The sequence below is a fragment of the Protopterus annectens genome, chromosome 2.part2 (assembly GCF_019279795.1).
Source record: "Protopterus annectens isolate FY-2018-M chromosome 2.part2, PAN1.0, whole genome shotgun sequence".
Lineage (NCBI taxonomy): Eukaryota > Metazoa > Chordata > Ceratodontiformes > Protopteridae > Protopterus > Protopterus annectens.
In genome coordinates this window covers 133,121,073-133,193,161 of record NC_056730.1, presented here as the reverse complement: position 1 = coordinate 133,193,161, position 72,089 = coordinate 133,121,073, and positions in this window count along the sequence as shown.

Genomic DNA, 72,089 nt, shown 5'->3' with positions numbered 1-72,089 from the left:
TATTCTAACAAACAGTTCTTAACAGCAGTATAATTAAAACAGTCATCAGACATTTTGGGCAAAATAGTTACAGCTTTATGATGGAGTAAGGGGATCAGGAACTGTACCCAGAGCCTTTGGTCGACATCATACTGTTTACATACCCTCTCAAACATATGAATGAAACTATCAAAATTATCCCCCTCTGTAAACTGCAGAATACATTTACTGACCTTTTGTGCTTCTGGGATCCACTTACTTCCTTTCCTATTACCTCCATGACTCTGGTGAAGAGTCAGCATCTCCCTTTCATGCTGCCTCTGCCACTTTTTTCCACAGCTTCCATTTCCAAATGCCTGGCCTCCAACTCAAGTCTCTTTAGCTCCAGTCCTTTGCACAAAGTTGAGCTGTCCATTCCCTGAGTGTTGCACATCTCCATGGCTAGTCTGATCAACCTCCTGGTTGCTGTTTTCTGATGCAGCTGTGATCAAAGATGCAATCATGTCTGCCTTAGTCAGTTTAGCCTAGCACTTCTCAGCCAACTGGCTCCTAGTCAGCTTTCCATACTCCTCTGCTGACATGTTTGCCTGCTCTCCCTGATGAACTAAGCTCACAAAAGAAATAAAACAATTGTAATCTGAACTCTGAATATTTACTGCATGGCTGATTTAGAGTACAAAAACACCTTCAGTGATCACTGTACACAAGCTTCAGGAATTCATTATCCACACCACTACAAGCCAATTAGTATGTGAGAACCAAGTAATATGTGGTTTGGATATCCCACCACTGCCAAACAATTAATATGTGATGCCCGTGCACTGGCCCAGCATTTAAGAAGCCAAATTACTCACCACTAACACCAGTGAGGTGCATCCACATTGGAAAGGATAACAAATACCCACACAGTAAAGTACAATTTCCCTTAAGAGTGCACAGAGATCACAGACAATCTGTGGCTGGTTTCTCCCTTTCTCTTCAGATCCTCAATAAGACTCCCCACTGGCACAGCTATAGGGTCCAGATCTCATCCTAGTGGTCAAGCTAAAACCTCCAGTATCCTCTTTGTCCTCAGTGCTTTGTGTCCCTGCCCAAGTAGCTCACACACACACACACACACACACACACACACACACACACACACACACACACACACACACACACACACACACACACACACACACACACTTTGAGATATGAGTTATAAGCAAACACACAGACACTCCTGGGGAAGGTTGGCAGAGGTTCTCCAGCTATGCCCCTTTTGCCCAGACCATACGGCAGTACCACTCACCACCAACCACTAATATCAGCTACTAATAAGGCTCATATCAAAGGGTGTCCAATTATTACTGTGCAATATTATTATGCAACTGGTTAGGTGTGATGAACAGCAAGACTTATTTGGGGTGCTTGGACAGCATCACTATATACATGCAATATATTCTAGAGCTTAAATTATCTCTACATAAAACAGCCACAGTTGAAAGGTTTAAAGATATTTAATAATATATAATAAGAACACAAGACAGTACTTCTTACTACATGGTGCTAGTCAAGAGTTCAGAGATCACAGAGAAATGCTTAAAACAATACAGTAGAAAAGTTCTGACATCAATACAGAAAACAGCTGGTGTGATCTTCCTATTTCCTAGCTATTTCTAAGAGACACACTAAAGTCTAAGATCCTACTTACATACAGAGCACAGGCAGAGTGCTGGTGTGTTGGATGTTCTCAAGACAAATGCAAAATGCTCTGAGTTTCTCTCTCTCTCCCTCGCTCTGTCCTTAAATTGATATCATAGTACCACTGACTCATTTCAGATTACATAATGTTTTCTCTGGTGCCCAGGCTAACAGAAACTCAAAAGTTTAACAGCCCTATTGATCTTGCACCTGGTCAGGAAGCTACAGCAATAAAATACATTATACATGCAAATTTTAGCAATTATCTCTGGTCTCAAAATGATAGCAAGAATTCCTTCATCCAGATATCTCAGCTCCAAGTATTGAGATCAAAGAATTATACAATGCTTGACTTATCAGCTTTCCTCCAGCAGAGTGCAATCTGGTTACATTTTTGAAGTTCAACATTTAACAAAGAGAACAAGCATGTGGCTTACATTAATATTTACAAATGACAGAATTATCTACAAAATTGTATCTGGCTAGGCTGGCAGCCTTCACATATCTTCACAGTGTGCTACAGCATGGAGGACATCATGCATGCTACTGTAGTCACATTTATGCTCCAGTATGTACTTTAGGTAATGTTCCATAGACACTGTGAAGGGGGTAGTGGTCTACACACACCAATTATGAAGGCACTGCCCATCGTGTGCTTCATTTTTACTGCCACTGACATGTCCACTAGTCAACCTGCTGCTGCTGCCTGCCATACTGCCTGCTGCCTCATGTTGCCTTGGGGGCCATGGACATTGTTTTCCCCCTGTGCATTTGATTATTGAAGTTGTGGGCATGACACCACATTCTTCTGCATGCCCACAGGTAATTCACAACAGCCATATTTATTTGCAGCTAAATGCCATTTCACCCATGTGTTCCCAACCAAATGTACCACAGGGAAATGCCACACTGGCTAAGTGCCTGAACCCAGATAAGATAGGTAATTCCACAATCTGGGAAATGTTTGAACCAGAGAAAGTATCTTGAAGCAGATTTAAAATGCATTAATCAAGGAAGCAGCTCTTAAATCACATGGAAAATTTTGGGCAATTTGGGGAAGATGATTAATGCAATGATATATTACATGCTTCAGTCCATGTTTTGATTCCATCAGTTTCAGTTTACTTAATTTAGGAATTTAAGCAAGTCACTTAACCAAACAGTGCCATTGGGTTACCTTGAAAAAAGGGCAAACAAACGCTAGCACCTAGTAGGTTTATGTGCCTGACAAATTTATATACCTATATATCTATAACATGTATAGATAGATAGCTATTACATGTATGTGCCTGCATGTGTGCATGCACATGTGCACGTATGTATCTGTCTGTGTCTGTATCTGTGTGTAACATATGTTTTTTTTTTTCAAAGTTAAGAGTGAAGAAAAAAATTACTCTTGTCTCTCTTGACCATTCTTGAATTGAGTTTGTGCTCTTTAAGAAAAACCTGAGTTAAAGACCTTAAGTATCTTCCAGCAGAATACCAGCTTATAGGTTGCTCAAGTCTGGACATGATTTTCACAGAGTCATAAAAGCCGAAACTATTGTGTGTCTGATTTCAGAAATATCACCTTATTTTTTTCAAGGTTATACAGTGATTTGAAGAGGATGGAAGGCCTGCAGCACAGTTTATGGTTCCGTTGTGTGTTACAGTTAGACTACTACGTGCTTACTTAGGCTGCCCATTGCAATTATCCATATTGTGAATTTTGGAATAGAAATGTTTTTGACAAAGAGTACTTAGCCATAAAGTAGGACTTATTCTGCCGAGGGCTTTTGCTATTTATCTTTCTGAGTCACAAATCAACAAGCTCTTGAAAGTAGATCTCTAGTGAGTTGCACAGAATCTATTGTGGTGCTGAGATACTTTCAGTTCTCTTGGAGTTGACATGAAGAATTCAAAATTATTTTCAGTTAAAGATTTATGATATGTTTTAGACTGTTTTCCAATATTACTTTTTTTTTATTTTCATCAAACAGTAAGTGCTGTAGACTAACCACTTGTTTAAAGCATTAGAAACATCTTGAAGTTCAGTTATTAATGTTTAGATATTGTCAAAGTAACGAGCCAGTGTTAGGATGTAAGCATATTGTAGAAGGTATAGACTTTCTTTGTGCTGATACTTAATTATAATAAATCAGGAAAAATGAAGCAGTTCAAAAATGGACCCTCATGGTACTCCAGACTTGATTTTTAAAGTGGCAGTGGTGTATTATGCCATATTGTGACAGAGTTACCCTGCAGGTAAAGCTATAAAACCATGACAGCCCAGCAGGGCTGTAAGCCACCTCCTCAAAGTGGACAACAATCCATAAGATCAGTGGCTTTAAAGACTTCCAGAAATATTGTGAAGGTTTTATCCTTCATCACAAATACTGGTAACATAGTTACCCAACTCAAAAACTCCTGTTTAAAAGCTATGACTGGATCTGAATCTGTGCGGTCTAATGGTTGGGCAATCATTGCCAATGAAATAATTGATCAGCTAGCAAAGAACTACATTTTCAGGTACTATTGCAAGTTGGCTTAACTTGCATGTGGAACTGCAATTTTCAACTTTCTCATCACCTTTGGAAGGTAAGAAAATGTTTGGATGTTTACACTTTTTAGTATTTAATGTAAATTTCTGTTAATGAATATGCACACCAGTTTGGTAAAGTAGGTGTACCCTTGCAAGTTGTTGGTGTCAATTACTCTTAGATGTACTGCCTAATCTTTGGCTTTTGATGGTATTTTTTAATCAGACTGACTGATATGTATGAAATTTATGTGGCATGTGACTATTTATACACACCATGTGTGACTAACATCTCTAGTGAGATGCACAGCTATAGAGGTGAATTGTTTTGCAAACCTCTATCGCTTTGTCAGTGGGAGATTTAAGTCTTAAAGTTAAAATAAGATTATGAAGAAGTTACTGAGAATTAGTTTGTATAACTTTCTGGATCATAGTGATGTGAGAGTTGCTAACTGGTAATATTTGATGAAATGCAGGTTCTATTAGACAATTTGGTACACTTCTAGGTATGACCCCATGTGAGGTAGATAAGTAGTTATCAATAGATGTTACATATGTGAACGTTAGACATACTTTTAGTGCTATGCCTTATGTGACACTAATGGAGAAGCTGGAAGGAATGTGAGTAGAGAGTAGGAAGATAAGATATGTGGAAAACTGGCAAAGTTTGAAACTAAAAGGTATTCAAATTGTCTTTTTATTCCATCGAAGCATAGGTATGTGTTTATTTCTCACAAAGCCATGTTTGCAATGCACCTGTATAAGCATCGTGCATGTGATGAATGTATGATTGCATGTGAAAGTGTCCACTCATTTGAAAACTTGCTATTATTATCCAGTCATGAGAAAATACTTGACTTAAGTGATACTTTACAGCATCAAATGAGGATTGTGAAAGGAGAAATGTAAGACGGGAAAAAGGTCCATGTATACTATAATACATAATATTTTTTCTCTCTGAAATCCTCCTTGTTTATCCAGATGAAGTCCAAAAACCAGGGCAAAAGCTCTAAATAAGTATATTTAATAAACAGCATTTCAGTATCAGCTTATTCCTGTTTCCTTTACATGTTGTCACAAGTTCCGATCACACATTTGGATCTACCACATTAAATGTAAGCAATAAAGCCAGTGGTATCTCTATATTTTTAAAAAAATCCACTTCGTCTCCAGTCTCATTAGTGAAGATAATGACATGGAAGTTCTCCACATCCAAATTACAATCAATTAACCCCCAAATCATATATCTAACTATATGACCTTCCTCTATGTCTCTGTTGGCCCATATATTCTACCTAACACCATTTTCCTAGGAGACTTCAATTACCCCTCCATAAACTGGGAGACTTATACATCTCAAACATGTATGCCCAGCGATTTCTGGAATTTATCAATACAAACTTACTGGCCTAGTTAAAATGCAACCCAATCAGAGACAATAGAATTCTGGACGTGTTCCTTAACAACATGGGGCAGCTTTGCTTCCCCCAATCTGTCATACTCACCTTCAGTCTTGAAGCATCTTCTAATACCTCAGTATTCAGAGATAATACAGAGGCCAATCTAATAAACTGAGTGAGGACCGGGCTAAATTCAAAATCCCTTCAATCTTAATGACCCCACTGCTTATATGGAGTTATTCACTATCAAATTCTGTGCACATGTAAGGAGTGTGATAGACAAATCTGTTACTCTCAGAAATAAATACAATGCCAAATTCAAAAATAAACAGGCTCTATAATAAAAGAAAAAAAAAATCATTGCATAGAAATATAAATTTAACCCCATAAAACCAAAAAATGCTCTTGGTAAACCAAAAAAGAAATTCTGGACCCTGATGAAATCAAACAAAGCTAGATATGAGGTAAAAATAGCTAACCAGGTGAAGGGTGACACCACAGCCTTCTTTAATTCTGTTAACTCACTCAAGCATAGAGTCCTTTTTTGTTTACTTCCATTATACAATGAACAGTCATTGTTATTCAAAAATATGCACGTTGATTGGACAGACCATCCAGCGTGCCCATTGTAAATTGAACATATACCAATAGAAAAAAATCCAACCACTAAACTACCATTAAACAGCCAGACTTTTCTATTGATATATGCTATGGAAGACAAAGAAAATGCAAGAAAAATCAGGTATATTCTGTAAAACTAAAGAGAGACTGTTGCAGAAAAGAGGAAATTCCCAGGATGCAAAAAACTCCCTTACCAGCCTCAGTGAGAAACTGGGATCCCTCATAAAATCATCCAAAGCTAGTTACGAAAATAAAATTGCCAAAGATTCCAAAGACAACTACAAGGCATTCTATAACTATGTCAAGAATCTAAATGGCAATGCTCAGATCTGGTCTGAGCTACAACAGAATGGCATTAAATATACTGATCCCAAGGATATTGCCAATATCCTGGCAGATCGATTCAGTGCCAACTTCATCCCCCTAATTACAGCCATCCCTCAGTAGAATCCCATTTCCCCATTCCTGTGTTGACTTATCTCTTAATATACTTTCTGCTACTGCATGAATATAATATCCTTTATTACTGTTGATATTCCCCTTAAGGATTTACATCCAAAATCCCACTCTTTCCTTATTTCTTGAATTTCCTGTCTGCTTTATCGTCATCATCCCTTCCCACATTGAATTGTAGCTTTCTGCTTGTGTTATATATAGCAGCCTCAGCTGCGTAGCTCTAAAATATCCCTTCAGGTAATCCCAAACCTCCTTCTTCTATTGGAAGGATCACCTTATCCCACTTGACTCTTGCCTCTTCCCCTTCCAGATGAAGCCATTCAACACTTTATTAATTGCTATCTATTAATTACTATCCACAATTTCTACTCTGGGTGATAAAAATATACCCGACCAATGTATAAAACTAAAGGGACTCAAACATTTTACAGATTCTATCTTGCTATCTATATCTATAGGCAAGAACTTCCACTTTCTCAGTTTTTGTATTATCTTTTGTTTAGTCTCTTCCCACATACCCCTAGATGTGATAACAGAATAATTTTAATCCACATGCCTACATACTTCATTTTATTATGTCCTCTTAAATATGAGTATTGCTATACCAATTCATGTGTGGTACATAGTTACAGATATAGCCTTTACTTTACATTAATTAATTTTATATCCTGAAATAAATAAACAAAATTGTCTCAGAATGTTCCACAGCACTGAGATGTCCTTTTCTAGTCATATCAGGTACAAAGTATCATCTGCAAATAAAGCCAACTTTTTTTGAATACCGTACCAATCATATCATTGAATTTCTTTGCCAATAGTTCAAAATATAAAGCAAATATCAAAAAGAAAGAGGGCACCTCTGTCTGTTTCTCTGTTCAGACACAAGTTATCTCAGAGCGAACCCATCCACTTTGATTTTTGTCTCTGATCTCTCATATATTCTCAGTCTTATTATTGGATCAGGAATTGCAAATGCTTCCATTGCCCTATCCATAAAATTCCAGCTTACTCTGTCAAATGCTTTCCCTGCATCAAGACCCACCAACAACAGTGGTATTTTCTTATATTATGCTTCCTTCTGGATCATCATTGTTCTATTAATTTTGCCATATGTGGATAATTGCTAGAGATGCAACATGGCTTTAGATGGCATAGTATTAACATCTAAGCAGCAAATAATAGAATCTTTTCTGTGATGCAACCTCTTCTTATCTAGATCATCTGTTTTCCTGTTAAATTAATCAAGAGTCCTTTCTTTTGCTTTTCGGGGTTCAGCATATGTTTCCTAATCGAGATACCAGGTATTGCCTGAGCGCAGACAATTGCACTGTGGAACAAATCTTTTGTATGCCTATAGGTAGAGTCTTTAATGGATGTCTTAGATGGTACTTGTAAATTAAAGTTATGGTCAGAATACAAATTTACAGGTTCTTGGGTCTCTTGAAATTGACAGAGGGCTCTGCAGTGTTCATAGATGACTGTCTGCTTCTGCGGGCCACATAGGTAGCAACTCAGAGGTGATAACCATACTATATAAAACCTACACTTAGACCGACATGGAAGAATTCTTGTTTCTCTTAGAAATTATATACCAGGAGGAGATGAAAGTACGCAGACAGAAATGGCAATATTATAAAACAGGCCCCAAGGGGCTTCTGATAGTGATAGATATTTATCAGCTACCTGTTAAGCCAAGACACTTTGGTTAATAATATTAACTGATGCCAAAAAAGACACAAATTTAATGTCTCAGGTGACTCTCTGTAATTATGTTTTACATCTCATCATCATCAACATCAGTTCCCGGAGTAAACACAATGGAGCAGAAATACAAAATATATGCTACTATTATACAGTTTGACATCTTTTGTTGCATACTCATTGACATCTAAAATAAATAAAAAGTACATACCATACCTTTTTGTCTGCACCACACACAGATCCTCTTTACTTGATCAAAATTGCATTTTCCTGAAAGTTAAAAGGACGAGGCGACTTTCCTGAAAATCTCTTTTCACAAATGGTTGGATTGCCATCATTTTACTCTGGGAAAGGAAACATTTGGCCACTACTACAAAAAAAAACAAAAAAAAAAAAACAAAAGCAAATCAAACTCACCCAACTAACTAAACTCTGAGATCACACTACAGTGGGGAAAAGGACGAAGTTCATCATGTTGGCCAGCTGCCTCATTTCCCGCAATAAAATTCCAGTTATCCGACTGTTTGTGAAAGGAAGTTTTCGGTGAAGTCGTCTTGTCCTTTTAACTTTCAGGTAAATGTACTTTTGTTCAAGTAAAGGGTATCTCCACCCACACACCCTCTGTGTTTTTATTTGCAATTATTTCAAATAAATTTCAAAATATTGAAGGACTATTGAGTGTACAAACTAATGGAAAGTCTGTGCCAGATGTGCATATGTTGTGCAGTATAACCACAAAGCTACATTTATTCACAAACTTTGTATCATATATATGTGTGTGTGTGTATGTATATATATATATATATATATATATATATATATATATATATATATATATATATATATATATATATGTATGTGTGTGTGTGTATAACATTTCTGTTTTTTCATAAATAAAAAATCAACTGCTAAAAAGAAAAAAAATGTATGAGGTGCAACTAAAGGCTGCAGGCAAACAAAACCAATATAGAGATGTAATTATTATATGTTTGTGTGGATTTGTCCAGGCAACACCCCCTCCCCATAATACACACAAGCATGTGTGTTCTTGAATACTTTTCTTGTACTTAAAGCATCATGCCTTATCAAGTGGTTAAATCAGCAATTAATAATATCAGCACATATTTATAAATTTGCATGTGGTTTCTAATATATATATATATATATATATATATATATATATATATATATATATATATATATATATGTATATGTATATCTTTTCTGTATTCTGAAATAAGAATGAAGGCAAGCAACACTATGCTATGAGAAAGAAAGAAAGTAAAAGAAAGAAAGAAAGAAAGAAAGAAAGAAAGAAAGAAACTCAATAATATTACTGTGTGCATCACTCTGCATCAGTGCTGCTCATTTTATTTTAGTAGTCAGTCATCCATGCCAAAGGATCTTCTGGCTGTGTCAGAGTAATCATATTTCACAATTGTACAATGAAAACTAAATATCAAGCAAAACAAACTGGAGCCAGTAAAGTAATATGCATGCCAATTTTACTAAATTCTAGTAAGACTGCCTTTCGTGAGTAGACAAAACATCTGGAATGAGCTACAGGCCTGAGTTTTGCACACATGAAATGATTATTTTGTCTAACCATCTGTAACAGATTACTTCTATCTGCAATACATATGCCTGGTTTTCCCAACTGTATATCATTAGTGGCTTCCCAGCTACTCTTTTGAATGCTTTTTGAAAGTGGGTGAAGAACAGACTCTGAAACCAAGGGTGTGGAGGCATTGATGAGAGAAATGACTGAGTACTGTGGCTACTTCTCCATTTCACTTACTGGAACTGAAGCCAAGAAAGAAATTAAACAGAGACTTTCTTATTTAGTTTTCTCTAGTCTTGGGAACAAATGCGGTTGGTCAAGAAAAATGCATCATTTGCTGTACACTCATCACTTAAGTCCCTTTGCAAAGCACATTTGTTTTCATAAATTTCAATCATTTAACCATTGCTGCATGTTTAACGTCAGTTTATATAGATTAGTTCAAGATGTCAAGATGAAGCAGTTCATTTCATGGTTTAAGCAGCTTATGCCTTCCACTTGCAAACTAATCAGAATAGCTAAGCTAAAAGAAACTGCTGGTTTGGCAACCACATTAGCTTCACACTCATCTGTGATAGAAGTGCAGTAAAGGGAATGTTCAGGCAATTCCATTCATTCTGATGGGCCGAAAAGTCACTGTTTGCCAAAATTGATGTGCTTGCTTCACTATGACTATCTTCATCAGGTAAAAAAGACAGATATTCATCACCATGTGTAGAATAAATTATCTAACTTTTTACCCAATGGTATTTTAGTTTTAGAGATGTTGACTAGTAATCATTGTCCAGGACTTCACAGCTATGCAGCAGTTATCCACAAGGTGCATCACAACACATATATGCAAATAAGCTAAGTGTAGGTTATTAGCACCGAATAAGGAAAAGCGAAGGCATTCTGAAAAACATGCCTACTTATGGCAGAAGTGTAAAGTACCTGAGGTTAACCATTAAGTACATCCATAGGCTTCATATTACATCATATGTAATCGGATATTAGGGAGGAAAGCAAATTTGTGCAGTCGCACTTGACAGACCTAATGCAAGCAGAGGATTGCACAGCTTTATTTATTATTTAAAAAAATAAAGAGGTTTAATATGTTTTATGTAGGGGTATCCTTATTTGGATATCCTAACATTTTCATTAAAGAGTAAGTAGAAAGGGAGAGCTAGAAAAGACTGAAAAAGGGGGAGACACAATAAAGAGTGAGGTACAGAAGGAGCACATTAAGTGGGCTGTGCTGGAGGAGGTAGGAAAAGAGGGGCATCACTTTTTGTGGTGGATAGGCGCCCCCTATTTTTTCAAAACTTTTTTACATAAAAGAGCAGAGGAAGTGCCAGCAGGAGTCCCAGCCCACAGATCACCAAATATTTCCATTGCCAGATAGGTGTTGCAGTAAAGGACCTCAATGTTAAATGGGTAGGGACCTGTGGTGGTGCAGTGGTCAGCGCCAACTGGGCGAGAGTGTCTTGAACATGCTGATTGGAATCCTTAAGTGGCTGAATCTGTCTGTCCACAACCTGCTCCAGCATCTTCAACCATGTCCTGAAGCCACTGTTCAGTGAAACGTTGCAGGCTGCCATGAGATGGGGTATCTGCAAGACCAGTGCCATTACCCCGACCTGAACAGACAGAGGATGCGTACTCCCTAACCTGTGGACTACATACCTGAGCTGCTCCAGGGAATATTGGGTCAATAAAAAAATGAACATAAATAGGAGAGAAAGAAAATAAAAAAGGGCAAAGGAATGCATAATTAAAAGAAGAGAAACAAAGGTAAAAAGGGGGGTGGGGTGGGGGGACAAAAGAGAAAATAAAATAAATTCTCACATCATGTTACACAACATTCCATTCTTACATTAAAGCATGTTTATTTTAGAAACTCTTTTCTGAAGTAAACAAAATATGTGGGTAGTGCTTAAGCAGACCTTTGGATGAAATTGTAAGGAAAGTGTATCTATCCTGGCAGAGGGCTGCCTCCCAAACATCTCTGATGCTCAGGTGAAGGCTGCCCTCTCCAAAGCAAAAAACACTGCTTCCATGGGACCAGATGGCGTCCTGGGTTGCGTCCTACATGAACTCCAAGAAGAACTAATCCCTCAAATAAAACAGCTGTACAATTTCAGCCTCACTACAGGATATGTGCCCTCAGAATGGCGTACAGCAACAGTGGTCCCATTCCACAAAGGTGGAGCCTCCACGGACCCTGGAAACTATCGCCCCATAAGCCTGACTAGCTTAGTCTGCAAGGCTATGGAGAGGATCATCATGGAGCTCATAAACAAAGACATTGGGGACCTACAGACACTAGATCCTACCCAGTTCGACTTTGTCAAGGGCAGACCCTGCCTTTTGAACCTGGTTGACTTCTTCGAAACAGTCACCAAAGCCATAGATGAAGAGAAGGTAGTCCACACAGCCTATCTGGACCTAGCAAAGGCATTTGACACAATACCCCACTCGGGCATCATAGATAAGCTATCCAGCTTAAATATAAACCCCTATGTCACAAGATGGATCGCAAACTGGCTCAAAGACAGAACCCACAGAGTGAGAGTTGCTGGAGCCATGTCAGACTCGAAACCGGTCACAAGTGGCATCCCACAAGGTTCTGTCCTGGGACCGCTCTTGTTCGGTATATACTTTTCTGAGGTACAGGCCAACGTGGGAGGACTATGGCTCACCATGTTCGCAGACGACTGCAAACTAGGCACCATAATCAACTCTCCAGCTGAGATAAACATCCTTCAAAAAGGTCTCACAGAGATGGATAACTGGTGCCAGAGCCATGGTCTAAAGCTAAATGCCAAAAAGTGTATAGTCATACCCTTTGGCAAAAACAATGTGCCCATAAATTACCACATAGGCGGTAACCCATTAAGTACAGAGAAAGTAATTAGGGATCTGGGGACCCAAGTTGATAGCAATCTCTCCTTTGACAACCACATTGCCAAAGTGGTTAGAAAAACTTTTTACATAACCCACCTCATCATGAAAGGATTCACATCTAGATCAAGAGAGGTAATCGTGCCCCTTTATTCATCCCTCATCAGGCCCATCATAGAATACAATGCCCCTTTTGGGATGTACCTTACCCGACACCTGCAGCAATTAGAAAGACCCCAAAAGTACCTCACGAAGAGGATCAAGGTACTCAAACAGATGCCATATGCTGCTCGGTTAAAAAAAACTCCAGCTCTACTCAGTAGCATACCGCCAACTCCGAGGTGATCTATGCCTGACATATAAAGCTATGTCCAATCCAGAATTAATGGACATGCTCCACCTCAGTAAATCTAAATCCCTTAGAGCCACATGCTCGAGGGACTTGAACCTCAGCACTGAAATAAATAGAACTTGCTGGAGGGACAGATTCATAACCCAGAGGCTCCCTTCGCTCTGGAACAGAATTCCAATTCATGTTAGGCAGAGCACCTCACTGAATCTCTTCAAGAAGAATCTTGATGAGTGGATGGAGGATCGTAGGTTTGTCCCGGGGAATACTTCCGTGTCACTATTAGACAGAGGCACAGCAAACTAAACCTTAAAAAGGGCACAGTATACTCAAATCAAGGGGTGGCGTAAGCCAAACAAAATCGGGCTAGGCTTATAATTGCCCCAGGGCAGATAGCCTAGTATGAACCTATGAACCTATGAACCTATAAAGTGAATAAGCTTACTTAGCAGGACAGTGTTTGCAATCAAGTTCTAGTTGGGCTTACATGTTGCAGTTTAGTGAACAGATATAATGATCATATTTGCACTTGGTATGCATTTGCTTGCAATGTTGCACTGATATCACCCTCCATAAATGCTCATATCTTATAAAATCAATTAAAGACAGAATACTGCACTTATATACTGACAGATCTCTAATTATTGTTTGCAGTAATGTGCTGAAAGCTCCCTAGTGCTTCAGTTGCTATGTTGTATTAGTCATTTCTTTATATACAATAATAAAATGAGTTAAAGGCAGATACTGTATACTGCACTTTATACAGACATATTTCTCACTCTTGCTTGCAGAAATCTACTGAGTACTTTCTGGTGCTTCAGTTACTTTGCTGTGTTCATTTTTTCTTTATATATATATTAATAAAATCTGTTAACACACAATAATATTTACTACCTTATTCATGCTTACCGATGGATTCAACTAACCTAGTTGAAATCATACCTATTGTCTCATGTCATAGGAGATTCCATTCCCAGCTATAATGGGAAAACAGTAGACAATTCTCGTTACCTGTATTTTACCTTTTCCCTAACATCACTTATATGTTCAGAAATTATTATGGAGGCTTTCCATTCATTGCCATATTTGCTTAGTTTGTGTTTGTTGAGATATACATTGCTATCTGAATTATCATACTTTGCCAGTCTTCCTTTTACTGCATGTTATAAACACTGTGATGCCCCACCTCTGGGCCAGTAATCAAGGAGCCTCAGTCTTCACCACTGGCACCTGTGGGGAACGTTCACTGGGAGGATAACAGGTACACACACAGTATCTCCAGATACAGCTCTTTGCATCAAACACAATTTCCCTTAAGAGCACACAGGGAACACAGTCAGTCTGGGGTCTGGTTCCTCACTTTTTCTCCAGATCCCCAATTAGACTCTCCACTGGCACAGCTATAGAGTTGACATCTCAGCTGAGTGTCCATGCCAAGACCTCCAGCACCCTCTCTGTCCAACCAGTGCTTGTGTCCCTGCCCACGTAGCTAACACACACACTCTTGGAAATTTGATTCACACACACACCCACACACACACACACACACACACACACACACACACACACACACACACACACACACACACACACACACACACACACATCTGGGAAAGGCTGGCACAGGTTTACTAGCTATGCCCTTTTTCTGCGCAGACTATAAGGTAGTTACCACTGCCTCAAGACAGGTCTGCCAGCTACCTTAAGGCCCTTACAAGGGTACCCAATATATTGAGTGAAATTAATATTAATACAAATGGTAGTTTATCCAAGAGCAAGGAAATTAGGAGTGGCCCACACAGTGTCACCAAATAAATATGCAAATACTCTCCAAACTTAAATATCTTTACAAAGACCAGCCACAATGAAAAGTTTAAATATATTTAATAATAAATAATAAAAGAACAAGACAATACTAAATATCGATTCACAATGACATCAGAGTTCAAAATCACAGGAAATATTTAAAATAACATTGAAGGAGAGACTCAAAAAAATAAAGAAAAACAATATCTAAGCTAATCTTCATTATATTCCTGACTGAATCTAAGAGAATTACTATTCCCTACTTGCTTACTAGATCATGTCAGATGATTGGTGAATGGTCATTCTTGTTGTCAGGCCTAAGACAGAATACAGAATGCTCAGTCTCACTAAGCAACTTCTCAAAATAATATTTAAAATATTACTTCTGGGATAGCTTGCAGAATGACATCACTTCTGGTCATCTGACTTCTAGTTCTCATGCAAATCCCCACTGCTGAAAGCTGGCAGGAGTTAGCATCTACCTGTAAAAATACACGCAGAAGGGCTTTTGCTCATATCTGTGGCAGGTGCTGAAAGTCATAAACCAATTTTATACCTCCATACTTCCAGAGTAGCAATTATTCACCACAAAGACAATACAGAAAGCTTCCTAGTACAGAATTTCTGTCTCTGGCTGCATTGAAACATGTGAGATAGCATCTTTAAGGCCTAGCCCATGAAGCAATTTAATTTTAGATATATTTTAAAGTTTGCTGGACTGAGTTTAACCTTCCAGTTTTCTCTGTTAAAACATGTGCATTTAAACAGTTAAAATAGTGCATGCACATTTCTGTTCTCACCAGTAGGGCAAACTGTGGATACATTTCAAACACAAGCACTTTACAAATACCTTTTCAACACAAACATCTATACAAATCAGTTTGATATACACATGACATACAGTTTTAACACATACAAAAACATCTTACATAAATAAGTTTGATATTCACAAATGACATATAATTATTTATAAAATTCCAGCTAGTTGTACTGGTAGTACCTTCTATCATCACAAACACATTGATGCACTTTTGGCTATTTTTTTTTATATTATGCTTTGCATTGTGACAGTATGTGAATTGTGTACAGCCAGAAGTTGCGCGTGCGTAGACACACACACACACACACACACACACACACACACACACACACACACACACACACACTCACACACACACACTGTAAAAGTCATGGAAGTTTTCATTTCCTTAGCTGTACAAAAGTGCATGCTTTGATGGTTTTCTTCCTTAAAAATTCTAAGCATATAAGGGGATGATTTAAAAATGTATACAGAGGTAATACAGAAGCAGTAACACTGGTCTTTTCTTATTTAAGCATGTGCTAGACATTCATTTCACAATGCAACCCCCACACCCTGTCTCAACCTGCACTCTGACTAGGGTTTGGTGCCTGATACTTCTTCCAACTTTTATGTGCAATTAATATTGTGCAATAAATTTTTCAATAATTCTATACAAAAGAATTGTCTAGCATAAATAATATGTCTACATGTGCTTTAACTGCTAAGTTAATGCAGCACTAATGTATAAATACAAACCTTTTTTTTTGCTTTCTGTATAAATACATGAACAAGTAGTAGTAAGTGTGCTAATGCAGATGTGCAACTGTGAGTTACAGACACACACATATAAATATATATATATATATATATATATATATATATATATATATATATATATATATAGATATATGTATATACACACATGCAGATTACTATTTTACTCGTACGCATGCTACATTTGTATTTATGCAAACAAGTTAGCACATAAACATTCCATATATCTGTATGTAGATGCACTTCTATGTATAGATATGTTTATGCTTTCTTTTGCATTATTGTAGTAACATTACAAATACATTTTTGCAGCTAATGTTTCTTCTAGCAAATACCTTTAATTATGCAACATAGTTATAATTTAGTTATTTAAACTCCAAGAACAACTACAGAACTTAATAAACAGACTGAAAAACTAAACAACCTTTACACAAAGCACGGAGCCACACAGTAAAATAAAAATGAGCTATTTTGTTCTTTATTATCAGATTCAACTCAACTAAAAGTTGTAGGGCCAGATTCATGAAGGCTTGCATGGAGTCTAAGAGTAGAGTAAGAATCCATGCAGCTAACATGTCCGTCGAGCAATCCAGGAACAGCAGGTAGGGGCGTGCAACAGAGGTCTCAAAACGAGTCCTACATGGACAGGGCTTAGATATGCAAATTACCTCATTTGCAGGTGAAAGCTATTCAAATGAGGTAAATTTGCAATCCAGGAAACCCAAACCTGTCCGAGTAGCAGCAGTGTTATTTGCAGAAATGTACTCAGTTGACAACTGAGTACTATTCTGCAAATAGCAAAACAGAGCCGTGACAGCTCCAAAAAAGGATGCATTCACATGAGGAAGCATGCCAATGGCTAAAAATTCAGCCATTGGCAACATTCAGTGATGCAAAATAAAAATAAAATAACTTTTATTTTTCATCCCGATTTCCGGGGTTTAAGCGTAGCGCAGCGCCGTGCAAACTCGCTGTGCCCTAAAAACCAGAAAATCAATAATTAAGATTCACAAATGTGGATTTTATTGCTAATATGAATTTACAATGCAAGATAATGGCAGGCTGAAGACAACATGGCCACCGAGTAGAGGTTGCTAAGGGGGGAAGCTCGGTCTAAGAGATGTAACCAAGCATTAGTAGACAATCCTATGCAAATGAGGGTTAGGATAGTGAATCACAAGTTTACATAGCAAATGAGCACAGTCAGTGGAGTGTAGGAGTAGGACAAGGGGAGTAACAGAGTAGAAGATAGGTGACATCATGAGGGGGGTATGTATGAAAGAAGTGAAGCTCATTGGAGCAGAGTGGCATGTGTCAGCTGTCATTTACACATCATTGAAAGAGGTGTGTCAACAGGTAGGCTAGGTAAAGGCAAGAAATCAAAGGTGTATGCCGTGGATAACACTAAAGTTTCTTGCTGAACGTGTATGCACGCGGGTGCACACCTGTAAACTCGAGTAAGACTGTGTGCACGCGTGTAAGCGTGAGTGCGCTTGTTTAAGCTGGAGTACGCATGTATAAGGCTGTTTAAAGAGTTGTAAGCGCATTTGCGCTGGTGTGAGTGCGTTTTAACAAGAAAAAGCAAGTTTTAGTCTGTGTAAGCATGTGTGCATGCGTGTGAACTGCTGTGCGCGTGTTTGCACTTGTGTGCGTGGCACTGCCCCCCCCCCCGAGGAAACAGAAAGGAAAAAGAAAGCACAACAAATAGTAGGAAGTTACCAGGGAGTACTAGCAGAGCTAGCAGGTGAAAACAATCAGAATCAGGCAATTACACAGGCAGTACACTAGCCCAGCTCAGCACTTAAAACTCTGCAAACAACATTCCATTATGTTTCTCTCAAGAGACACTGCAACACTGCAGTAAGCTAATAGAAGTGAAAACTGAAAATGCTTTACTGAGACAAAGAAATGTTAGGGGCTGCCATTGCTGTTATTGGGTGACATATGCAACATGCTGAGGGTGGTGACAATGCAAATGCTGCTGGAAAACCCACAGTGAGGAGACGGAGAAGAGTGTACAGGCCCAGGGTAACCTACCAGGGGCTACATGAGCTAGAGATAGTGGAGCGCTATAGATTGGACAGAGACCTCTTGCAGCAAATTGTTAAGCTGTGTAGGCCACACCTCACACACAGAACCAACAGAGGGGAACCCATCCCAGTGGAAACCAAGGTATGTGCTGGCCTAAGAATATTAGCAACATAGCAACAGGTACCTTCCAGAGACCAACTGGTGATATGTTTGGGATATCACAGGCTTCGGCATCCAGGGTACTGCACCAGTTCCTGGACACCATGTCAGCACATGTCAGTGATCATGTATATTTCCCCAATTCCCGTGAGGTATTAGCCAGCAATATGCGTCTCTTCTAGCAAATAGCGGAATACCCTGAGGTAGTGGGTGCAATAGACTGCATGCACATACACATCAAAGCACCAGCCGGTAAGCGGGGTAGGGTCTACTTCAACCACAAGGGCTTCCCCTCCATCAACTGCCAGGTTGTGTGTGATGCCCAGGGCATAATACTGAATGTGTGTGCTGGCTGCCCTGGAAACTACCATGATTCCCATATCTGGCATTTGACACAGCTGTACCCAACATTTGCCAATGGGGACATCCCACATGGTCACCTAGTGGGGGATGCTGGCTATGCACTGGAGCCATGGCTGATGACACCCATCAGAAATGTACACACACCTGAACAGGAACGCCATAATGAGCCACACGCATAAACACGAAATGTAATCGAGCATGTGTTTGGCCTGCTCAAGTCATGGTTCCGGTGCCTGAACACATCTGGTGGAGCCTTGCAGTACTCACCAACTACATGTACCCAGATTGTCATGGTATGTGCTATGCTACATAATATGATCCTGCGAAAACAGCTGCAGCAGGACCAGCATAGGCCCAGGCCAAACAGCCCCCCCATTGCCAAGGCCATCACAGGCAGAGCGTGACTCGGAGGAGGAACAACCTGAGCCTGCCCCAGTAGGCAGAAGGAGGCGTGCCCAGCATGCTCTGGCCTTGGCAAAGAGGCAACGCATAGCACATACACTAGCTCAGTAGGAACTCTGGAAATTATACCTCTCTCTGACTCGTACATATAGTAAAAGGGATGCCTAACCTGACACTACCTGTTTTCAAACATGTATAGGGAGTGTAGTATGTGCATCCGACATAGGCTGCCCTGCAGCACCACCTGAGGCATGATTGCCATGTGTTAAGCAATATAAAGCAGTGCTAAACAGCATTTACCACCATGTAGTATATGTAAACAAAATCGCACACACCAACTAGCACAACTGTGGTCAATGTTGAGTAATATTGGGCAGTGTCCAGCAATGTTGGTTAATATTGAGCAATGTCGGACAAGCTCGGTATAAGTAGGGCATAGCTGAACAAAAGCCAACATGCTCATATTTGGTCTACTGGCCCTTATGCAGTCTGGTCTGCTCAGTATGAAAATATAGAGCAGTGATGAGCCTCAAACCTAGGATACAGTGCACTATAGTCATAGTACTGAACCACTAAACCATGACAGTATTGCAGTGGTCAACCTGTATGAAGAAATGTTGATAAGTCTATGCAAAGTATCTCATGGAAACCCTGCAGGCACAGCATAATCCCTGTCGAGTTATGACACAAAGGTGAGTCCTGCAGTAAAAATAGAACCTGACTTTCAACACACACAGTATAAATGTTAATATTGGTCATGTTCACACACATCAACAAATGTAGTGGACCTCAGACAGCAACATACTGAAAGGTCACACTGGGCATGCTCACACACTTGAATAAATGAGACAAATGTCAGGCAATAAAACACTGAAAGTCAGAACTGGGCATGCTCATACACTTAGGCCATGTCTGAGTACAGCAGTGGGCCACACATATCCGGCAGTTGCATGTGTTAACCCAGGAACCTCTCACTATTCAGCAATCCACCCTTTGCACACAGTTATATGACAACAGACACATATATAATATAGTGGAACCCTGTCATAATCAAATATGTTCTGCAGATACCTACGTTGTTCATAGAAAGTGGGAAAGCAAAGAAGATAAAAACCTGCAATCAGTATCATCAATAAACATTGTGCATCCCGAACATTATCATAGGTTCAGAGGTTGATACTAGGCTATCTGCCCTAGGGCATGTATAAGCCTAGCCAGAGTGTGGTTGGCTTTCACAACCCTGTTAGATTACTACACTATGCCTGTGAATAGTAGGTCACACAAGATAGCCCATTTACGTTTAGTCTATTGTGCCTCTGTCTAGCAGGGACTCAGAAGATATCCCAGGAGTAAACATATGATCACCCATCCACTTGTCAAGATGTCTCCTGTAGGTGGTCAGTGGGTGGCTCTGCCTATGCAAAACCAGGATTACATCCCAGAATGAGTGGATCCTCTGGGATAAGAATCTGTCCATCCAGCATGTCCTATTAACATCTGTGCTGAGGTTTATGTCCCAAGAGTGTGTAGCTCCAAGGGATTCGGATATCCTGAGGTGGAGCATGTCCATTAATTCTGGGTTGGACATTTCCTTAAACAACAGGCACACATCACATCCGAGTAGGCGGTAAGCGACTGAGTAGAGCTGGAGTTACTGTATTCAAACAGCGCAGGGCATCTGTGTGAGTCCCTAGATCTGCTTGTTGAGTAACTTTTGTGGCGATTACAGTTGCTGTAGGTGTCAGGTAAGGTACATCCCAAATGGAGCATTGTAACCAAGCATGGTTGTGATGAGTATAGAGGCACAATGACCTCACTTGATCTAGATGTGAAACCATATGGGATAAGGTGGGCTACATAGAAGGTCTGTCTAACCACTTTGGCAACGTGATTGTCAAATGTGAGAGTACAAACAAGTCGTGTCCCCAAACCCCTAACAACTCCTACTGTACGTAATGGATTACCACCTATGTGGTAATGTGTGGGCATATTGTTATTCCCAAAGGGGATGACTATGCATCTAATGGCATTTAGCTGTAGGCCATGGCTCTGGCACCAGTCATCCATCTCTGTGAGACCCTGTTTGAGTATGCATGTGCCAGCTGGAGAGTTGATTATGGCACCCAGTTTGCAGTCATCTGCGAACATGGTCAGCCATATTCCTCCTGTGTTAGCTTGTACGTCAGACAAATATATACTGAACAAGAGAGGTCCAAGGACTGAGCCTTGTGGGATGCCATGTGTAACTGGTGTGTAGTCAGACATGGCACCTGCAATACTGACCATGTGGGTGCTATCCCTGATCCAGTTAGCAATCCATCTTGTGAGATATGTGTCAGTATTGATGCTGGTGAGCCTATGTATAATGGCCGAGTGGGGTATTGTGTTGAAGGGTTTTGCAAGGTCCATGTAGGCTGTGTGGACAACCTTCCCTACGTCCATGGACCTGGTAACTGTTTAAAGAATACGAACAGGTTCAAGAGGCAAGATCTGCCAACAACAAAGCTGAAATGTGTTGGACCCAGTGTCTGTAGGCTCCTGATGTCTATGTGTATGAGTTCCATGACAATACACTCCATAGCTTTGCAGAACAGGCTAGTTAGACTTATAGGGCGATATTGTCTGGGGTCTGTTTTAGCACCACCTCTGTGAAGCGGGACCACTGTTGCTGCACGCTATTCCTTGGGTGCATATCCTGTAGTAATTCTGATATTGAACAGTGACTTAATGTGAAGGTTACATTCGTCATGAAGCTGGTGTAAGATGCAGGACGGGACACCATCTGGTCCCATTGATGCTGTGTTGTCTGCTTTGGGGAGGGCAGCACTCAACTGTTCATTTGTGATGTCAGGGAGGTTACATTCTGTTGGGATGGACAGTTGCTCCCTAGGGGGGATGGGGGGGAGACATCTGCACTGAACCTGTTTGCCAGGATGTTGGCAATGTCTGTGCATTCAGGGTACGTTTAGTCAGTATGCAGTAACTCACAGCATATCAGTGAGTGTCCACCCAGGTTCATGACATAACTAAAGAAGGCCTTGTGATTATCCTAAGTGTCTGGTGCAATTGTCCATTAGACACGGGCCTTAGATGAATTCACGAGTGATCATAGCTGTCTGCTAGTACACATCACAGATGCCTTCCCTGTCTGGGATTGTGCTCTATCATGTAGTAGCCTCCTCCTTTCGTTGTATAGCTTATTAATGGCCAAGGTCCACCAGACAGGTCCCCTGCCATTGGAGGAGTGAGTCTTGTTGTTATTTGGGATAGCAAAATCCATGCAGTCCACTAGGTGTCCATAGAATGCGTTTGTAAAGGATTCAGTGGTCTGAGCCATATTTACCACTGTCCCAGGTTCTTTGAAGGATGCCACCTTGGTTTGGAGAAGTGTGACGTTTGCTTTTGAGAAATTCACCAAGATTACCTACGATGGGTGTGGGGATGGGATATGGATGTCCAGTGAGATAAGTGTATGGTCTGACCTTACCAATGAGGGGTATACCTCTGGTGTGGAATATAGAGTCCCCATGTTGGTGATGATCAGGTCCAATATGTTTTCCCCTCTTGTGGGTGTGGTGACCAGTTGTGCCATAGCATTTGAGTTTACAAAGAGTAGCAACTGTTGGGTGAGGTTGTTGGGGCTTCAGTAGTATCCCCAGTCAATGTTTGGTATTTGAAGTCACCCAATATAATGGTGTTTGGGGAGACCTTCTTATTCTCCAGTGTTCCCAGGAAAGCCGAGTGTGGTTCCCGAGTTTGGGAGGGTGGTCTGTAGCAGGCTACAAACTGAAAGGCAGTTTTGCACACTGTTAGTTGCATATGTATGGTCTGAGATGCTTCGTGCAGTGCTACTAACCTGGAGGTGTGTGTATCTGTGATGTATATGGATACTCCCCTATTTGTGTTGGCCGTTCTGAGTCTTATGGTCAGAAAGCATGGTATGAAGTATAACCTGGTAGTGCTGGTGTGCATTTGGGAGCCTGAACCAGGTGTCTGTTACTGCACAGATATCGATATTTTCCATACTGAGGAGAGTCCTGAGTGGGCGCATATTGAGGGTAACACATCTGGTGTTGAGCAGCATTACCCTTAGTTTCTTTTACCCTGTAATGTCTATGGAGGTGGGTTTGTCTTTTGAGCCTCGCTTAAAAAAGTCAGTATGGGGGTGGCAATAGCCTTAGCCAGTATTCAAAAGTCCAAGGGTGACAGGTGCAAGCTGTCCATAGCGAAGCTATGTGGCATGTCGAGCATGTCACCCCAGGCTGACAGACACTGGATCCCCTTTGAATGACACCAATATGTTAGCCAACTGTTAAAAGTGATCATTTTGTCTGTATACTGTGACATCATTCTTGGTGAGTGTAAGATGCTACACAAGGTCAGGGTCATACTGGCCTGGGCTACTTGATCAGGGAGTTCCTCTATGTATCATGTCATGTGGTCTAGGGAGGAACATCTGAGGTTATTCGCACCAGCATGGAAAATGATGGAGCCATTTCTGTACTTGCTTTGGAGTGACCTGAGTGCATGTGTTATGTGGCGGATCCTGGCACCCGACAGACAGCTCAAAGTGACCATCCCATTCAGCCTGGTGAGTGGGATGTCAGTGTGTCTGACAATAAGTGTCACCTATTACAAGTGTATTAGGTGTGTTGTTTAGCCCTAAGTGCAGTGACTGTGTGGCACACTGACTTTGTGAACTATGTGATATATGGGTATTGTAGTGGGGTAGCAGTTGTTTGTGTGTCTGCTTTGGATGTCTCTGCTACTTAGGCAGAGTTTATTTAGAGCCTCCGAGTATGTTTATGTGTGATAATGTAGTTTGATTGCTGTCGCTATAGGTCTATGTGAGACTGGATTTGTGGTGTGTGTGGTTACCTTCACCACCTGATAGACTGTGCCAGTCATGGGTCGAGAGAGATCAGCCTCCTGTATGTCTATATAGTTGCATCTCTCACATATATCTGAGTTTGTTGGGAGGAGGAGAGGGTTGTCTGTGTACATAAGGCAGTTGTGACATTGTGTCAAAATTCCAATATTCACCAGCTGAACTGGAGAGTACACACGAAACCGACCTCTGGACATGCCAGGATATTATGATGACATACTCTGTTGACTGATCACAAAGGATCAGTACGGTGTTAAGAGTATAACAGAGGTTTAGTGCTCAGGTCTGTCTGTGTTTTTAAAGAGTAGCTGCAAAGGAGTCCAGACTGAAACATGACACCTCCTTCAGCTATGTCATAAATAGCAATGTACACTCATATATGTCCTGAGTCAGGGCCAACTGTACCTGACTGACAATGCCGACATCCTGTCAGACAGGCCCATATATACATACCCCACCTCCCACTGACGAAAGGCCCTATCATCCTACCAGGAGATATCACATGTAGAATGGATAAACAGCTCCCCCCAAAACTGAAAGCATGGCAGCAATTGGATTACATTGTTTCCCTATATGTGTCATGAGTGAACTACAGAACAAACAGACCCTGCACCTGAACAGTCTGTTGAGCCTCACCCTCTCCACAGGATCTGAAACCGTTGAATGTGTTACAGCAACATATGGTACTCCCCACAAGTGTTGGTGCACAATACACCATGGAAAGTATAGTCCAATAAGCCTATGAAGTCTGATCTGCAAGGCCATGGAGTCCATCATTATTGAAGTCATAAACAGAGCTATTGGAGGCTGACAAACACACAACCCTACCAGCTGTGGTATGTTCATGGGCAGATCATGGTTCCAAACATGCTAGACTGTTTGCAAGGCAGCCATCCAGGACATACATCACTGAATGGAGCTACACATATCCCACATAGACTTTGAATAGCCCTTTATCAACATCCCAGACACATGTCGTATCCACAAAATCAACAATCTGTGCATAAATATGTGTTGTCATATAAAGGAATGGCAATTTGTCCACAGATAGATCACACAAGCTAAGAATTGTGGGGTCCTGTTCAAGCTGTTAACACCTGCTGACCCACATGGTTCATTCCTGGTATTGCATAAAACAAAGTGTACACACATTACCATGTCCAGTCTGATGATGTCAGCATCCTACAAATATAGCAGGAGAAAGGAAACCACCCAGTAAAGCATATAGCGTGTCATGTTAATGCGTATGTCTCTAGTATCATAACATAGTTAGGTAGGGGTTCGAAACCTGCAATTGCTGACTGTGTGGGGGTGTGTATGTGTGCAATTTCTTTGCAGAGGAGTGCCCTTTTTTGAGACTGGGAAAACACATTAAAAGAGGTCAAACCTCTTTGGAAAGTCTGATTATGTCAGCATCCTACAAATATAGCAGGATAATAAAAAACACCCAGTAATGCATATGGCGCGTCGTGTTGATGCGTATCTCTCTAGTATCATAACATAGCTAGATAGGGATTTGAATCCTGCAATTGCTGACTGTGTATGTGGGGGGGGTGTATGTGTGTGATTACCTTTAAGAAGAGTGCTCTTTTTGGAGACTGGGAAAACACATCAAAAGAGGTACATTCCTCTTTGGAAAGTCTGATGATGTCAGCATCCTACAAATATAGCAGGAGAAAACAAAGCACCCAGTAAAGCATATAGCACGTCGTGTAAATGCGTATCTCACTAGTATCATAACACAGCTAGGTAGGGGGTGGAATCCTGCAATTGCTGAGTGCGTGTGTGTGTGTGACACTGTTGGTCAATGCAGTGTGGGTTTTGCTTTTACTATGGTATGACATATCAGGATTAAAACAGAATGTGCATTGCACACATCAGGTATCTGTGTGGCAAATAAATATATGTACATATGACCTCAATTAGTACATAGGTGTGAAGCCTGCATACTACATGAATACATTTGTTTCCTTTGACAGATTGTGCCGCTGCTTCTCAGATCGTAGGTCACATATGTATATATGTGACAAGGCCGGCCACTGTAGTGATCTGTGGCCAAAGTCATCTGTGCCACACACACCCATGACAGTTACTATAGAGTAGTGTGAATGAGGGTACATGCCTGGGGTATATGTCAGACATGTTCATACACAACAACGTCTGGCAATAATGGACAGTCATTATAGGTGTACAACAGCCTTGTGGATATGCATACAGGTCCCTAATGTCTAATGTGATACACCGAGGAACTCCACAATACCTCTGGATAAGTGGATACCAAGGGACAGATGACATAACACTTGGCTGTATGTACACATTGGCACCCGACATACATGTTGGGGGCTACCGCCTATGTGGTACTGTCGGGATAGTATGTATAGTAAATGTGGATGACTATACTATAGTTGGCGTAGAGCTATACAACATGTGTCGGACAACAGGTATCTGTCTGTATGATACCCTTGTGTAGGATATGTGTCCCATCCAGAGAATGTATTGTAGGCCAATGCATGCATTTACAGATGTGGATGGACATATCCCTAGTATGTTTGCATGTACCTAAGAGGGCTATATGCCAAACAGGTGTGGTCCCAGGAATGGGTGGCAGTTAATACCACTGGTTACTGTTATAGTATAGTACCAGAAGGATCCAACTGTTACTGAGTTCCCCACATCTGTATGTCAGTTGTCAGGACATCATCTAATGATTGGTTATGGTCATGCTGTTGAGGTTGTGTATATTACCAGAATGCATAACATTGACAGATATTAACAGTATCACCCACAGCATAGTGTCAAACCATGTCATACACACACGTGTACCCATGTTAGAACATATCTGTAGTAGACTGCATACTGGCCATCGAGAGATGCTATGAGATGTTAACAATGTGTAATACAGGGTATGTCACATGTCCCATGTGTCCACTATGCACGTACATGCAGACAATGCGCACCCACCATGTTCACAGATGTACACCTGCTAATCTGTACTGCACACATCACACACGTACTGTCCATGCACTGACACATGCTGGCAACACTATACACTTCAGCCAAGTGGCACATGGGTGGACAATACATACTCAGACTTAACACTGGTGTAAACAATGCTAAATTAACAATCATAGCTTTGATGCATCATGCCTGCTCAGATATACCTACAAGGATATCATTACATTTTCCTGTTGACAACCTGCTAATATTGCTACACTGCTATAATGTCACCCTGTGCATCAACACCATGTTAGCCTGTTCCTGCATCAATGTTACAGATGACAGGAGATGGCACAGGTGTCATCATATGCACAGGGTGTATTGTTGGTTTGCCAGAGCCCGACATTGACCCATCCAATTGACATGTATATGTGTGTGTGTGTGTGTGTGTGTGTGTGTGTGTGTGTGTGTGTGTGTGCGTGTGTGTGTGAGGGACAACAGTACAGCATGGGCCAATGTTGATGTAATGTGTGCGTGTATGTGTGAGTCCTAGTTGTTTGGTTAATGTGTGTGTGTCTGCATGCACACAGCTCCACCATGTGGCTGCCATATACACGAGGTTGTGGGACCACCACAGACTGTACCTGCCAGGCTGTACAGATCATTGTCTCTGGCAACAGACACGATACCTGTGCCTGGCAGGGGTGCTACGGACAGTATCGGGTACCAACCCTGACTGGGTACTATCATCAGAGGTAGAGGTATGTCGAGTGGACTCATGTCCCTGCTGGGACTGGCCAGAGCTACGTGCACATGGTCTACTAGGATGGTCAATCGACAGGCCAGCCCCAGCATTGCTGGGGCTGGTACTGCTACTACGGGAGTGGCTGTGATCTGTGGGCCATCCGCGATGACTGCCAGCCCTTGACATTGCTGGCATACGTCCGCGTCAATGTCTCAACCATCCCGCACGGTCCTGGCTCATGGAAAACACATTGTGGAGGGCATCTAATGTCTCCCCCTAATGTCTATCAATGACCTCGGTGTAATTCTTGATGGCACCGGCAAGGTCATGGATGCTGTCATTGATAGTGGTGTAATGGGCCCTCTGTGCCCTTAGTCCTTGTCTGGTGTACCGTTCCATACGTGCCTGTGCCTGCATTACAGCCCGGAACATACTTGAGGTCATAAGACCTGTGCGGGCACGTCTGCCAGGGGCATTATGACCAGTGGTGCTCCCACAAGAACCCCTGGATATCTGCCTATGTGGTACTGTTCCAGTAATCTGGGTATGGCTGCTGTGAAGGGATGCAAGTGCCATGGATACCACACTATCCTGGTCAATGCCAAATGTATGCTGTCTCTCGGCTAAGGCCATTGGTGATGAGGGATGTATTGGCGGTATGAGTGTGCGCATAGATGGGGTGGAAAGCTGTGTACTGTTGATTGGCGGACCAATGACAGACCCTGTCAAACCTGCCTGTGCCACAATACATGTCTCATCATCTCTACTATTTGTGGCAGTGACATCAGGTTACCTGCTGCATTCAGCCAACCCAACCTCAGCACCTGTGAGAGGAAGACAGGAAACACACTTTACAATCTGTACATGATGTTAGCACACATGAACACATGCACACATGCACACATGAACATATGAACACATGCACACATGCACACATGCACTCATGCACACATGCACACATGAACACATGAACACATGCACACATGCACACATGAACACATGCATACGTGAACACATGCACACATGAACACATGAACACATGAAAACATGCACACAAATACACTCCTCACTACAGCAGATACACACACACACCAGCAATCCAACACATACTCAATAGTGGATGAAGGTGGGTGACAGTATCACAAGGCAAACAGTCACCTCACACGTGTCAGCATGCAGAATGTGTGTTGCTCAAGACCATGCAGTGCGAGTGTAGATGGCCCTAATTAATAACAGTATACATGTCTTTGATGCATGTGTGTAGTTGTTCAGTGATTGGCTACACGCTGGAACACAATGTGTACATGGACACAACATTGCTGTGCAAGCATTATCAGCTCTGCAATGTCCTGTGCACCATCACTTACAGGTATACATACAATGGCTGCATGTGTTATCTGTGTGACTACGCCTATCCGATGTGCAGTACGGTGTTGCCACAAGTATGTCTGAAGCTCTGTGTATTGCATGTCATTGAGGCAGCTACTGACATTACTGAGCTGTGCAACATCTTACAGCAAACATGCACAGCATGCATTATGCGTAGGTGTGTTACGTGTACATGGCCTACACCTCACCTATGACATGCACATTTCATTACCAATATTGCAGTTATACCACACTCACCAGCATGAATCGTCTGCCCTGCTGTCACACCAGAGGGACCTACAAGAATATGAGAGAGTTCTCAGTGGCCACAACTGTGGCATTGCTACTATGGGTTTGCTAAACTGCAGTAGAACAACAATCGACAGTCACAGGTGTACAGATAATATTCCAAATATCAGTATTGCACAACATTAGGCAGCACAACTGCTATACACACATTACACATCTCACGTATACATAATCTAACGATACAGGTAACTGTAGTCTACAGATAGGGCATGTTACCTGCACGCTCCATGTCAACATGCTGGGTGGCTCCGGCCTCCATGATGACACATGTCTGTGGCAGTTGCTGTTGTTGTCCAGGAGCCACCACGCTTAGGAGCAGCTCCTCCACTCTGGTGAGGGGGGATGAATGGCCACCCCACCACCTGTGGCAAGCTGTTGTCTATGGATATCAGACGCACGCCGCCGGACATGTCTAATTAAATCACTGCAGTGATGGCGTACCTGCTCATATGTCCAGTTATGCATGCCTATGTCATTTACCCGACGAACAAGATCTTGCCACAGTGCAGTCCACTCATGCTGGTGCTGGCTGCTTCTGGAAAACAGCAGTGAGCAGTGCTGCACCAGGCTGTGGTGGATTACCTCTTCCTCCGCTGCTGTGTAACAAGGATTACATTGGTGGGCCATCAGCCTGAAAGAGAAATGAACAATATGTGTGAGCGAGTCCTGTGGCACCATTTACACCCTTAACCACAGATATCACTTCACTGCCATATATACCATCCATTTGTCTGTCAGAGGATACACACATTCAATACCACATATTGGTTCTCAGGCCACAACTGACTAACAGTGCCTGGCACACTCTATATATCAAACCACTATACAACAGTACCTGGCACACTGTTTGTGACATGATGCACAACCTCACCACAGGGGTATATATCACGCTAATGCACGAACAAAGATGTCACCCATTGCAATGAATGTAAAGTACAGTTACAGTAGTACCAGTAAACCACCCTAGTCGTTGATGCCATACCCCTACATAACATATGTGCAGAGTTGTTAATATAGGTGGCATGCTGCTGTAACAGAGTATTTATGTTGCTAGATACACATGTATACCCTGTAATACACATATGATTACGGGCATGGTACAGGCATAATTACACACACATCAGACAAACATACAACACACCACTGTATGCCAACACAGATGAGCTTTACCTGTGTACCATACAGTACTGTGTGCCACTACTTACAAACCCTTATGCCTGAGGTATGTACTCTGTGCAGACTACAGGAAACACACAAGACAGTGTTTCCAAGCAATGTGAACATACACCATACTGTGCTGTTTAGGCCTACAGTTTCAGGTAGTACTACAGTTCATATGGGAGTTGGATTCGCCAGCAGTACCACTCACTAAGCATACATGTATTCCTTTAGCCTACAATGGGACACTGCAGTCATCAACAAGGAACTACGTCACAACATATGCCATACTACTATGTCTGTCTAGCAATAACATACACATCTTTTGCTGGACTCACAGCTTGGACAGACACTACCATGTCAGATACAACTTCACACTAAGCTATCACACCTTTACAGACCTTGCACACATTCAGCGTTACACTCATTCAACCTCACATAGCAGGTATTGCATTGAGTACATGTGTGAGTACATAGTGTCATAGGTAGGTAACATGCTATTGGCCCTAGGGCCTACAGCAGCCTAGCCATATGCTACCCTGGCCTTTGCCACACATGTACTTTGATTTCACTTGCCCCTGTCAACCAGAACCACAGAGATGATTCCCGGGGTGTATTACCTATTTCCCAAACAATCATCAGGGGTATTTATGACAACTGCTAATGATGAGCCTTGTTTGCTATTGCTAGGTGGTTTATTCCAGAGTATGGCATATCTCTGAGATAGGAACCTATCCCTCCAGCATGTGCTGTTTAGTGAGCTGATGAGGTTTAGGGCCCTAGAGCATGTAGCCCAGAGGGATTGTGATATGTTGCCATGGTGGTTGTCATACAGCTATGGGTGTGACATACCTTTGTATGTCCAGCAGAGGTCACCTCTGTGTGGGCGGTATGCAATACAGTCTAGCTGTGGATTTGTGAGTGAGTCTGCATAGCGCATCTGTTTGAGGCCAGTATTACCCTTTGTGAGGTATGTCTGTGGCCTTTCCACTTGCTGTAATTGTCATGTGAGGTACATACCACATGGGGCATTGTGATGAGAAGAGGGGAACACTGACCTATATTTCCCTAGATGACACACCTGTTGTGATGACATGTACCACATAGACAGATTACAAGTCTAGTGTGGCACTGTCTTTATCAAAGGGGAGGCTACTGTCCACCTGTGTCCCATGTTCCCTTATCACACCGTCAGTGTTAGGTAGATTTTTATCTATGTGGTAGTTAATAGGTACAGTGTTTTGGAAAGGAGGGATGGCACAGCACCACACACCTGTTGCAGTACATATGACCCTGTGTCTCTCTCTCTCTCTTTCTCTATATATGTATATATATATATATATATATATATATATATATATATATATATATATATATATATATATATATATATATATATATATATATATACACACATACATGTACACATCCATTGCTGTGCATATAGGCACATGTACAGTCCACCTTTCATGGTGGGGATATCACTTATGCGACAGTTGTGAGATGTACAGTTATGTGATTATATTGCACAGTGTTGTGCAGAATGCATTTTGGTGTCCTCAGCCCATGTAGCTTTAGCAGGCCTCACTGGCTGTAACACAGCAGATCTGACAAATCAGTCCCACAGCGTTTAACCACCACATGCCATTTATCAGCACTGCATGCTGTTTTCTATGCCACACACTAAGACCTACATAGATATATGCACATAACCTTCAACAACATATATGTGTCCACCCTTCACTAACAGTTGCAGTATGTCCCTTGCCCTATGCACATGTGCAGATACAGATAGATACATACTGCTGCCACATATGGATGATTTACAGTGTGTAGAGTACTCTTCAGGAACATCTACTACATGCCGGCACATACATATGAGTTACATACCTTACCTTTGTATTTCTCTGCTCCATCTGTTGTTACTGTTTTGTTGTTTATTTATTTATTTTTTTACTTTTGGTTGTTTTGTTTGGGTTTTCTCTGACTGTTTCTGTTTCTGTCTCTTTTGCCTGTGTCTCTGTCTATGTCTGTGTCTCTGTCTCTCTCTCTCACTCTCGCTCTCTATCTCTCTGTTCCTGCAATGATATTATTGCATGTGTGGACAGCAGGTACAGCCTGCTTTTCTAGGTATCTGCACATGTGCATGTGACAGCCTCTGCACCAATTGGTGCCCACCATTAAGTAATTGCATGCAGCCTGATGTGTGGTAATTGCAGTACTCACTGTGATTGCAGCCCACTGCTATAAAATGCTAGGTTAGGTAGGCATAGCCCTTTCAGCTTTCCAAGGTGGGGCCCATGCTTGTTTGCTCTGGACACCGTTGTGTCAGTCAGAAGGTTGGTATATGTCTCTTATCTGAAGCTAGGGTTGTAGCCAGTGATATGCATGTTGTACTCAAGCCTGAATGTTGCTGTATCCAGTACACACTTCTCAGTGTAGACATTTACTCACCCCTCCAAATGCTAACACAGGATACATGGGAGTATGCACTTTCTTTCTGAATTAGACAATTAACTGCCATACAAATGTAGTTATTGCAATGTATTCCTGTGGCACATGCACTGTTTGTGAACTGCTATACTGTAATTATTAAGTTACTCACTTCTGAACAGTTTGTGGTTTGTTTGTGTTGACATTAGCACAGGCTGCTCAAGACAACTGGACATATCTCAGTACTGAGTATGCCTACCTACACCCTTGGTTTTGCCTGAATACACAGGTATACAACATACCTTTGGGTAGGGGTGCAGAACTGCAAACAGCATTATTTATTATCGTGTGAGGTTTATCTTGCTGAACATACAGGGTTGCTGTGTACCTGTTAGTCTATCAAGGCAAGTAGTCTGTCTGCGTAGCTCCCACATGTGGATAATCCAGATGGTAGCTAGAGGTCAGCCTATTATTCTTTGTCTGTGCACCACACCAGTCTTTTCAGCACTGGCACGTTGGCATTGTCACATTTGTTTGTGAGCAGTACATGGCTACATCCTGTGATATTTCTGTGTTGTACTCCTACATAATGGCATGCTTGTGGAACTCCTTCCAAAGCTATTTGCAGAGTGTGTAACAGCAGGAATGCTGGTATGCCTGTGTGTTTCTGCCTCTGCCAGGCCTCAGATACTCTCAGGTATACATTTGAACAGCCTCAGTGAAAGGTACATATAAGTGAGATACACCTGTAATATATTACAGACATATTTCAGTTGAGACTTTCTTGGGAATCAGAGCATATGTATTACTACACCTTTTATGACATGCAAGCAGTGTCTACTCTCACCTATTGACATTTTTCATTAAGTGTGATTCCCCACTTTTCTGCCTAATGTTAGTACTTTTCAGAGTGATTCAGAGGGGCACAGCTAACATTTGTTTACAAATCAGGGACATCCCTGTAAAGCAGTCACACTTGGGGAGTCTGGCCTCTGCCCTATTCAACTTTACCAGTGTTTATCCTGGTCTGATACTGTGGTACTGTGTGGTGTTTGTAAGGTGCTACTGTAACATTATTCCCTGCTAGAATGGCTGGTTCTCTTTTCACAGTAATGTCATGCAATGCCACAACTGCTGGTAAAGACCCACAGAACAGGATTTGTGTTATGCCATTCCTAATTTCCATTTCAATTTCCTCATTGTAATGCATGATATATTTATTTCAGCACCAAGTTATTTGCATATCTGCTGTGGCTTAGTGGTAATTCATGCAGTCTATTGTGTTAATGGTCTGGGGTTCGAGACTGAGAGAGGATTTTTCTTTTGCTGCTGAGCAGAACAAGGACCCTGACATAGAGTGACTAAGACACTTTTAAGCAGTTGTAAGTGGGTTTGTGCGAGTTTGCGCAACGCTTAGCGATGCTTAGCTAAGTGCACACATGTGCACACTCGCTGAAACCTGCTAACTACTGCTTAAAAGTGCTTACTCCCACTAACCTCCGTGCTAATTTCTTTGAAAGAAAAGAAAATGGGGAGATAGGAAAGTGGTGAAAAAGGGGGCACAAAGAGGGACATACAGTAGGTAAACAACCTCGGGATGTGCAGGACGGGTGTAGGGAAGGTCCATAGCTGCCCATTTCTTTACCAGCAACAGCTGTGCATATGCAATAAATTCTGAGTGAAATTTGAAACCTTCCATCCCTGGGAGAGGGGTGAGGACAACAAAGTATGTTGTACTGCCAATTATAATTATCATTTTACATGTCCAGCGGACATGTGTGCGAAATGGGCAGCTATGTATGGGGCGTAATTTTTTTATGGCTACAGATTGCCCTTTTTTTTTTTTTTTTTTTTCAGGTGAGAGTGGAAAGTGAGGTAGAGGAAGTAGGTATGTTTGGGGAGGTAGGTTGGGGAGGTAAACAGACAAGACAAACAAGACGCATACAGGGGCGGTGTATGACACATGGGGTGGGTGAACACAATTGACGGGACGGATGTTTGGAAATCGCAAGCCCATGAGTCCACAGATGGTAACAGTGGAACTGAGATCCCCACCCATGAGCAGTCACCACTGCACCTTCACAGCCCCTGTGCTGGGGGCTGCGTAGGATGGGCAGGCTCACCCGTGAGACGTGCCACTCTCACCTCAAGCTGGTGTAGTGGATCAGTGACTGAATGCTGGATTTCCCTGCGCACCACAACCCGGACCCTTCAAAGGGTGACAGGTGGCCCTTCTCCACCCACGCTTGCACGGGGGAGATGAGCCCCATCCTCTGCAGTGCTTCCACCCGAAGGTGGCACAGGACCAATGGAGGAGGGGAGCCCGAGCTGGGCTCCGGACCTGCTGGTGCCAGGTGCACTCGCCAGCTGAGGAGGGACAGGTGGGTCCGCTGGGACTGGCCTTCCCATACATTCTGTGATTAGGTGTGTTTAATTACAACATAAAAAACAGCATTCAAGATTAGTTGTAACAGCATGCAGCAATAATCCCATTAACCCAGCACACCAGGGTTCCAACAGTTGAACAGCAAGCATAACACATGCATATATTGAACAACAGTGGACATTCCAACAGCATGCAAGGATGATTGGTAGCAACAGGCCACCATGATTGTGGTGTTTGAACAGGGCACATGCATCAAAGTGAATGCATATATTTATAGAACAATAGGACATATGTCCCAACAAATGTTTGAGATTACACATACCCATTGAGGTATGGAATTGCATGGTTTATGCACATACAGTAGGGTGTAGAAAGAAAACCTCAATTAACCTCTTATAAGTACTTTTAGTCTACACTACATTCCTAGTGACTGCAGGTGTATATCCCCTACATGTATTATTACACTTACCAACATACTTTAGGTTGTGTAATAGGTTTGGCTAGTTCATTATATACCTGTCCTATATCTGACATACTAACTGTCCAAGATACAGATGTTACTGGTACATATTTCTTGCTTTTATTTATATTTCTTTATCTACATATCTGGATGTGTTCACATGACATTTTCAGTTCAATTTGTACATAACCCTGCATTTCTTGTAGCACACTCACATTTCTGGGGAACAAATTAACAAGCTACTCATGTGCCAGATTTACTTATGCATGCCAACCAGTCACTGACTGCTGAGGACTGTATATATGCTTCACAGATACTAGCACTTCCATCCATCACCCACTTTAGATGGGACTGCCCAACTGTGGGTTGCCAGCAATTATTAAAACAGTACTATTTGTATAATGCAAGGGTACAACAACATTTCAAAGTAAATGGCACAGACACACTCCAGGTTTTATACCTTTATTAATTACATTGCACACTTTTCCACAGACTCTCTCCCTTATTTGATATTACAGTGCATATGGAAGACATATTCAGAACATATTATACCTTTATTAATAGGTTAGACCACTCTTTTTCAGGCTCGTTCACTTATTTTATATGACACTACCTGCAGAGATATTATTCCAGATATATTTTACCTTTCTTAATGGGTTACTACACTCTTTTTCTGGCTCTCTGACTTTTTTATATGACAGTACATGAAGAGGACTTATTCAGGGCATTTTATGGTTGTATTATTGGACTATGACACTTTCTTTCATGCTCTCTCCCCTATTTTATATAACAATACATGCAGAATAATTACTAACCTGCCTGCTGGCGCAGCCTTAGCAGCCTATCTACATAGGCTTGCTGATTCGCAGCATGGTCACCTGCAGCTGTGAAGTAAATGAAGGGATATTGAGACATACCTATCCATTATACAGAATCAAATGTTCAATTCTTACATACTGCATTCCATGGCTACCTACTCAGTTGTGGGGCATCTTGCATCCCACGGGACTCCTGTATCCATTGGTTCAGTAGGTCCTGCTTCCATCTCTTCAGGTCTGCATGGTGGTGACGGACCTGCTCACCAGTCCGAGGAACGCCTGTGACACTGGTGAGATCATGAGCTAACCAGTTCCAAGCCTCTGCCTTGTACTCCGTCCCTTAGAACTGGCCCTGCAGGAGTCTTGACTCATGATGGTGGACAAGGAGCCAAACCATGTATTTTGACTCCTCGATGCCCCAACGTTACACTCGGAAGCATGTACTCTCTCCAGCACCAGCCATTCTAACTGCAGATGTGAGCTATAATCAGTTATGATGAGTATTCCCGCCTATGGGGCTTAAATATGCCACATTTCCCGCACTTTTTTGTGATTGGCCATTTTTGAAAATTCTCGGCTGACTGCAGACCTGCTTAGTAATGGTTAATCTACCATTTCTAAGTATATGTATGTTAACAGTGGCTGTTTCTCCTAAGCTGTCATGGCTTAGTGGTTCAGTACTTTGATTATGGTGCACAAAGTTCTGGGTTCGAACTTTGTCATTCATTTTTTTTTAATACTGTCCAGACAGGCTAGGGGGTATGGCTGTGTTTAAGCAACTTTGCTCTACGTTGCTCCATGTTGCCCTACGGTGCGCTGGTTGGCACGGCTCGCATATCCGCGCAAACCGATTGCACTGGGTAAAGCGCTATTTAACTATGGGCAACTCTATTGCGCTGGGTAAAGTGCTATTTAACTATGGGCAACTCTATTGCGCTGGGTAAAGTGCTGCCGAACTACGGGCACCTATAATGCGCTGGGTAAAGCGCTGCTTAACTGCGGGCAATTATATATCAGGATCCTTTAAAAATATATATTTTGTTCACTGATACATAGGCCATTTCACTGCTTTTTAGTAATATTTTAATCATATATGTCAGGTATTATTTCATATATTGATTTAAAACATAAATAGGAAGGGGAATGGTGGGACCTGAACCATGAATGCCTCCTCTCTGTGTAAACGCTCTACCATTACGCTATTGCTATTTGGTGTGATTTGCATAAACATTCTTTCTTATGCTCTTCCATGTCGGAATTGCTAACTGCAGCTAAGCAATGGGCACACCCGCGCACACCCGCGCAAATACGGGCAGCTATTTCGGGAATAAAAAAAAAATTAATTTAATGTTTTAATTTTTATAACTGTGATGGGGGTTTATAATGTCAGGGAGTGTGGTGTTGGCTGCATGGACATTTGAGCAGACTCACTCTTCTGTGTTTACATTTTTCTTTTCGAACTCTTGCAGGGGCATGGACATTTAGACTGCTCGGCAGTCGGACACACCCCCTGCTTTCCTACACGGTCCGTGTTAGACTTGCGGTTGAGTCAGCGTGCCCTCATGAATATTCATGGCATGCTGACGTCATACCATTCAACTGCAGCCTCTGAGTAAGACTTATTTAGTCTTACACGGAGAATTCGTGAATCCGGGGGGGTAGTCATTTAAATCATAAGTTAACCAATCACAATGCTTGTAGCTACTAGAAAGGTATAATTAAAGAAACAGAACATCTCACAAGTCTCAGTCAGAATCTGCTAAAAGGTTATAAAGTTACTTAAAAAAATATATATATAACAATGTAGCAATTATGCACCCATTTAAATAATATGTAAAAACATAGTAATACTAATTTTTAAAGTTTATCAGCTATTAACTGCACTAAACAAGATAGGGAAATCCTGTCATTTAAACCAGGGGCTTGTGTTGCATTCAATAAAACTTGCCAGTAAACCTCTTTGGTTTCCAAAAAGACTTACAAATTACCTCCTTATGGGTTGCAAAACACTTTTTCCAAAACAAAAAAAATACATTTATTAAAATGACTACATATATTGGTATGTTTCGCCAAGGTATTAGAGATATTATTTTGTTTTTATAGCGTAATCATGCTGATAAATTATGGACTTCAAAAATCTTTCCATTTTTCCAACAAAAATATTTTGCGACTGGACGAAACAGTGGTGCAGCGGTTTGTATTGTTGTCTCACAGCAAGAGGTTCACCATTTCAATTCTCAGCTGAAGTGCCTTCTGTGTGGAGTCTACATATCCTACCTGCATTCATGTGGATTTCCTCCCACGTTTCAAAGACATGCATCTGGAGCATTTCTCCCTGATCCTCCACTGAAAATTGGTTCATTCCAAGTCAGAAATTCCTGGTAAACAAATGTTAAAAAAAAACAAAAGATGGACAAGATAAACATATGGCCAGGTAAACCACACCACAGGTCCACAAAAATTTGGCTGACCACCCCCCCCCCCCCTTTGAGACCCATAGTGGCTGCTAAGTAGTAATTTTAAAACTTGCATTTTATCTCATCATATATAAGTCTCACGTTTGCAAGAAGCTGCTCTTCATGCAGTGGTGGTTAGTAGTACCTTGTATATATGCACTAACCAAAAGTTGAAATTTCCATATAAAACTACCTTAGTCCTGTGCTTCTCACGGGGCAGCTAGTTTGGGCAGTGACCAGCATAAACACATTTAGTTAGGACTATTTAGGTATACATTAAATTATTACTGTACCCAGGACTATCACTGTATCTGGTTTGGATTTTGAACAACTTCACTGGATAGGTTAGCTGTAGATTGCACTAAAGTAAGCACCCATCCCTCTTCTGGTTACAAAAACTCTCCCCTTCTATTCCTTTCGAAGCACATATTAGGACCTAAAACCATGAATAGGCAGTTTTCTGTTATCTTTGCATCTAGCTTGGAGGACATTGGCATTCTGAGACAATGTAGCAATTCCACTTAATTCTTGGACAGACAAATACTGTATGTGAGAGATGCAGTTACACATTGACACTGGCGGCCATACTCTCACAAACAAATACAAAAAGCAACAAACAGGTTGACAGTGACACACACACACACACACACACACACACACACACACACACACACACACACACACACACACACACACACACACACACACACACACACAGACATATCACTGCAGCATCTACAAAGGACCAGATGCTTCGACCCGCATATGCAGAGGTGCTCACATATAACTTACCCAAACCTCAAAGGTCTTTCAGGTGCAATCGCTAGAAACTCTGCATGCACACAAACAGGACAATTCTCATCACAACATATAAATCCACAGCTCATTGTGTCTCAACTACCAAGCCAATAAAGTGAAACACCCCACAACCCAATATTTTGGTTATAAGAGACTTCACTGTGAGACACTGGTGTCAATCTTACCAGGGTGGATAAGAAGAATGTTACAGTTAGTTGTCTGTCAGGGGCCGGGATCCACTAGATCAGGCAAACATTCAGGTCACTTACCCCTAATTATCAGTATGATTGTGTCAAAGTCCATGAAAGTGTGAATGACCTGAGATGTACCTCAAAGGACTGTATAAAGAGAGACATGACTGAGCTCTCGTAAAAGTATCACAAGCAGGTATGAGCCTAACATTGGACAGCATTCTACCATTTCTAAGGATGATACCACAATACAAACAGAAAATGATTACCTTTAACATTTGGCTTAGCTACTAGTGTCCTTCTAAAGGGGTCCAATACTTGTCAGCCTAGGAGGACATGGTTGATAGGCCATGCTGCTTTGTCAGGGCTGGTCTTCACATGTCATCACTAGGCTTTTGGATATTAGTCAAAAAATTATCCACCCCTACAGTGCCTTTTTTAGGCATTGCCAAACATACAAACCTTCCAATATAGCAAAACTACTCAGGACAAGCTAAAGGTGTTACTGCTGATTGCTAGGAGTCTCAACAAGAAACTGCACTCCCTAGAAGTGCTTCTCATCCTGGAAAATGCTGATGTCTGTGCAATTACTAAAGCATGGTTCAATGGGAGGGCAAGCACTCTGGCTGTGCATGGCTATAACACCTTTCACATGTTCTGACCACCCACTGAACATGAAAGAGCAAATGGCAAAAGTGTATCTGTCTACATAAAGGATAACCACACCTCAACACTAGTGAAACAATATGATATGCTTCAGCTACTCCATGTCTAACTAACCATGGGAAAAAAAACATTCTCATATTCTTGCTAGCTACAGGTCCCCCACCATGAACCAGAAAACCTGTACATCATACATGAAGTTACTAGAAACACTTACCATCCAGTCCAATGCCAGTCTCATGGGTGAATTTAACTGAGTAAATCACCTAGACAGCATGTGCTCTTGGGTAAACTCTGAAAAAGTACAAGTGTCCATTTAGCTTACCTGGTTAACAAGCAGGTAAAAAAGAAAACACCACATAATCATATTTCAGTGGCATCACAAAAATGCTATGCTCCCTCTGTTTCTATACCACATCTGTACTACCTCCTTAGATAAAACAACTCCATAAAATACATTATTTCATTGACTGAACTGATTTCTATCAGTGCTCGTGTGTTAGTAAGGCAGCTTTTATTGTGATCTCTGTCATTTTTAATATCTAAAATTGGCTTTGTTTCGCTAGTAAAATTCTTCCATAAATTCTCACATTTACCTTAGATGTTCAGAGAGCTTCACCTGCTACCCATGTCAGGAGAATCTGCTTAGGCAACATGAAAACAACACCAAAGTCCTCAGGGCCATCTTACATTCATGCATACATAACCAGGCAAAGAAATCCATAAGATCAATTTACCTGATAGCTGACAAACAACAATTACTATCATAAGTATTTACTAGGTTTGCAGTCCAGTGGACCTTTGAAGAGCCTAGCCCGAATTCACAGTCTCCCCAAAGAAGATTTGGTCATGGTCACACAATATCCAAATTAGGGCTGAGAAAATCAAACTGTGTGCCACAGGAACTATAGGTCACAGCCTTAACCTTAATAGGAGTACAAGGGCAGCCCATCCACCTCAAGCTTTCTCCACTGAACACTTTGCTAAGAATTTTGCAACATCCTTTGGAATCTTCTTATCTTACAGCTCACAAGATAAACCCTCCTGCAGAACCATATTTTTCATCATTCTGTTTCAAACAAGTCTCTCAGAAGGAAGGTAACCTGCTAATAAATTCACTACCTAGTCATGGAAATGCTGAGGTTGATGACCTCTACTTATGTTTTTTTTTCAAACTATGGGATAGAAAAATCACCCCACTCATAACACATCTTTAAACTCTCTCTCTCTAGCTTTATACTCCTTTATGAAATTGTGCAATGAGATAATTTTAATACCTGTTCTTAACTATGGTAACCCATCAGTGACCTCTGATTATATGGCCATATCATTACTTCCACACCTAACTAACTAAACTATTGGAAAAAGCAGCATACAATCATATTACTGACTACCTTTATAAATTCAACATTTGATCGTATCACAAACATGGACCCTGCAGTGGTAGAAATATACTGACAGGCTTTCTGACAAAGTCTTAACAGACCTGGATCTTTCTGAGTTTTGTCTGTATGGATTAGATTTGTTTTTTCTGACACATGCTGACACTATTTTCATAAACATTGGTAAAGGAAACAAATCTGTGAGTCTAGTGTCTATCTATCATTACTGCTACTTATTTATAATCTCTGTGTATTTATTACACATATGCCTTTACTGTATTTGTCATTACAGTGATGATGCATTTCTTATGTATATATAATGCCTTTATCACTATATATGTTTTCTATATATTACTGTTTACTTCTAAAACAGTATAACAGTGCTGATACTTTCAGCCTGCCAAGTTTGTAGCTGTTGGCATAACAAGAGGTTCTCCGGTTTGATTCTCGGCTGGAGCTCCTTCTGTGTGGAGTCCGCATGTCCTCCCTGCAGTCAAGTGAGTTTTAAAGACATGCAGGTAGGTGCATGTGTGTATGTGGGTGCCTTCTGTAAAGGTTGGGTGCCACGCTGGCAACTCGACATTGTAAAAACTCCACTGCCAATCAATCTGTGGACTGGTGATCTGCTGTGGCAACCCCTAACGGGAGAAGCTGAAAGACAAGAGAGAGAGGATATGTTATATTTTCCAGGCAGTGGCTGAAATATATCCACTTGGACCATTCCACTACTCGGTTAGCAAATGTAATGAGCAAATAAATAAATAAATACTTTACATGCACAGTAGGTGTAATTATGTAAACAGTATTCCAAACAGTGAAACTGACAGGTATAGAGTTTTTTCAAAGATATCAGTAAATTACAATATTTACACTACAGTATGATACACTGGTAATTTGCAAGTTTCATCTGTTGACCAGAGATCAGCATAATACCAAAAAGTGTAATATAAAGTACAAACACTGCTCAGAAAATATAGTGGTTTAAGGAAAAGGAAGGGCAAGAGAAATATTTAAAAACTGGCAGGTTGGCCTAAACAAATAGACAAAAATGGATGAAAAAAAAACAAAAGAGGTGATATAAGTGTGTGCGTGTTGGGGGAGGGGATCCAGAGCAATAAATGGCTAGTGAAACTAAGGCTAAATATTTACTGAAACATATGCATGGGGTTCAGAGAGAAATCAATGTAAGGTATCAGTTCTAGCAACACCACTCTTATAAGACCACTTAGTGGAAAGAGGAGATGGGGGACCAGTTTAAGGAAGATTTAAAGGGTGTTTGTCTAATGACAATAGGAAGCCTGTTCAAAGTATAAAAATTGGCACTTGAACAAAGCTGAATTGCTAAACTTTTGAAAGACTACAGGACCTGGACTTGGGTAAGTTTTGTATTCGAGGATCTGTGATATAACTCATTTCCTAAGTGAGGAAGAATCCACTGGTGGATGATTCTCCTTACTTCCTAAACCCCTTCATACACTATTATGCTAATTTAAATCATTTTACAGTATTGCTTGGAAGGATGTTAGCCTGAGTGACTGCAGCTTCCCAGCCTTGTTATACTTTAAGTTATTTGTTTTCTGTGTTCTGATTCTTATAATGCTGCTTCATGTTCTACCTTACAGCTGCTCCTTGTGCTGGCACTAACATACAGGGATGTCAGAAATGCACCTCTGCCGTCTCGGATGCAGGTTACATTTTGTTTGCTTCAGAATGCAGGTGTCTGCTCTTGTGGGTTATGTTTGACATTTCTTAGTTTGCAAGTACATGAACATAATTCCATTGACTAGATCTTTAGATGCCTAGTGATTCAACAGAGGTCTACTGTGGATGAGGTCCTCTTTAGAAGTGCTTCTGGTGGGAATGGTGGAGGTCACTGTGGAGATATTCCCCAGTTACTGAACATTTTGTGAGATGGATATCATTTCATTTGAATACCTACACTTAGCTGGATCTTGAAGCTACTATCTCAGATATTGGTTTTGCATCCTGCAGCTACATCACTGTGGCTCCAAAAAAACTTACAGCCTGGGTCATCTGGATACTGATTGTATAGCTGTCAGTTTCATCAAATAGCATCTCCAACTTATGCTTTATGTTTGCCACTTTCATTATGCCATCCTTTTTATAATGTATTATTGGGTTGCTGTGCCATTTGAGTTTTGCTTCCATCATTCTATATTTTAAACAACTTTCATTTTATATCATACTATAAAGCATCTGAGTTTCAATAAGTTTAATCTATGAAAAGCTCTGAATAGCCAGTGTGATTTTTTTGTCACTTATTGCATCTTGACCTATTAGCTTTACACAGATTAATGCTAACATTTTATTATATGTGCAATCACACTTTTCCAAACTTGTCATTTATTTAATAGACCCAAAACATAAGTTACAGTTATGGCACAGAATTTCTGATAGCCTTCTTGTCTCTTCAGTCTTTGTTCCTGCTGCCACTAACCATCAAATATGTTTTCTTATGGTTGGGGTGGCAAGAGCTAAATAGAAATACTTCATAAGAATGCTGTCAGCTGATATCAAAGTTGTACATCACCAGCCTTTGGTGAAAATATTCTGGGACAAAGGTCTAACCTGCCTCTTTGAAATGCAGATAACTTGCATCATAACATTCTTTCTACTGTCCCCTCCTAGGGCATAATAAATAACATATGATAAATGCACAATAAGAATAGAATAGATTGAGACTTACGGAAACTAGCAACAGTGAGACCTTCACTCCTCAGGTCTTTTCTTGTCTGCTATTCTTTTAGTAGGGGTGTAGGTAGCCCTTTACATTATATGTTACTTTGAAATTACTCAAATTCCTATAGGTTCTACCAGATCTTTAAAGCAAACAATTAGGAAAGAAAGACAATTTAGCCATCTTCTTCTGCTTTCTACTTGGCAGCTTTGAGGCATTGCTGTAAAAATGTATAGACTTCCACACCGGCAGAGGGTTGGCTTACCCAAAAGAGTTGGTATGGTTGACTGCAACATCTCAGTCAATGGCATGTCTAATCAACTTGCCATTGAGCTCTACCAGATTATAGAGGAGCTAGGCTTTGTTTAGGCTGTCACTTGGGTCGTCCACTAACATTAACATACTTATGACTTGGCATTTCATCTGGGAGCAATAGTCTGTGACTTGGTACTGGGACAAGTTTCTTAGTCTAGTGATTACCTGATTTATATCAGCTTGGAATTTCCGCACTCTGCTCAGCTGAAAGTGTGCAAGCCAATTTTAAGGATTATGTAACATTGTTTGGAGTGACCTGTTTTCCTTACATACATCATTTCAGCTGGGGTGCAGTTCTGGAGATTCAGTAGAACATTTATTGACCTATAATGGAACAATCACTGCTGCACTTCATCTTCTAATTCTAGCCAAGTGCAGTCAAGAGCTGTTGGCCTTTTTGAATGCTGGTAAGACCAAAATTTTTGTAGTTTTGGAAAACATAGATTGAGATTAAGTGTAGATGGCACCAACCTAGTCTGTTTAAAGATGAACTTTGGTTCATAGGTGAATACCAGGCTAACTGCTGTGAAGGGTAATGTTTAGCCTAGTCAATAAGTTGTTGTCAGAATCAAACCCTGGTCCATGCGTCTCTGAGGCAAAACCTTTAACCAGTATATTGATCCCACCAACTTTTTGGTTTTTCTATTCAGTAATTTCATGTAAGAAGGTAAAGTTCTTGTCCACTAAGATCTCTCCATTATTCAACTAGTCAACTAATCTCTTATACAGCATGTGACAGCCCTCCTCTGAGCCACTGATAAAGGAGCCTCAATCCTCACCAGTGACACTGGTGGGGAATGCTCACTGAGAGAAAAATAGACACACAGTATTTTCAGATGCAGCCCTCTGCACCAAGTCCAATTTCTCTTAAGAGCAAACAGGAATGCACACTGAAGTCCTGGGGCTGCACTTACTCTCCAGGCCCCAAATAAGACTCCACACTGACCACATCAGGGCTGAGTCCTCAAACGGTTGTTCCAAGCCAAGCCCTTTGTGTGAAATCAGTGTTCTGTGTACCTGTTCAAAGTAGCTGACACACACTTCTTTGAGATTTGATTTTCACACACATACATACTTGAGAAAGGCTGGTACAGATTTACCCGCTATGCCAGCTCCACCCAAACTATAAGGTAGATACTGCAGGCAGAACACTCAAAAGCCGGCTACTCTAAGGCTCTTACCAGGGTACCCATTTCTACTTAGTAAAATTAATACTTATACAAATGGTAACATTTCCAAGCAGCAAGATTTACAGGAATGTGATGCCGCAGTGCTGCTAAATAAATACAATTGCTCTCCAAGGTTAAAATATTTTCTAAAAGACCAGCAACAATGAAAGGTTTAGATATATCTAATAAAAATAACTAAGACAATAGTGAATATATATTCACAATAAACACCAGAGTTTCAATTCAGAGAAAATATAAAAACAACACAGATGGAAAGATTTAGACAGATACAGATAAACAACATTTAACTAATCTCACTGTATTTTCTTGACTGATTGAAGAATTACTGTCTCCTACTTGCTTGCTAGACCAAGGAAAGATGAAGTTAGATGATTATCTCTTGCCAGGTCTAATAACAAAGTGGTAAGTGCTACTGACACATCTCTCACTAGTATCTAAATACAATTTCAGTGCTGGCTACAGAATTACATCACATCTGGTCACCTGACCCTGTGGTTCCCACACTACCCCCCCTCACTAAAATCTTGAGCCAGGATCTGACACAGTTGTATCACAATAAACACCTAGAACTTTGCTAAGGTTTATTACAGCACCTGGAGATTGTAAAACCATTCCAATACATCTACCCTTCCTGCAGAAAGGCATTTCATAGACATTGTGTCTCTGGCTGCACTCAGACCTGTGAGATAGATTATTTATGGCCCAAACCAAGTCATTTAATTTTAGGCTATTTTCTTAAAGTTAGCTGAGCTGAGCTTGACACCTTCCCTTCCCTTCCAGTATCGTCTGTTTAAATATATACATTTCAGCAATTACAATAATACAGTTTGACATACATGTATATTTCTTTTCTGTCCAGCAGGACCCACTGTTGATACATTTTTAATGTAAGCAGCTTTACAAATACATTTTTAACACAAACATCTGTACAAATCTGTTTGGTATTCAAATGAAATATAATTCTTTACAAATCTCCAGCTACCTATGCTGGCATATGTTACATGTGTACTGGCCTACTCCACCTAGCACAGATGGCACTACCTCACATCATCACACATCATAAGTACATTTCCAGTCAAGCTTTTTTAGTGAAACAGAGCACATCTTTTTTCTGAGAATGTAAGATGGCCACTAGCTAGACATGCTTCTGTGCTCTTGGGTGGGGGGGGGGGGTCAATGTCTGCACAATGCAGCTGCATGTCACAGTAGTAACTGCAACTCACAGACATGCAAATGAAGTCTTTCCTCACTGAGGCTGACATAGCTGTAAATCAAAAATACTGTGTCATTGGAGCAGGGCCTTTCTAAATCCTTTAATGAATCCTGAATATATGTAGAAAATAATATTTAGAAGGAAAGTATAATAGCTAATGTAAGTATGGAAGAAACTGACAGAAACATGACTCAAGGTGAAGAAAACCAGCAAGGGGAAGGAATAATGGTAGAAGAGATTCAGATACAAACAGGAAATAACTAAGATGGGTTGACAAGTGAAGGTGAGGAAGATGATGACTCAAAAACAGGGAAAGAACCAGAACAAAAATAATTTAACTCTACTGGTGAGAGGATGAGCGAGAAAGTGAAAAATAAGAACAGGCGGGAAAAGATGCAAAAACAGGAAGAAGAAGATTTAGTTAAATGTGAGGAGTATAAGCAATGAAGGGGGGTTTAATGGCTGTTGAATGGTGAGAGAAGAAAAGACAAATGTAATATGTTTAGTTAAAACAAATTGTGTTACACAAGAAAAACAAAGCAAAAAATAAATGAAGCAGTATGGAGAAAAAGATTATATGGTCAATAGGATATGAAACTTGTTCTGGGATAGGGGTGTTGATAAGAGAAAATGACACAAAATATTTGACAACTGTAAACCCCTGGTTTAATTTCTCCAAGTCTTCTGGGTTTCTAATATAATGACTGGAATGGACCCAATTCCTAAATCAGTGTGTGATTAGAGTTCATAGAATTAGGTTCATAGGTTCATAGGTTCATATGTTAGTACTAGGCTATCAGCCCTAGGGCCTATACAAGCCTAGCCATAACAATTCCCTGAATATTTCTTCCCACATTATTTACTTTCCTGGACCCCTGTCTAGCAGGGCGACTGACGTGATCCCTGGGGTGAATTTCCTTTCTCCCATCCAATCGTCAAGGTTCCTCTTGAAGAGGTCCAAAGAGGCACTCTGCTTGACATGTATGGGCAATCTATTCCAGAGTCTGGGGAGTCTCTGGGTCAGGAACCTATCCCTCCAACATGTTTTGTTTATTGTGATGACAAGGTTTAGATCCCTGGAGCGTGTAGCTCTGAGGGATTGGGATTTCTTTAAGTGTAGCATGTCCAACAGCTCTGGGTTTGACATGGCCTTGTATGTTAAGCAGAGATCGCCTCTGAGTAGACGATATGCGACAGAGTATAGCTGAAGTTTTTTAAGGCGGTCAGCATAGGGCATCTGCTTTAGGCCTGTGATTCTTTTAGTGAGGTATTTCTGAGGCCTTTCCAGTTGTTGCAGATGTCTTGAGAGGTACATACCAAATGGGGCATTGTATTCTATAATGGGTCTAATGAGGGATGAGTACAGTGAGACAATGACCTCCTTTTTTCTGGATGAAAAGCCCTTCGTGATGAGGTGTGCCACATAGAAGGATTTTCTGACTGTTGTGGCGATGTGGTTATCGAAGGTGAGACCACTGTCCACCTGTGTCCCTAAGTCTCTTATCACACTTTCTGTGTTTAGTGTACTGCCACCTATATGGTAATTCATGGATACATTTTTTTTCCCAAAGGGGATAACAATACATTTCTTGGCATTGAGCTTGAGCCCATGGCTCTGGCACCAAGCATCTGTTTCTGTAAGGCCCTTTTGTAGAGTATCCACATCATTTGGGGATTCAATAATGGCTCCCAGTTTGCAGTCATCTGCAAACTTTGTTAGCCAGAGTCCCTTAGTGTTGACCTGTACTTCAGAGAAGTAGATGCCAAACAAGAGCGGCCCCAGGACTGAACCCTGAGGAACTCCACTTGTCACTTGTCTGGAGCTGGATTTGGAGTCTGCTACTTTTACAGTGTGGGTTCTATCAGTAAGCCATTTAGCAACCCATTGGGTGACATAGGGATTAATGCCCAACTTAGTAAGTTTATCTATGATTCCAGAGTGTGGGATGGTGTCAAAGGCCTTGGCAAGGTCTAGATAGGCTGTGTGGACCACCTTACCCTTGTCCATGGCTCTGGAGACTGATTCAAAGAAGTCAATCAGGTTCAAGAGACAAGATCGGCCCTTCACAAACCCAAACTGGGTGGGGTCCAGTGTTTGAAGGTTGCCAATGTCTTTGTTTATAAGTTCCATGATAATACGCTCCATGGCCTTGCAGATAAGGCTTGTCAGACTGATGGGACGGTAGTTTCCGGGATCCAAGGTGGATCCCCCCTTGTGGATTGGGATAACTATAGCTCTGCGCCACTCAGTGGGCACGAAACCTGAGGTGAGGCTATGATTAAACATGACACTTAGGTGAGGTGCCAGTTCATATTGTAGTTCATGTAGTACACAGCCCGGGATGTCATCTGGTCCCATGGATGCTGTATTCTTGGCTTTAGAGAGTGCGTTTTGTACCTGTGTGGCCGTTATTACTGGAATTTGGCAATTAGTATTGTTTCAGTCTTTTATGTTAACCAAGAGGGATCTTCTCTGTACCCACAATGTGCCCAGGATTTCCTCCATCTGTAACTCATACAGTGTTACATGCATTGGTAGCATACCTAAGAATGATTGTAAATTCATTTTTATTAGACCTATTGCTCCTACTACTATAGGAATTGTCAAGGTAGCTTTCTTCCATGTTGCTGTCATTTCTTTTTGCAAATCCTGGTATTTTATGACATTGTGTCTTTCTCTGTATGTAAGTTACTATAATCACAGGTTTAGCAATTTCAATAATTAACTCTACTTTTTTTCACGGACTACTAAACCTGCTTTCTCACTTCTGACTTTTCAGCTGGTGGTAATGGGTGATCCCATGTGATATAAACCATAATTCTCTAAAATACTCTGTGGTTCATGTTTCTAATGTTTCTCAGCTACTTCTATATTATTGTGCTTGTACAATTCCCAATGTGACAGTCTTGCCACATTATTGTGCTTTTCATTAGGTAGACACTCTGCCATGAATGCATCATATGCAGCAACAAGATGTGTGACTGTTTCCAGTTCTTTTTTATAGAACCTGCATTTTGTCTGTTTCCATTTCTTTCACCTTTCAATGAACTTTATCAACTAATGTGTACATAGTCAACTATCCTGCACCACCATTATTAGGTGTTCATCCTTTGGTTTCAGTTCACTTCTCTTTAATCATTCCTGCTCATATTTTGGTCAACACGAGGTTTTTCCAGGAGATCTCTGTGCTTGCCACTGTAATTATGGCTTTTCCAATTTTCTTTCCTTCTCATCTGGTCCTTATATTCTTTCTTTTGCTTTTTGGCATATTCAGTTGCTGTCTGATTTGTGCCTGATTTTCATTCCCACATGATATCAAAAAGCTTCTGCTAACCTCAGCATAGATATCATCTTAGACTTCTTCTCCTTATGTTTTAAAAAATTTCACTACGTTGGGATCTGATTAGGTCAGTATATATGTATGCATTCCCATGATTGCAAAATTGTATATATATATATATATATATATATATATATATATATATATATATATAAATATATATATACTGTATGCATATATATATATATATATATATATATATATATATATATATATATATATATATATATATATATATATATATATATATATATATATATATATATATATATATATATATATATATATATAGATACAGACATATATATATATATATATAGATATACACACACACACACACACACACACACACACACATATATATATATATATATATATATATATATATATATATATATATATATAAAATTGTTGAAACTGTATGAATGTTTCAAGGAAGGGTTAGAAGATGAAAACATATATGCTTTAGTGATTAAATTTACATGGAAGAAAGATGAGAAAAAATATTAAGAATTGGAGGCCAATAACACTAGTGAATACTGATTATAAAATCTTTATGAAAATAATGTACAAAATGGGACAGTTTTACAAAGAGTAATGGGAACAGGTGTGCAGACTGAAGGAACAACAAGGGAAAATATTAGTAATTATAAAAAGTGATAAATGCTATCTTAAGTAAGAAAAAAAGATGTAAGGCCGATAGCATGTGATGTATCAAAACTTTTTGACTCAGTAAGTCATGAGGCAATGTATAATATTTTAGGGTTATGGGACTGGGAGAATGTATTAAAGAAGTGTTATGAAACATCTTGAGTGAAGGTTAAGGTATATGGTTGGTAAAGAAGAAAATAGATTGAAAATGTGTAAAATAGATGCCTTTGATATGTTTATGTTAGCAATGAATGAAATAAAACTAACAAGATTTGTCAAAATGAGAGAGCCAGGATGGGAAATAGAAAATTAATTAGTAATATCTGTGTATTTTTCATAAGCAAATGATTTATTTATTGTAAGAAAAAATATAGTATGGATGAGGGGAAACTGCAAAAAGGATGGAAAGGGGTAAAGTAAATCTGGATTAAGGTCAAATAGGTCAACATATAAACACTTTTGAGAAATAATGAAGATGCATGGAATATATTTTACTAGAAATTAGATACTGTACTGGGAATCAGGTTTGGTGAAAACAGGAAAATATCAAAACAATGGAGGAAAGTTCTGGGTGAAATAAAGAAGTTACTAAATTGATGGAAATCCTTCCTTTAACAACCATTTGGGGTATTTTGGGAATGTATATGCATTTTATGAAAATATGAAATGTTAGAGATTTTTTTTCAATTTTATTTGGGGATTAAAATTCATTGAAATTATGTGGGGAATTGTATATAAGAAAAAAGCAAAAGGATGTTAAAATAAAAAAAAACAGTTGTATATTTGACATCTATAAAACTTTTGGGGGGGTACTAATACAATTAAATGGAAGGAAAGTGGTTTGATAGGAAAAATACTGTATGTGAAATATGGAAAAATAAAAAGAAGGAGGTGATGGGAAAAATACAATGATATGATTAAGTTACAAAAACTGAAACTCATGAAGTCAAAAAAGATGTAATGTAATGGTATAATACAGAAGTATTTATGTCCATTGAAAGCTCACTGAGGATTTTTATGAGGCTGAAGATTTTGTATGGAAACTATTCTTTAATAAATTGACTGTAAAAAGTAATATGCAATATAAAGCAAATAAGTTGAGAAAATGTAAAAGATTGTAATGCAGATGAAATTACAAATTGTAAAAAGAATGAATTTTTAGGAATACATTCAAAATTATCATAAGTGGGAAGTTCTTAAAATATAAATATGGATATAATATTGTATGAAACATATAGAAAAGAAATGTGAAGTTGACAAATGACAAAATATATTGATGACAATGCTGTAGGTGCTGTAGAAAAGAAGATCCCTGGGATTCAATAAACTCCATGCAGGAATAGTGCTGTTCCTGCACGGAGTGATCCATGTCCATTTAGCATTAACATTAACAGCAGCACTCCTTGCATATTCATGAAGGCATGCTGCTGCTAAGGCTAAATGGACACGAAGAGTACTGAGTGCAGGGGGGACATGTTTAGGTAGTGCATGCACATATAACATGCCCCCTGCACTCAGAAAGTGCCATACAGCCCTTTTGAAAAGCATTTCAGTGTCCATGGATACTGAAATGAAATAAAACTGAGCATTTTGGTGTCTGTGGACACTGAAATATTTAGAGGAGCATGTAACAATGCAGAGTGTGTGTGATAGGTTCTATCACACACCCCCTGCATTGTAAAAGTGCCATACAGCCATAGCTGTCGACTGTACAGGTCTCTGCAGAATGCCCAAATGCCTGCCTCACATACTTCTCACCTTCCTAGAGCAATAAAGCATGGGGTAGGGGCAAAGGCACAAAAATAAGTACATGTTTTAAATATTGCCCTGACAAACCTGAAAGCTGATAGAATAAAAGGTTTGCAGTAGCATGGACGTCCTGCAGGGCATGAAGACTGAAACACAAATGTATGCCATGTAAAACTGATAGATGAAATGTTTATCATATATGCGTTTTTATAGGAGAATTATTCATGTATTATACACAGCTATATATTTTTAAAGAACATATTAATGTGTTTTTGACTTGAAAGTGCACTTAAATAATTAATTCATTTAAGTTAATTGATTGTGATTAATCAATTGAATTGTATATAAAAAGGGAGGGGGAGTGTGTAAGGTTTTGTATCTGATGAAGTTCCATTTGTATTGAGTATGAATAAAGGGAACAAAAGTGCTTATAACCTTACCCTGCCTGGTGTCTGGTTCTTTTCAAGGAGAAGGTATCCTGTAACATTTTGTTAGATTATTTGCTTTTATGTGTTTTGCTATGTAAAATTGTCATATTGCCATAGCCGTCAACTGTACAGGTCTCCTCAGAATGTCCAGATGCCTGCCTCACATACTTCTCAACTTCCTAGGGCAAGAAAGCTGTACAAAGCCACAAATAATGGGGGGACAAAGGCACAAAAATAGGGACACTTTCTAAATAGTACAAACCCAGAAAATTGATAGAATAAAAGGTTTGCAATAGCACGGATTTTCTGAAAGGTATGAAGTCCCAAATCCAAATGTCTGTCAGTATGTTCTGACTTCAACACCCAGTGATTTGCCAATGATTTGCTAGAAAACCACAGTCACACTTCCTAACTTTGTAGAACCAAGAATTACAATCTGTCCCTATGTGTCCCCTTACAATTTCCTTTACTGTGACTGACAAGTAGTACAGATACATGTAAATAAAGTGGGATTATTAATTTTTTTCCATTCTAAGGTATGTTTAAGTGTAGCTGAGTGGGTTTGCATGTTATGGCCCTCTATTTAGCATTGCTGAAACATCCCATAGGAGATAAATAAAATTATACAGCTGAAATCATCATGCCAAGATAGTGTAGTGGTTAGAGTCCCCAGCTTTGCATGCAGGAATTCACAGTTAGAGTACCAAAACAGGCACTTTATTTTTACATGGGAAAGCAGTGTCAAAATTATTATTTTTATTTTAAATTATGTAGTAATTGATATATGTCAACCAGGGTAGTGTAGCTGGTCTAAAATGTAAGTGTGAGTGCATATAACATGTGAAATCACCCATTTAGGATAGATTCCTGTCCCAGAGACTTCAAATACTCTGGAACAGGCTACCCATCTATGTCAAGCAAAGTTCATTAGCACTCTTCAAGAAAAATCTTGATGAGTTGATGGGAAATAGGAAATACACCCCGGGGATCACTTCTGTGTCTCTGCTCGACAGTGGCACAGGAAAATAACTTTCTTAGGTGGCGTAAGCCAGAAAACCTTGTTGGCTAGGCTTACATAGGTCCTTGGGCTGATAGCCTAGTACCTACCTATGAACCTATGAACCTATGTGCACACAAGTGTCCCATACAGTATAGTCACACTCCATGGTAATATAATGAAAGCACATAGAGGGACAACATGTAAAGTAAATCATATTCCCTTACTAATATGTCAGTAATGATTAATGAAGTCATAACCTGATATTTTTTAAATAAAAAGTGAGCAATGGTAAGCAGTGCTTAGCTATGATTGGTTAGTGTAAGCATTGCTTAAATGTGAATGCTAAGCAGCAGTCAGCTCAGGTAACTGGATTTGCACACTGCTAAGGTGTGCTCAACAGTTTCAAAATCGACCAATGATGGCAAAGGGTGGGAATATGGCCTTATTTAAACTGCACAGGTTGGAAGACAGCAAGTACCTGTTATAGTTCAACCTGTGCAGGAACCATGGCTGGTGTAGGTGAGGTTTGTGCATAAGGGCGCAACACTAGGGCATCCTGGAATCCAGGGTCATGGCTGGACTCCTCATAAGTAACCATGATGAGAGACTGCTGCAGGGCCAGTACCAGGGCTCACAGTATAAAGTGAAGACCTGGGACTGTCTCTCCCATGATCTTGTCAGTGCTACTGGCATCCCCCGAACTAGTGAGCAGGTCCAGTACCACTATGCTGACGTAAAGCAGATGATGGGATGCTCTTGGACCAGTGGATCCATAATGCTAGGGACAACCATGCTCCAGCAGTTTGCAAGCATCAGGGATATAGGTATACCAAATTCTATCCTGAGCATGTGATAGACAGGTATGCATAATGTTTGTTTCTCTCCCCTACAGCTGCAGCAGAGAGGGCTAGTAGCATCGAAGCCCATGCCAACAGACTGTTGAGGCTGCACTGACAGACTGGTGAGTAAAAATATATTTTGCAATATATTGTGCAAATAACTAAGAAGGAGTACATTGTTTACTGCTAGTAGGTATATTGTTACTGTATTAACTGTATAAATAAAGCTTGTCTGACTAATATTGATCTGTAATAAACACCTATAACGCAAACAGTTGTGTTTACTCTGGTATGTTGTTGGAGACTTAGAATGGAGCTGCAAAACAAGATATAAATGAAATGTGAAATATATACTGCACTAAGCTCTGAACCCTGAATAGTAATGTGTAATGTATCAAAGTGTGTTCCACGCAGCATTGCCTTGTGTTAACCTTTGCTTTCCAGATTGTGGTAATCCAAAGGATTAATGCACAGTACACAAACTATCTGTCATGCATGTATCACAGGATTACAAGTTTAGACTGTCTAACCAATAGACTACTAGGAAGAAACCAGTGAAACAAAAAACAGCTGTTCCCCAGTAGCTCAGTGTGATGAAAAATAGCTTAATTGTTAATTTTATACACCCAGACATGGTTTGAATTCAGGGAGTGGTACTAAGATGTGTGCATTTCTACACACAAGGAAACAGGAATAAATGTAAAAACAGTCAGATAGTGTTAACAGATATTTTCACTTTTTACCGGTAACGAAATGTTGGTAGTAGCTGTATGAAGGGTGTACTAATAAACTGTGTACAGCTGTTCAACTGTCCCATCACATGCCTGCAAATGACAGCAGGATAGGTACATACAATATGCACTCTTCCCGATACATGTCTCTCAAGCAGGATAGGTACATACAACATGCACACTTTCCAATGCATGTCTCTCAAGTGTCATGCTGTTATGGCAGGTGGTCACTCCTGACAATAACCCTGGACACAGATAGGAAACCAGTTGAAGTATGCCAGTAGCATACTCACATAACAACAGTTCAGGGTACCACTTCTGTGCCAGATATGTAATCCTGATATGTACGAGTCTCCTCTAGTCATGTACCCAAAGTTGTCACAGTTGGCCCAATACCATTACAGGCTGACAGTTTAATAGGTATGTTTGTGCTATAGAAGCTATGGGCCATAGGTAGATGTAAAGTGAGGGCAGATCAATAGAGTATTGAGCAGTACTGTTGTGGAAATTAGAAGCATAAACAGTTGTTAATGGACTTTTTGGCTCTCCCCTCACTCCTTATCTGGATCAATTCTAGAATTCATATACTATGGGTATGTTGTTCTCCAAACCTAATGTTGGGACTTGTGTTCTATCATTGTTCATATATTTTATTGGCTGCATGTTAATATACCTCGTTCAAATACCATTGTAGGTGGCCTGTTGCCGTCAATGTTACTGGCATGCTGTTATGATGCATACTGTTGTTCCATTCATTCTGTTTGCTATGCAACAGTTTCAAATCTATTTTATGGGGTTAATTGGAAGACCCACGCATGCTGTTATAACTAATATTGAAATGTGTTGCTCATGACTAACCAACATATTTTGTAAAACCTTAACACCATAGCATGTTTGGGAAGGCAGATCCCAGCAGATCCTCTGGTCCCACCTCATCTGGCCATGGGACCCAACCCTTATCCTCATCCATTGGTCCTGCACCACCTTCAGGTAGAACTGCCTCAGGGAACGGTGCCCATCCTCCACTGGGAGCGGGTGCAGACAGAAGTCTGTCACCTGCAGTCAGTTCTGATGTATGCTGCGCAGAATCATCCAAAAAGTGTTGGATGACGGGCTGCGCCAGATGGAGGGCCGCCTGGTGCACCTTGAGGGGCAGGCTGCCCCTCCTGTCCAACCCCCAGCACAACCACCTTTGGGGCCATGAAGGTGCAGTGGTGCCTGCCCATGGGTGGGGACCTCAGTCCTACTGTATCCATCTGGGGGCTCATGGACTTCAGATTCCCAACCACCCACCCACCCCTTCAAAGGTGTTTGCCCCCCTCATGTGTCATATACTGCCCCTGTCTGCTGTCTTGTCTGTCTATAAATGCAACCTATCCTACCCAACCTACCTCCCCAAACACACCTACATCCCTTCCCCAACATCTCATTCTCACCTTAAAAAAAAGGGGGGGGCATCTGTCACGCAAAAAAAAAAAAAAAAACATTATGGTCCTTTCCTACACCTGTACTGCACATCCGTAGCTAGTTTTCCTAATGTTTTGCCCCCTGCTTGCCCATCTCATCACTTTCTATCACCCTTTTTTCTTTTCTTTAATGAAAATTAGTGCAGGTGTAAGTGGGAGTAAGTGGTGCTAGGTGAAGCTAAGAGGGTTTAACCATCTCTTAGCATCACTTAGCTCTATGCAAAACCACGCAAACCCACTTACAACTGCTTAAAAGTGATTTAGCGCTCTGCCTCTATCAGCCCTTGTTCTGCCCAGCAACAAAATAATCAGCCCTGCCAAGTCTCAAACCCAGAATTCTGTGCACTACAATCACAGTAATGTACCACTACACTATCTGCAATGTGGGAATCTATAATGGTTTTACAAATCATATCATGCATTCTTGTCATTTAACATTAATAAAAAAGTCATCACTTCCAAGTCTGGAACCCAAGACCCTGTGCACAACAATCACAGCAACATACCTGTACACCATCTAAGCTGTAAGCATTTGCAGTGTTTTAACAAACATATCATGCATGACAGTCATTTAACATAAGGGAAAAACATATATCCATAGTGCTCATATACATATGCATGTATATGTACATACCACTATATATATATATATATATATATATATATATATATATATATATATATATATATATATATAGCTATATATGTAAATGACCAACCTCTTACTTTAATACATCTGAAAAAGCCCAACAAAGTGGGGGATAAAGGGCAAAAAATAGTGACATCTTTGAAATATGGCCAGTATGGTTTGCTTTAACATATAATTCCAGATAGATTCCAGGTATGAAACACAAATGAATGTCATTATTTACTGATGTCAGTGCTCACATCATCCCAGTGGTTTGTCAGAAACCCACAACTCTTATGGCTAACAGACCAAACATATGAGCCACGCATCTGGACAGTGTCTAGATATCTGGACAGTGGAGAGGTATGACCTCAGTCATGTAGCAGAATAGAAAACCAGTGACAGCTGCCAACCATGTCACCCAGCACCTTCTGAACTAAAATAAGACCAACACGACACTACCCCAAATCAGCTCTGGGGAATTACTCATGTATATCCAAATATATCATGCACTACATGGATGAAACTGTAGGGAACAGCAGATATTGGTGCAGAAATGTCCAGCCGAAACTATTTGCACCACAGTCACAGCAATATACCAGTACCCCAAATGACCCCTAGAGTAAAACAACTGTTTGAACAAACATATGCTGATTGCCATTCACACATCACACTGACATACACTGGCCCAACTCACAGTCTATTGGGAATCATGATGTGTTGCAGGACATTTTACAGTCTGCCCCTGCAAACATATACATCTGATAGACCACCAGCAACCATAGCAGCATGCACAGTCACTGCCAGTCAGAGAGAAAAAGGATCTATGACACTCACATCTGCTACTCTCCCTACTCAGCCCAGCCAACATTTACACACAACACTGCTACACATTCTTAGCATTCTGTTAATGACCAGACATACATAACTCTCAACTGTACAGATTTCCACAGAATGTCCAGGGTGCGGGACCATATTTATGGACACTGCTGCATACCACTTCTAGGAGTCTGCTAACTCACTGGGATAATACCTGGAGTGCAGTCACTAAATAATGATATGCAATACCTCCGAACCTCTTACTCCAAGACATTTGGACAAAGTATGACATACTTGAGGGACAGGGGGCCAGAAGGAGGGACATATCTCACATAATGATTTTACAAACTGAAACAGTTTCTGGTGTTGCAGGCTTTGTTGTAACATAACACCCCTGAAGGATATGATGTCTGAAACACCAATGGATGTCAACATTTACTGACTACAATCTTCACATTATCCTACTGATTTCACAAAGACAGACATTGTCTGAGGAACAGACCAAACATACTAGGCAAACCTCTGGGCAGTCTGAGGACATCAGGACAGCTGAGAGGTATGTCAGAGACATATCACTGTCAGACATCAAGTGACACAGAAAATGCACGTCCAGACAAATCCTGTTAATCTAGCAACTTTCTATGTGTATAAGAGCACTACTTACTTTCAATCTGTACCCAATTCTGGAACTTTCTCTCTCATGTTGTTGTGCTGACTCCACATGTCCTGTCCTGAGAGGTATTCCCACCTACTGTCTGTGAAGCTGTAGCCCCCACACCTCCATAATGTCCTCTACACAGGCAAGGAAAAGGGACAAGACCCACATGAACGACGTAATTATAGCAGTGTGTTGCTATGGCATTGGCTAATGGAAAGACAACACAGCTGCTATGGATGCAAGTAGCAAGTGTGAGACACCAATTGGTGCACAGGCCATCACCTTCTTATGAGCAGTATCTACAAAAGGCAAGCTGCTGCTTATGCAAAACAGGTCTCAACCCATCTACACAAAGACAGACTGCGACTACACAATCCTAACCATTTGCATTGTTGTGAGGAAACACTTCAGCACTATAACAGGTATGTCAATCATATAAGCTTGTAATGGAATGCAGAAGGGGGATGCAATAATGTTAAATGGGGCATTAAACACTAGGCCATAACAAGAACTGCTGGACTCACATGCTGCTGTCCGGCACCTATGCCCATTCCCGCTTGCCTTGTCTGCATTGACATGGAGCACATCTCTGGGCCCTGAGTCATCCCTGCAAAGGTGAGCTAATGTATGACTACAACTGGAGTGTCTGCTGTCCAATACTAAGTGTGTCACTGCTAGGCCAGCTGCCTGGGGTGCTGTACTTATTCATATGTCACTTGTGAATGCTGCTCTGATACATATGCTTGTCTTACAAATGTAAGAGACTTATATAGGGTATGAGCATAGTACACAACATGTGCAGTAGTGTGTCTTGAGCTGTATTTGATATACTGAGCCCATACCTGACAACTGTCCAGAGTTTTGCAGACTGACAACATGTCTGCCTCATATTTATAGTCAATGCCTCATACAGTTGTGTATTGTCTGGCACATCACTGGCAACCCATTAAAGAATGAAGTCATAACATAATGACATACATTTGATTGTCAGATGTCATGTCCTGCAGACTAGACCTGTGAATGCAACACTGTCTTTGTTGGCAACTAAATGTGTTTCAGCTAGATTCATAAAATGACACTATTTACTGACCTTTGTTCACCACAGATGTATGCCTTTGTGCAGATGCCTTGCTCAAACAGGAGCTAGGTGTCTTACCATGAAACCCATGTCAATGCAAGCGTACCTTGTCCTGTAGGATGCTATCATTTGTGCAGTCACTGACACCTGCTTTGTAGCTGTGGAGAGCACGCCAACCTTTCCAGGTCACGCATCCCATCATACGTTTATACCCCAAATGGAGGCCTGCAAAGTCACAGGAGGTGGAGTGTTGAACATTAGCATACACATACACACCTCCAGGCTGGCCAAACAGTATGACGCATGGGAGACATCCCGAGTGCAGTTAACAGCTTACAAAACACCTACTCAAATCATAGCTAGCTACAGGCATCCAATCATGACTATGGACACCCATCATACCTATTGGGACCTGCTGGAATTTGTCAGGATTCAATCATCTACCCAGTTCCTGGGTGACTTCAAATACCCAACCATAGTGTGCACGACCTATGCCATCTGAACATGAACACACATACATTCCTCAGCTTTGTCAATGGCAAAGCAGTGGATCAGCTGGTCAACACTCCTACGACAGGTGGTAACATCCTGTACCTGGTCCTAACCAACATGTGTAGCCACTGTAGCACTCCTACAGTGCCATCCTCCTTGTTAATATCTGACCACATGGCCATCACTGTGCAGGTCACCATCTCTCCTGACACCCCTTTACAGTGTCGAACAGAATTAACTGTACACAAGTGACTATAACTCTCCTCAGAGCAGGTAGGAGTAGCTGTATAGCCAATGTCCCATTTGTTGGAGCTAGTATTAGTGTCCAGGTCCACACTACAATACTACATGGGCACCTACTCAGCAATAACTGACAGGACAATATAATCTCCCTCAAGGTAGGATAAATGCCCGTGGTGGACATCAGCAATACACAAATACCATAACAGGTTGAAATAATTTCTGGATGGACCAAGAAGGAACAGGTGCCTCATTAGAAGCAATGTCACCTTGGTCTGCACAAGCAAATAAGGTCACAGGTGATTTCCCTAAGGCTGTCTTTCAGTGCAAAGTGGACACATCCACCAAGGCCAATCACTAGGCCTTCTACTCATGTGTCTGCAATTACAGAGGCAACACACAAATCTGCTCTGTAGTCATGGTCAGTAACACAACATACACATATGCCATAGATATAGGCAACCGGCTGCAGACAGGTGAAGTGTAAACATCATCCCCTGACCCCCACTGGTACACATGTGCATGCACAGCACCTGCCCCCTCCCCTCATCATCAGGAAGTAGGTCCATAATGTCCTTTCAAAGGCAATGCTCAGTGATCTCCATAGGCCTGATACCATCCCTGGCTGCATCCTACATGAACCATTCTGCATTGTAGTCAAACACAGCCTGAGCACCAGTGTCATCCCATCTGCACAAAGGACAGCCACTGTCATCCCATACATAAAGACGGAGCAATCCATTGACCAAGGCAATCATATGCACATCAGCCTAACTAGCCTGCTCTGCAAGGGCATGGAAGGCAATATCAAGGACATTATGAACAGGGACATCGGCAACATCAAAATGCCTGAGCCCACACAGGTATTGTCAAATGGAGATAAGGCCTGTTAAACCTGACCAACCTCTCTGAAGTGGTCAACACACACAAGGATGAGGGGTAGATGGTGAACAATACCTAACTTCACCTAGCCCAATTATCTCACAATAATCACCAGGTGGCCAGGTACATACATCTACACAGCTAGGCACCAGCATGTATGTTACCAGATGGGTAGCTAACTGGCCCAATAATAGAACCCACTCAGTCAAACTAGTAGGCAAAAGTAAGGTGAAAGTCAGGGCCAGGCTTATGAGGGCATCAGGGCCAATATCCTGGTATCATCTTATGAGGCTATGCACCTAGTACTTTACATGTGTTCTGTATGTATTGCGGACTGACCTGCAATGCTGTCTGAAATGAATCCCCATGAGTCTGAACTGTGTATGTACTGCATTGATAGTGTATAGTCCTGTCCCCTCATCAGTTATCATCACATATTGTTACACCTTGTCCGTGTGTGTGGTCTGTATAGCAGTAAGTCAACTCTTATACTATGTGCATATGCACTTAGTGACACGGTATAGCTCGATTCAATAGCCTTGGTTTTGGCCACAATTACCATTCTACTGCTAGGCCCATCACACAATAGAATTTGTCACCCTTTGCTATGGGTAGGACAGTAGCAGTGATAGAGATGGATTGTGGCAGGCAGAACTACAAAAGGAATGTTTGGCAATGATATCACAGGAATGGTCATTGTCAGGGGACACAGACAACATATAGGTTGCAAACATGTGGTTATCCCATGTACAACTGTACAGATGACTGGTATGGGCTGTATAGTGTTACATGATGCATGTGAGGCAGATGCCATTAACAGGGTCTTTAAAGTAATGTCATGGGTAGGGGGTCAACAGGCCATAAAATGGTATAACTTACACACACAGCAGCCAAAGGGGATAGGTTTTACACACTGCTATAGTTGTTGATATTGAGATTAGATCCCCTACCTATCTAATTATTTCCACTGTAGTATTACACAGTTATTGTGCATTTCACAGAGCTTAGAGGGCTGACATGTATACAGGTGCATCTAGGATGAATGACATCAGCAGGCCTTATAAACTAGGACAGTTGGACATGTAGTGGGTGGTACACACCTCAAAATGGTATAACCCCCACCCCCAAAAGACATGATTCTCACTCACACACACATGCACACAAACACACACACACACACACACACACACACACACACACACACACACACACACACACACACACACACACACACACACCATTTCACAGTTTCCAGTACTGAGATTAGAACCCCTACCTATCTAGTTATATATACTACAGTGTTATGCAGTTATCACAGATGCCACAGAGCTTATAGGATTTAACAGTGTCACAAGGTATGTCTAAGGTGATTACATCAAGAGCCTTTGTAAAGTATGGCAATGAGAAATGCACTTGGTGGGAAGAGCATCAATACACATTACCCTACAAACATACACACTTACAAACACCTTCACACACACACACACACACACATATTTGCCATAACTGAGTGCATAACCCCTGCCTATCTAGTTATCTATACTATACTGTTACATAGTTATTACATGTGCCACGGAGCTTATACGGCTGAGTGCTGGCCAAAGGTACTGCTAAGGGCAGTGACATCAGCAGGACTGCTAAAGTAGAGCACTAAGAAGTGTTGTGGGTGGGAATGTCCTCAAAATACTCCATCCTACTAGCATACACACTTACCAACTCATGCACATACACTTATACATGCACACACACATTTGCCAGACCTGAGAGTAGAACCCCTGCCTATCTAATTACTTGTACTATAGTGTTGCGCAGTTATCGTGCATGCTACAGAACTTACAGGGCTGACAACTGCCCAACGGTGCTTCTAAGAGGAATGACATCAGCAGGACTCCTAAAGTAGGGCACTGGGTGGGAAAGTCCTCAAAGTACTTCATCCTATAAATGTACACAATTACTCATACACTTATACAGACACATTTGCCAGAACTGAGAGTAGAGCCCCTGCCAATCTAGTTATTTGTGCTATAGCATTACATATTATCGCACACACTACAGAGCTTACTGGCCTGACAACTGCCCAAAGGTGCTTCTAAGGGGAATGACATCAGCAGGACTGTTAAAGCAGGGCACTGGGTGGTAAAGTCCTCAAAATACTTCATCCTACAAACATACTCACTTACACATACAATGGACCTGAGAGTAGAACCCTTGCCTATCTAGTTATTTGTACTAATGTGTTATGCACTTACCGGATGCTCTGCAGAGCTTACTGAACTGACAGCTGCCCAAAGGTGCTTTTAAGAGGAGTAACATCAGCAGGACTGTTAAAGTAGGGCACTGGGAAGTGTTGTGGGTGGGAATGTCCTCAAAATACATCATCCTATAAACATACACACTTACACACACACACACACACACACACACACACACACACACACACACACACGCACAGGCAGGTGATGTGGTATTATAACCCCCACCTCAGTACTATTGCACAATGGGGCTCACCTTTTATGCTGGCACGTGCGACTGGGTACAACTGTCCACAGCAGGAAATCACTCTATGCCATTCAGGGTATCCATGGGTGTGACTCACTCTGTGTGTGTGTCCCTGTGTCTCTCTCTCTCTCTCTCTATCACTGTATGTCTCTCAATTCCCCACATCTATGTGTGTGTATGCTTGACATATTATCTGTTGACCATATATATGTCTGTGTATCACGCACAACAGATCCAGATATATCACAAATGGGCCACCTACAGCAAGCTGAGAGTAATCTTGTCTGATGGGTGTGTGCAGGGACAGTTAAGGTGTACATAGCTGTCTGTATGCACAGACATATATACACAATACAGTCATATAGTCCGATGTGGGTTCCAACATGGTCTGTGATTCTTTATGTATATGCCCAGTGTGACCTTCTATAGTGAGAGTGGGACTCCATTCCAGAGATAAGTGTAAGGCTGAGGTTTTATGTGTTACAGCTATACCTCTCAGGAGTAAACAGGTCTTTTCTAGGGGTACTGTGTTTGTTTATCAGACATTTTCAGACATATCTGTAGTCTGGCACTGCAATGTATTGTGTCATTACCTAGTGACAGACATCCTCAGATCATCACAGTGCTTTATCAGAGGAATACAAGATGTATGATGCACAGACCAATATTATGAGCCCAGCTATGTACATTCCTGCCCAACAAGGCCAGTTGGGAGGTGTGGCTATGGCCAGTTGACTGTATGACGCTGTGTAAACAGTCCAGCAACCTGGTGATATACTGGCTGGGGGTCTCCTGCTTATGTGGTATCTTTCTTACCAGAGATGTCATATCCTGGAGTGGCCATACCTCTCAACTGTACATTTTTTGGCAGATTGTCCAAATGTTTGCCTAGAGGTTTCGTCCAGTCTACATAAACTTGTGTTTTTATGGCAAGTTAGTTTCATGTAATTGAAGACTGATGTTACAAAGTAATGACAGACATTACTGTTTCAGACTACATAACCTTCAGACAATTCCTGCTAATGCAAACCCCTCATCCTACCAACTTTCTCAGTATGTAAGGGCAATATTTACAACACATACCCATCACTGTGTCTTTGTCCCACTTTTATTTCTGGCCATGTCCAGATGTCTTGCTGTCAGAGGTTGGGAGGTATGGGTGTGGTTACGGAGTGCATTCTACTGTGCAGATACATCCATTATATGTGTATTATATTCCACATAGCACTGTGAATTCCAGGTATGTCAGTGGCAGAGCAGTGGGTGTAGCTGATATGCATGATAGTTGGGACTGTAGTTATCTGCACATGGCCCTGTCAAAGACAGCACTATACCTAGGCCACTACTACACAACAGCTGGGAGTAAGTGCTGGCCAGATCTTGACAGTATTAACCAAACATACACATAGCTCATTGACCCCTGCATATTGTGGACATGCAACATGTTTTCATGCGTATTGGGACAGCCCTGGCAATGTGTGCTCTGCTGTTATTTCCCTGCAAACATACATGTTACTGCATTTCTGTTGGAATAAAGGAGGGACACACCTATCAGCTATACACATTTGCACATATTGTGCTGATATTTGCTTTACATTTTGGTTCCTTTTAACATACGATTGTGCCCTGTCTTGGGGACTAGAGGCATATCTCTAAAGAGCACAAGTCAGATTGCATGTCATACATTTGAGTTTAAGACTTCTTACCCTTCAGAGCCTCACTGCAACTGCAAGACCTGCTGTGCTATCACTGTGTAAGTCTGTAGGGGGGTAATTTGACATTGTCTCCATTTTTGGGCCTTTGCCAGACATTTCTTTATGGTTTTCTACAGCTGACTTACTGGGTGAGGCTGAGGGGTGAGTATGGGACCCCACACTGACATCCATGCCTGTGACCTCCCACACCTTGGGTACTACAGCATAGTGTGGGGAGGCCAGTATTGGGCAGACATTTCCTGGTGTCCCACATAGCTGTCAGTTGCCTGCTGCTATCCCAGTAGGCCATGCCATTCCCTTGCATGCATGCAGCAATACCATAGATATGCTACTAGAACATACTGATACAAGAAGAATGACTTACCTTGTGCCTGCGGCAGTTGTGTGGATGGTGCTTGAGAGCTGCCTATGTAGGATGCATGCAGTACACTGCCTTTAGATGGTAAGTTACAGGTAGTGTGATGTGTGTGTCATCCATTTTTACTGTGTGTGTGTGTGTGTGTGTGTGTGTGTGTGTGTGTGTGTGTGTGTGTGTGTGTGTGTGTGTGTGTGAGTCAGAGAGAGGTATCAGTCCCTGGGTGCTTACAATGTCAGTGTGTGTGCTATGCGTTGCCTCTTTGCCAAGGCCAGGCCATACTGGGCATGCCTCCATCTGCCTACAGGGGCTAGCTCAGGGGGTTCCTCCTCCGAGTCCCTCTGTGCCTTTGGGGACCTTGGCAATGGTGGGAGTTTGTGTGGCCCTTACCCGTGCTTTTCCTGCTGCAGCTGTTTCTGCAGGATCATATTGTGTAGCATGGCACATACTATGAAAATTAGTGCACATGTGACTGGAGAGTACTGCAAGACTCCACCAGATATGTCAAGGCAGTGAAACCGTGACTTGAGCATCCCAAACACATGCTCTATAATGATCCTGGTTTGTGTGTGTGCCTCATTATGGCATTCTTGAGTGGGTGTGTGTGCATTTCTGATGGATATCATCATCCACAACTCTGGTGCATAGCCAGCATCCCCCACCAGATGGCCATACAGGATGTCCCCCTGGAAATTCCCTGATACAGTTGTGAGGAATGCCACATGTGGAAGTTGTGATAGCTTCCAGTGCTGCCAGCACACATATTCATGATAATGCCCTGGGCGTTGTACACGACATGGCAGTTGATGGAGGGGAATCCCTTGTGGTTTATGTAGACCCTACCCTGCTCACTGGGACATGCTTTAATGTGGATGTGCATGCAGTCTATGGCACACAGTACCTCCAGGTATTCTGCTACATGGTGGAAGAGGTGCATATTGCTGGTCAACTCCTTCCAGGTGCTGGGGAAGTAAATGTGCTCATCAGCATGTGGTAGCATGGCATCCATGTACTGGTGGAGTATCCTGGATGCAGATGGCTGTGAGACCCCCATGATGTCCCCAGTAGGTCTTTGGAATGTACCTGTAGCTAGTATTCCTAAGGCTACATATACCTTGGTATCCACTGGGATGGGTTTCCCTCTGTTGGCTCTGGGTCTGAGTTGAGGCTGGCAGAGCTTGATAATTTGCTGAAGTAAGTCTCTGTCCACCCTGTAGCACTCTACTATCTCCAGATCATGTAGCCCCTGGTAGGTTACCCTGGGTCTGAACACTCTTTTCCTCCTCAGTCTGGGGCAGTTGTCAGCATTATCCTCCTCATCACTGTCAGCCTCCAGCACATACTGATGTATTAAAGTGACAGCAGCCCCTAACATTTTGTTGGTTAAAATTCCCCTGAGTGTGTACACTAATGGTGCAGAGTTTGTTGGAAAAAACAGACTGAAAGGTGTTTGCACAGTTTATACTATTGTGTTGCAGATGCTCCTTATATGATCAGCTGGCTATGATACATTCCAGTTGCCTGCTATTTTATTTGTACTTGAGTGCTTTTATTCTGCTATTTACCTTTTTTTCTTTTCCTTTCCCATTTCCACCCCTTTTAAGCCCTAAGGCATGCCACGCAAACCTGGTGCCCAAATGTAAACAGTTCTGCCATTTACATTTTTGTTTTGTTTGTTTTAGACCCGGTATGCACCTCACAAACCCATTTAGCTAAGGTAAACTATGAGAAATGGCCCTGCCCTGGACATGGACATGCTCTTCATTTCATGGAATAAGTCAATACAGCCTCAGACACACACCCTTGCTTAGTTGTGCTTAGCTAAGCTCAAATGGGAGCCATGAAGCTCCAATGTGCTTACAACAAGCATGACACACACCCTTTTTTCATGCCAGCTGCTTCTTCTGCTTAAACCACTGCCTTATAGCTCCTACATGGTTAGGTGCAGTCAAAGCATGGTCTCCCATTTAGTGACTCAGTAAAATTTGCTCATTTGCATACTCCACTGCCTTAGTCCCTGGTTACACCACTACATCACAGCCTTCCTCCTTAGCAACCAATGTTACCTGTTATTGTTTTGATTCTGTATCCCATAGACTATAATGGCAAAATGCTGATTTCACTTAAAATTGCATTTTCACGTTTTTTTTTTTTTTTATTTTCAGCATGATCCCGTTTGAGTGCCGCTGCTCTATGTTTAAACGGATGAAATTGGCCAAAAAAAATAAACGTTGATTTTTATAAATTTGCAACACTTTTCCATTCCAATGGCCATATATTTGGCCATTGGCATGCCTAAGAATTATAATACATGCTTTACTTTGAGCTGTCATGCGTCTGTTTTGATTTTTGCAGAAATGTATTCTGCTACTAGCCAAATACATTTCTGCATCTCATACTGTTCTTGCACGGGTGCCTGCCTGCTTACTGAATTTCTAATTCACCTCATTTGCATGGTTTTCACCAGCAAATGAGGTAATTAGCATTATTCAGTGGTGTACATGCAAGAATAGTGCTGGCAGGCTCGTGCATGCTCCCAGCCTTGTTTACTGGATCACTTGGTGGCCATATTCCATGCCGGAGCTGCTACACTATTCCTTCAAGGAGAAAACAGGTTATTGAATCCCCGGGGACAGATAAAGAAAGCAACCCCTGCTCTTTTTGTTAAGTGCTATTGAATCTTTTGCATCTAGCTGAGCTACCACCAACTCAGACAGATATAACCTTGGTTTAACATCTCTTCTGGATTTACAAAGGCCATATGATATTGTCATCTATGCACTAGATTAACCTCTTATGGGTTGCTGTAACTTAATCTAGCTTAAGATTCTTGATGGTGGCTTCAAGAATCCTTAATGGGAATAAAACTCTGCAGTTAGAGTAGTGAGTGATGCTGTATAGTATGTCCATTACACTGCTGTAGTAAATAATTCACCATGCCATCCTGTGTTAATAGGAAATGTCTTCAGTTTATAGGAACATAAGAATAGTACTAGGCCTGTGATCACAAGAACCATAAGATGCCTAGCCACATATACATTTAAGTATACACACTTAAAAGTTTTCATCATCCTTTACAAGAACCTAATGGTGGTCACCTCCAAAATCCAGCAGGGTTGTGTAGGATAACCCTGGTGTAAATTTGAGTCTACCCATTCAAACACCAAGACTAGACCTAAAGGCTGACAAAGTAGTACTTTGCCTGATATTTAGTGGTAACTCATTCTATAAGCTTGGAATTAGAAAACTGTTTCTCCAGTGACTCTTGGCTTTTTTTTTTGGTTTAGATTTGAGCCCCTAGTATAGGTGTTTGTAGAGCCACTGGTTTTGCAAATAAATAAACAATCAAATAGGATTGTGTCTTTCATGACACACAAAGCAAGATACAGGTCACCTCAGATAACCAGGTGGGTTACTGAGCTGTACTAATCTGTTATTATAGTTAAATGATTTAAAGTCTTTAACTTTCTTAGATTGAAATCATTGGATCCTTTCCAGTTAAGCAATATGAATGGATTTGCATGTAACAAAGGGAACACTGTATTCAATGATGGGTGGTAAGATGACCTCTACGGCTCCTGAAGATGTTCCATTAGAAATTAAATGGGCCAGAGAGAGAGGGACTTCCTGACTATGGTGGAAACATGATGATCAAAAGAAAGAGTTGTGCACATAATTATTTGGGTCTCTTATGACTGTATGTCTGAAGGGGAGTATCACTTATACCATATATTGGGTGACTTTAACTACCCGAATATAGACTGGGAACATTACTCAAGCCCCAACTTTCTAGCCCAAAGGTTCCTGGAGTTCATAAATTCAAATGCCATGGAACAACTAGTCACCGTTCCCACAAGAGGAGAAAATATACTAGATCTCATCATCACAAACATGGGGACAAAATGCTCCACACCGGAAGTATATCCCTCATTGGTGAGATCAGATCACAAACTTATCTCACTGGAAATCCACATCCCGCCCCCACCCCAAACAAAAAAGACCACAGTGAAGAACTTCTCTAAAGCAAACTTCACACTACTCAAGACTGGTGTGGTATCCTTCAAGGCCCCCAAGCCAGTGGAAACTACAACCCAAGCTGCGGAAGTCCTTACAAATGCCTTCTACGAACACCTCCGGGACTGCATGGATCAGGCAATCCCTAATAAAACCAAGACTCTTTCCACCAAGGGCAAACGTCCAGTCTGGTGGACCCCAGCCATAAACAAACTTTACAATAAGAGGAGAAAGCTGTTACATGATAGAGCAAAATAAAAGAAAAGACACCCTTGATCATTATTAGTAAAAAAATACAAGCACTCATAAAATCATCCAAGGCCAACTTTGAGAGAAAAATTGCAATAGATTCAAAAGACAATCATAAGGCCTTCTTCAGCTATGTTAGAAACCTGGGTGGAAACTCCCAGATATGCATAGAATTAGTCCAAAATGACACAAAAATCACTGAACCCACAGACATTGCCAACATACTGGCAGACAGGTTCAGTGCAAACTTCACCCCCCTCTCCCCCCCAAAAGGAGAGATAACTATCCCAGTAGAGTGTAGCCTCCCAGACATCTCAAATGCGCAGGTGAAAGCTGCTCTCTCTAAAGCTAAAAAC